Raw genomic sequence first — 72,089 nt, 5'->3', positions numbered from 1 at the left:
CTGCTTATAATTTCTTCGAAGGTCGGAATTTGTCGCGGCTCGACTTCGATTTGTTTATTTATCTCTTTCGGGTCAATACAAATACGAATCGATCCGTTTGGTTTCCTCACGAGCACGAGTGCGTTTACCCATTCTGACGGACCCTCTTTCTTTTCTATTATTTTGTCTTTTTCAAGTTTATCCAATGCTTGTTTGAGAGTGTCTCGCAGCGGCAAAGGAACTCGCCTCGTAGGATGTATTACAGGCGTGGCGTTCTTTTTTAGCTTAATTTGATACGGTTTACTTAGACAACCTATTCCAGAAAATACGTCTTCATATTGTTTTCGTAATTCATTGTAGCTGTTCTGTTCGACTGAATAAATTCTTTTAACGAGATTTATTTCCTCCGAGGTTTTTCGACCCAACAGAGGTGTTCCGTTAGAGTCGATTACAAAAAACTCAATTTCATGTTTTTGGCCTTTCCTGTGGCACATGACGTTACATTTGCCTACCACGTTAAGAGTTTCGCCCGAATAACAATTCAATTTCGTGTTCGTTCTTTGAATTTCTTTTTTCGCTATGTTGATCTTTTTAAATATTGGCATGGGCAGAATATTCACGTCAGCGCCCGTATCGATTTTAAATTCTATGCTATGATTGTTTATTACTAACTCCGCGTACCACCGTTCTTTTACATTTGAGGTTTCGACTTGAGCTATAAACAGGTATTCGCTGTGATCTGAATCTTCATTGATTTCGTTTATTTTCTGATCGCGCTCGTTTCCGTATTGTTTTTTGAAACACATTTCAGCAAAGTGATTTTTCTTTCTACAGTTATTACAGATTTTATTGTACGCCGGGCATCTGTTTATCGCGTGAGTATATCCGCATTTCGTACACGAAGTTATAGACTTAGCTGTATAAGTGTGTTGCGCTGTGTCGGTGCGTTGACTCCGCCCCTTGATTGCATCAACCGATGCTGTCGTCGTCAGTGCGTGCTCCATCTCCTGTGATCTCTCTTTGGATTTCTCGATGATGAGACAGCGGTCTATAGCTTCCTGGAGAGTTTGCTCATCGTTTTGGAGCAGTTTCTCCCTTATAGACCCGTCGGCTACTCCGCAGGTAATCATCGTCTTGATTAATTCGTCGTTCAGACTGCCCAGCTTGCATTTCTTCGCCTTTTTCTTTAGTTCCGTTATGAATTGTTCCAACGTTTCCCCGTCACGTTGGCGATACGAGAAGAACTGGTACCTTTCGTACGCCAAATTTTCTTTTGGCAAAAAATGTTCCTCGAATTTCTTTATAAGGGGTTGGAGTTTTTGTCCTTTTCTTCGTCCGGGATCGTGAATGTTGTAAATATTTTAAAGCCGTCCTCACCGATGTAGTGGAGCAACTGAGCACATTGTGTGGCCTCTGATTTTTTGTTCGCTTCCGAGGCGACGAGGTAGTTTTCAAATCTGGCCCGCCATGTTCGCCAGTTTTCGCCCACGTTGTCCGTCATCGACATCGGCGGAACTCCTCTGTATTCGTTTGCCATCGTTTTGCTGTTTATTCGTCTCTTAATCCCTGGATGCACTAAGACGTTATTTTAACACGTTGTCTTCACTTTCTTTTTTTTTTTTTGTTAATTTTATTCTTCAATTTTTTCGCGATGTATTGGCCCCTACTACCGACTGCGCCATGTTATGATCTAGGTAGGGTATAATGAAAATGAGGCACATGTGTCAGGTGGTGTGTCTCTAGCCGAACTGGCGACACCCGTTTATTCGCTGGCCCGGTGGCGCGTGGCGAGAGGAACTCAGGCCCGCGCACACCAGTGGTTTCTCCCTGTCTACTCATATCTCTCTACACTATCCAATTGTAGTGAACACTCTCGGCCTATCTAATTGTAGCATCACCATCCGGTCAATTAGCACAAAAGAGTGTATTCGATGTACATGGAAAATATTATTTTTCGCTCTGGGGGGTAAACTATTAGCGTGAAAGTTTACGAATCGCCATCAACATTTTAAGTGCAGCTGTAATTTGAAATATATATATATATATATATATATATATATATATATATATATAACTACAATAAATTGTATTAATATTTTTCAAATGTAAAATTTTCGCTCTGGAGGTAAACTATTAGCGAGAAAGTTTACGGGTAACGGCGCAAATCAAAATGGCTATTCGTCCGGCCAAGAAATAAATCACATTGTCAAACTGTCTGACGATAAAAATCAAAATGGCCGCCCATCCGACTGGGCAAAAATCAAAAAAAAAATGGCCAACTGGTGACATCATAGCGAAAATCATATTATCAAACTGTCGGACGATGAAAATCAAAATGGCCGCTGTCTGAATGGCTGCTCGGCAGACGGCAAAATCGGTCGATTATGCTGATGACGTCATAGCGAAAATCATATTATCAAACTGTCGGACGATGAAAAATCAAAATGGCTGTTCATCCGGCTAAGTAAAAATCAAAATGGCCGCCATCAAAAAAATCATAGTCGCCGTCAAAATGGCTGCCATGAAAAAATCAAAATGGCCGTCATAAAAAAAAATCAAAATGGCCGCTATCCAAAAAATCAAAATGGCAGCCATCAAAAAATCAAAATGGCCGCCATCCAAAAAATCAAAATGGCTGCCATCAAAAAAAAAATCAAAAAATGACCATCGAAAATGGGGGGGGTCGGGGGGCATGGGGGCATGGTGGCATGGGGGGCACGCCGCCATGTTTGGATCTAGAACTCTCATAACCAATCTACTCTAGTGAAACAAGTGAAGCCTGTAATGGAAATGTTAGTTTTTTTGCTTTGCTTTTCGAGCGAGTTTAGCTCACTGGTGAGAAACGAGATCTCCTCATTCATTGGGTTTGACACCCATGAATTGGGATTTGAGGAGGTCGGATCTGTCGGAACTGAGTTTGACTGGCTTATCTTGACCGCATTTTTTTCTAGTTCTTTAATACGACTAGTCAGATCCAACTTTGTCGTATTAAATTCTTCTTCCAATTTTTTCAGCCCAGATTTTAATTCTGTAAAAGAGGCCTGGTCTTCCTTGAAATTTTCCTCAAATTTTTCTTCAATTTCTTTGTACTGTTTATCTTGGTTTGCTCTTAGAGCAGCAATTTCTTCAAGGATTTGATCCATGTTGTCAGGATGATCGGTGGTAACCGGCGTGACAGGACTTAATTGTGTGTTGAGCTTTTTAGGTGTTTTAGACTCGATTTCAGAGTCGTCCGGGTGCTGTGTGTCCTCTAAAGATCTTTTCCTTCTCATCTTTTCCACCGTCTAATTCGTGATAAGAGTGCTCGACTGACTGGCTGTATCCAGGAGTTGCTGATCAGTCGGCCTTCCTGGCTTTGGAGTGATGTTTACTGGAGTATTTATTCGTGAGTTACCGTCGGTTGTAGGTGTACCGGGAAGAGTCGAGGTGTTGTCCACACTAGGTCCCGGGATGGCGTTGTTATCCATAAGACGAGGGCCGTACTGAAGAGTGGGTGAAACACTCTTACCTTAACCTATGAGCTGCTGTCTGGCACAGAAGAGAACGGATTGTTACAGAATCACACAGGTTTCACGAATTGCATCGATTCAGAACGATGAACCTCAATTTTGCGCATTCGGTGATACAGAAAGCTCAAATTACGATAACTTGTCACAACAGGCAAAATACCTAACTTTGAGAGCACTCTGTAATAGCTCTTTTCACTTCCGAGGTTCAGTGGCGCCGCCTATACATATAAATATATATATTTATCGAGAAGTTTATCAAAAAAATCGTAATGGGTGGAATTTTATTTCCTCCAACTTTGGTTCTCACACTTTTTTTACTCCACTATCGGTATTTTCGGATTATATATAAATCCGAAAATATAATAAAAAAAAAATAAAAAATTTCCCATGTTATTTGAATGGAAAATAAAGAAATGGATTAAGACGAACCTTACTATTGATATTGAGAGCTTATATCGGCGCCAAAATTTTTGTTTTTATGTATACTATCAATTTTTGGACATTATAAGGAGAAAAAAAATTCTTCTCTTGAAACACCCCAATATACATATATATTGTGACGTATATTGGAAAACCCCTGAACTGAGTATACATCCGAAAATATGTATATATTTTTATCAAAAAGTTAATATATACATATATGTATAATGTTTTTTCCCTTCGTGAAGATCGTCCAAAGTAAAAACACCATGTCGATTCGTCTAAAAATATAGAGTTTATGAATAACATGATCATTCTTGATTACAAAGATATACGACGTTTTGCTAACATCAAAATATAGAGAATCAACAATTAAATGTTTGTACTCCTCTATATTATATTGTGCTTCTCTATAAGTATGCGGTTCCAACTCTTGTAGATTTTTGTACAAGCTCGCACTCTAGTAGTTATCTAATTATCAATAAAGTTTATAATTTCTTAACACGACGTTCTTGACACGATGACTTGCGTCGGGTCTTTCTATTTTTCTCTTTATTATGAACTCTCTTTCTCTGCTTTGCTTCACTGGTCCGTCAACTGACGACCTCTCTTGACGTACAAGATTTATCGGCGTGTACACAAAGCTGACATATATATAAAATATATATATATTTTCGGATGTATACCCAGTTCGGGGGTTTTCCAATATACGTTACAATATATATACATGTATATATAAATCCGAAAATATTGTTCGTGAAGTAAAAAAAGTGTGAAAACCAATGTTGAAGGAAATAAAATCCCACTTATTACGATTTTTTTGAAAAACTTGATGTTATAACTCTGCAAATATTGATCCTAGCGTAGAAATAATAATGACCCAACTTATGGGACATTAAATTTCCAACAATTTTGGATTAAACCATTTTTGCTCTAAAGTTGTAAATTTACGAGTTATGTCAGAAAAATGAAAAAATAGAACTCTGAATCAAGATGGCAGCGAACGCAATGGCGGGATTTTCCCAAAAATTGAGATTTAGACTTTCAACCACCTCCCGCCGCGAAGTTTCAAAGGAAAAAATCACTTTCCCTAATTATTTCCATTTAAGGCTATTTTTATGACTATCTCGACTACACTACTATTTACTGATATTTTACGATGCAAAAATTCAGTGATACTAGATGGCGCCACCATTAACTTTTTGACTTGTGGCTGAGCTAGCGAGGCCGGGCCACAGCCAAGCGTAAATTTCCGTGTGCCCCGTCCGCTGCACACGCATACCTATGCACAGCTTGTGTAGTACACTACACATACAGCTTGAGTGGGTTAAACCGCTGTAAGCAGCCCCGAAAGTGTCGAGTAATCCATCCATGACTTTCGACCGATATGAAGAATCAACGCTGAAATATGCAGGTAAGTATTTGAACAACATATGTGAAATTATTTATATTTATTATAATTTGCCAGATCGTCGTATTGGCCATATGAAATGCATATCAATTTTGAATAACTCGTGAGAATAACGACACGTAATTTGCCTGTATAACCTCAAACTTTTCATTGTTTACCTCTGATGAAAATCTCCACCGACATATAATTGCAAAACGCCAATGAGATCCATTGACAAATTATTCTGAACTACATTATTCGTTATTCTGCTTTCGACTTCAGATAGAATGTTATTGTCAGACTTGCCGTCAAATGTTTGTGGATACATATTTTAGCTCCAATATTACAAAAACAAGGTTTGAATCGTGAAATATGTTACCTAGTGGAAGAAAAACTGGTTGAGGTTACTGCAGTTATAGTTTATAAATCTAATCAGAAACTTTAATTTTATGAATATTAATAATTAAATCAACATTTGCAAAGTAGTATTCCGAAACGCGACAGAAAAAATTATGTCGGTTGTGATTGAGCTGGGATTGTACGACAGGATCTCTAAAGCGACTTCCCAACTCAGTTGGCATGCTGAAAGTTTTCTGTATAATGTAAAAATAGTCTTGACCTGAAAAGTTTATGTAAGAAGGATCTTGGATATGTAGGTCATCAAAACAACGATATGGTTTGTATGAACGTTTTGACCCTAATTTCAGGTCATCCTCAGGACGGTTTAATTGAATTTTTTGTATTGACAAACAAAAACCTTATTTTCACAACTTGCTGGTAGGCAAAGATGCAAATGAAACAACTTGAAAAATTATTGATAACTAACCTTATAAGCGAAACACCATCACACACGATTCACTTTATTTGAATGGTAAATATATTATATAAAAACATCAACAGCGGGGTAACAATGGACATGCCCGTTATTAACACTTACTTGTATGTATACAAATTAAAAGGAAAGGCAAAGAACGAATTTTGGTCTAAACATTACCAATATTTAACGAATCCGGCTTGAAGAGGGTTTTTTTTCAATTTTCACGCTCTTTCTTTTCCAACTTTCCATCAAACTGAGTTGATCTTTAGTTAAACAACAAATTAGAAGTTGTAGTGAAAGTTGAAAGACACATGTGTTCAAAATCATGCATGATTTCCTTCCTTCACCTATCAGCAAGTTGTAGAAATAGAGTTTCTGTTTGTCAATAGGAAAAATTCAATTAAACCATCCTGAAGATGACCCGAAATTAGGGTCGAAACGTTGAAGCAAACTATATTGTTGTTTTGATGACCTACATATCCAAAATCCTTCTTACATTTTCTGTACAATTTGACCAGTAACACTGTCGAAAGCTACAATGCTATCGTCAGAAAGTTCAACGGAGGAAAGCGGATTCATTACGAAAGAGGACATTTCTATACACTCAATCTGCTGGGGATGTCGTACAATTCAACATACCAGAATCGTACTCAAAGTTGAGTGCTACGATGGAAAAGAATCCGACTACCGAATTCCAAGTACAAGCAATTTTTTTAATCATCCTAATTATGATATGAAATCAAGTAACGCGATAAAACTAAAAAAGCTTAGATGACAGTTTATTTGCATACTTTATATGTTTTGTCTAAAAAATGTTATGCGCTATGTAATATGACACTAGCTGATAACAGCTGTGCTTCCTTGGAAGCGTACTGAAGATTTGTTTTTAAATTTCTAGATGAAGTACCTTCATCTTCAAAAGACTGCTGTGCCAGGTATATACTGAACATGATTGAGATCTGCAACTTATTCGCTTGAACACAGCCTGGAAGATCGAAAGGCACAAAATGAATCCAGCAAGGGCTCCAAGAAAGCACTGAGTTGAAAATGTACAAAATTGTACGAAGCGATGCTACAAGACAACTTTGACGGAGTCTATAATGTGTACGGTAACACCTTAAAAATGGTGTGATGTGGGAAAACTACGACCCTAAAGACGATATTCTGCAGCTTGGAAATGCGACGAAGATGATGTGGAGTGAGTTTACAGATCTTAGTGATCATACTGGATGATAGGTAGACATAGCTCAACATACCACATAACTGATTTTCTGTATCTCATTTTCTCAAATTACAACTCATACAAGATATTGGAAAGCAATTTTCGAAATAATCGTTTCTTATTTTACAGGACGTCTGACGCTGAAGGTTGATTGATGCGTTGAGTACACGCTTGATTTCGAAATAGCGATTAGCATGACAATACAAGAAGCAAGGCATGTAGCATTATAATGTAGCAGCATAATTATTAGACTGATCCTTAAAAAAGTCATTGTTGTATTTGAACCGGCTCAGCACCTCCTAGATCGGGTAAAAAGAAATTTGAAAAAATTGGGTCAAAATTTCGGCATTCTAGTTCAATTAAAACGGGTGCCTGTGAGCATAAATTCATTTTGAGTATCGAATTTGGGCAAGAACCGCTAATAATCACCGATGATGAAAATTCTATGTTAAAAATGAACTATTCACATCCGCTATTTTAACAGTATTTCCATTGTAGTGGGGAAATGAGGAAAAAATCATAGCTTTGTATGCTGACACTCTTGAAACAATTTAATCCATGGCAGAAAAATTCTTAGAATATTGAAGATAAAAAGAGATGAATAATTTATAATTTAATCACAAATCAATCAGTCCTTATTCCCAATTCGCACTTATGATTCATCACTTGAAGTTGGCGATCGATCATCGTCATCGAGTGTTTTTGTGCATCTCCAATATTCGAAGAATTTTCTAATTTTTTTTTTATAGGCAATCTTCTGTATCTTTTTCAGATAAGCTTTCTAACGACCACTCCAATGATATATGATATTGAAGACGATTTTTCCTTGACCTTGATGACTTGTTGACTAATGTTATTCTTGGATATGAAGGTCACAACTCAAAACACTTTTTTATAGTGTTAACGTTTCAGCTCTGATGGGGGCGCTCCTCAGAACCAATTTATTTAAACCATCTGTCACGAACAAAAATGATAAAATAGTGTACAACTCCGTTATAACAAAATTAAACAGAAGTGGTTTATATAATAAGCAGGGATGTTTATGCAGATATAAATGAAAGGAATTACCTAGTGTGGGATGACACTTCCAATTACAGCAGACAGGGAACACTATTAAGTAGTGAATGCGTGTTGGTAAATAGAAACAATAAAAAACAAAAACCGAAACACACTGCGATCGCGATACGTAGTTCCCAAGACTTCATCCTTGTTGTTAATTTGATAAAATAAAACACAACAGCCGTTATAGGTTTAAATCAAGAGCACATTTACACATGTGGAACGTCCAGTGTGTAGTGGGGGGAGATCGATATCGATAGTAGCGGTGAAACAGCGTTGGCATCAGTTGGTGGACAAAATTCCTGTCCCACTTAATGAACTTATAAAAGCATTACACATCTGTTTTAAGGCTGCCATATTCAAATTTAATCAGAATATATATGCTCAAACTTGTGGTTTACCGATGGGCTCGCCGCTCTCTTCAATTTTGTCGGATTTGGTTTTGGATGATCTTTAACAATATTGTCTCAACAAACTGGACTTCAAGCCTTCATTCTATTTCAGATATGTAGATGACATAATCACAGCTGTCCCTTCGGATGAAGTTGCAGAAATGCTATCTGTCTTCAACTGTCATCAATGTGCAAATGTGCTCTTGATTTAAACCTATAACGGCTGTTGTGTTTTATTTTATCAAATTAACAACAAGGATGAAATCTTGGGAACTACGTATCGCGATCGCAGTGCGTTTCGGTTTTTGTTTCTTATTGTTTCTATTTACCAACACGCATTCACTACTTAATAGTGTTCCCTGTCTGCTGTAATTAAAAGTGGCATCCCACACTAGGTAATTCCTCTCATTTATGTCCGCATAAACATCCCTGCTTATTATCTAAACCACTTCTGTTTAATTTTGTTATAACAGAGTTGTACATTATTTTATCATTTTTGTTCGTGACAGATGGTTTAAATTAATTGGTTCTGAGGAGGGCCCCCATCAGGGCTGAAACGTTAACACTATACAAAAGTGTTTTGAGTTGTGACCTTCATATCCAAGAATAACATTAGTCATCGATATATGATATTTGTGTTGAACTATTTATGAAAACATTTTTCTAAATTTTTGTAACTAATAGTATGTGAAATTAAAAAATTTACAAGTAATTATCCTGTACACTTCGATACTAACATAAATGCGTACTTCTGTTCTGTTTCAAAATATTGTTGAATCTATTTGATAATCCTATTATTTTTAAAGACCAGTGTAAGGCTACGTTATTATGTCGAATAGTGAAATATCTCTGTGTAAGCAATTATTACTATGAATCATCGACAAGTTTATTATTGACTTTTTCTACTGAATTGAACAAGCTGTTACATACGTTGATTGAATGTGAAGTAGTTTTCTGTTCTGGAACACAATACAGAAATGATAGCAAAAAACTATACATCGTTACAACTGCATCAGTCTTTGATACCAAAGAGTCAATGTCCTGCATATGTCTCGTCAAAGAAAATTTCAGAAATTTGGGACCCTGAAGGCACCATAAATGATTTTGCATATGTGTACGCTCCTGATCGCGGAAGTTCCTACGTTGGCCACCAGTCAACTCTGCCGTCGACTACAAAGATGGCACCCACGGTGGTTTACTCTTGAGTACATCATCCCAACTGCTTTGGATATTTGCCACTAGTTGGCGTAAAAGTCTATAAGCACGGTCTCTATCAATTTCTAAAAAGTTGGTGTGTCACGATCACGGTCTCACATACAGGTCTCGCAACGAACGTGGCGGGCGGTGGCACGGTCTTACATACAGGTCTGGCAACGAAGCCAGTTTCTTACAGAGCGGCGTGGTTTTCTTGCTGTCCGTGGTTTTTAGTGTTTGAAATAGCCATGTCGCGGCGCTGCTATCTAGGGATGTACGTGGGGCAGGGATGGTAGGGATGAAAATGTGCCAATAATAATATTATTATTAGGTTGGCGCTGCATTGCGCACGCGTTGATTATCCATCGCTCGATCACAACGCCGACCTGGCGGCCACAAAGTAAGATAAAGAACCGGCCGTGAAATGAACCAGCCCCACTACCTTCGTTGCCAGACCTGTATGAAAGACCGTGGGCGGTGGTCCGTTCATGTCCGAAACAAAAGTACAACTTATGGCCACAAGAGCGACGCCACGAGTTATTCATAAGATTATTATTATTATTTGGCGGAACCCTAACCAATCTTTTTGACACTCATACGCAGTCATACATGTATATGAATGTTACGGCAAAATACAGAACTGCTTTGCGCGAAATTGATTACTTTTTTGTTCGAATAATAAATACAAATTTTTATTTCATTTCTGTATTGAGGAAAGCTTCAAACCTCAAGTGAACCTGATAAACATGTATCATTATTTTCACTTATTTCTTGAAGCTTCCTTAGCCGATTGGTTCGGCGACAAGGTACTAGTCCAGTGATCGAAAATTCGAATCCCATTGATAAGAATGTTAATTTTTTCAACTTTATTTAATTTCTGGTTACTATTATTTGTATGATTTTTCTGTATATATAGATCATGAGGCTTCATTTGTTTATCGAAATGTGATTATAAGTTTTCTCAAATAAATCATTTTCATATTATTTTTCTATAGCTTACCTTGTTCGACGGTTACAGTTTTTAAATTACTTCTTGGTTTTAATTGCAATAATATCTGTACATCACTATTAACTGCGGGACAAATGTGAAAGGACGAAATATATGATACATGATTGAAATTGGTGTTGGACCATTTTATTGATTGGTCAATTTTGACAATTTTTTTTTAACGTCGAATTTCTTTACAAGTTTCAAATTTTGCTGATGGGCATTCTGCCTCATCCGTAGTCGAATATAATAAACAATGGCATATGACAGGATATCGGAGGCGTGCTCAGAACATGGAAATGTGAATTTATAGGAAGACAAAACTTCATCGAGGGTACTATCAAAAACGTCGGCCAGCGACGAATGTTTCGCGAAACAAGACTCTGCGTGAGAAATAAGATTGAAAAATCGCAAGTCAGCGTGGATCAATCCTCCTCTGGATTTCAGGTCGATGAAGTGCGACACAGAAGGCCTAGTTGAAGAATCTAATCTGATCGCTTCCTGGCAAACGGTACATCTATTGTACATTTTTAACACTTGCTTGCATAGATAACCTATTGAGTCCATAAAAGTATGTTAAACAAAACCTGTAAAGGTAAAATGATGCCCAACGATGCCGAATGTCCAACCCAACAATATCTACAAGTGTAACTAAGGGGCCGTCCGTTAATCACGTAAGGCTTGAAAGGGGGGGGGGGGGGTTGACAAAAATCACGAAATGTCACAAGGGGGGGGGGGTGTAATAAGATATCACGTGTATTTATTTTTATCATGGTCCTTAATATCAGAATAAGATAAGATTATATTTTATATCTGTACTTAGGATAATATTCTAAGATATTCTGAAAAATTTTAGATTTTTTTTAGATACTAAAAATACACGTGATGTTGGGTGGGGGGGGGGGGGGGGTGGGGGGGGGGGTAGTCTTAAACCTCACCACGTATCACCAAGGGGGAGAGGGGGTTGAAAAATGCTTAAAAAAAGATCACGTGATTAATGGACGGCCTCTAATACCCATACATGAAAGATTTAAAAGAGGGTAATACGAAAGGAAAAGTTCGTGCAATGCACCTCAAGCAGATTTTATTTACGTTTTAGCGAATTATATACAAAAATAATAAGCTTCGCACCTTCTGTCTGTCAGTGAATGTTTACAAGTGCAACTAATGCATGCATTGGAGGTTCAAAGGAGGGCAACACGAGAAGAATGCAGATACCTACAGCTGATTAGTATTGTTTGAGTGAAATAAATTTAAAAATGAGAGACCTGTCACGTACTCAATAATAATGTCCAGGATGGAGAATAAGGAGTAGTCATGGTCAAGATTATATTCGATGACATCATCTGCATCTCATTCGCTGTGCTCCAAGATATCGTTCAGTTTCACCTGAACCTGCTGTCGATATTCCGAAAGCTTTCCCTCAGACTTCTGGCCGTAAGCTGTCTTCAGATCGTTCAGCGATATAAGTATTTTAGGCGAGTGCTGGTCCGATACAGTGCAATTCCCAAACTTCGGAGGTTTCAAGGTGCTGTACACCGACAACAGTTTGTACAACTGTAAGAATGTTGGGCTGTTCGGGTGTTCATTGCTCCCAACGACTTGACGAATGGTTCCAAAGAATTTCTGAAAATATTCCGTAGACATGTAAATTTATGGAATTCCATTGTTTCATTTATAAATGTATTATGAAGAAAAGTACCTCCAAATTATCTTGATTGATTTTTCCTGTCAAAAAATATTGAAAATCAAGATTTTCGATGAGGTAGCAGCACATATCCAGTGTCGATGTGATATTCGTAACGCCCTGGATGTTTCCTTTGTTAAATACTCTTCAGCTGGTATCTCACCTTCGCAACCGTCAACCGTTGTACAACCGTCTTCCAGTCGTTCAGCCATTGCAGGCAATCTTGTATGATCTACTGATAAAATAGCAGTATTGAAAAAGACAAATTTTAAAAAATGGAGATGAAATTCATTGAGCAGCCGTTTTGATTAATGAGGCAAAAAATTTACGGCGTTGGGTTTTTTTTTATTGCCATGAAATCTTGATTATTTAAATGAATGAATGTTTTTACAAAATATGAGGCAACTCTTAAAGTTCAGGAGAATTTTTTTTGACGTCGTAAATAAATGCATAGTACGCGCTGAGGTTAAAACTTAAAAAATAACATGGGAAACGGTTCTAGTGATACCTCCGGCCCCGTTCGTTTAAAGCACAAAAATTAGAAACAGTGTTTTTGAAAATTGCGTACTTTTTCATATTTTACTACAATGCATAAATATATGTATATGTATTTATATAAAACATATATATTTAGAAAAAACGTAGACTAATATCGGTATCTGTCTTCCATGTTATTCTTGAAGTTCAAACTTCAGCAGGTGTTGCACTTTTACGTACAACGGCGAAAAAAAAAATTCTCGTGAACGTTGAGATGCCCTATATTTTATGAAAAGTTTTGTTCGTATAAATAATTAAGATAAAAAAAACCACAAATATCATAAATTTTTCAGCTTTAATAATCATCGCGCGCCCCTTAGATAAATATCAAACGCACACCTTGAAATCCTTATTTCCAGAAGTAAGCCCTTCGTTTGGAGTTTTCCGATTCAGGGCATCGAAAATGTCATTCATGTGTTTACAAAATTCCATCGTTTCTTCGCACCCTTCACGCAGAACTTCCGGATTGTGAGATAGGTAGAAGCGTAGTCCTTGCACAACGGAGTTACTAAACACCTAAAACGATTTGCATAAAATAAGAAAATGATATTATAACCAAAATAGACAATAGATTTATGCAAAGTGAAAAAAAAGAACAAAGAAGATAGGGGTTTTCCAACTAGCGCACTGTGCGACAGTGCCTCTATTTCCAGTGTATTCTTTTGTCCGAATACATCGGAAATGTAAGCACTGTGTCGCACAGTGCGCTAGTTGGAAGATATTTACCTGAGTTGCGAGTCGAACGCACATCTTTAAAGTGCTGTCCAATACAAGGTGCCGTTGCGTTAACTTTGGACATGCTCTTGCATTTCCATGATGTCGCGTGTCAAGGTTGAACAGACTGCTAATGTAGTCTAAACGTATGTAATCTTTTGATGAATCCACCTAAGAATTCAGAGATATTGACATTACTTTTAAAATAATGTGTGCGACAAGTATTATTTGGAAATGATTTATTAGGCAATGAATAAAAATGCACAGGATGGATTTACATGGATGTTATATAGGTGAAGGCGTCCTCCAATTGATTTCATATTTATAATGGTAAGTAGTAAAATGGAAAAAATGTAATGTAAAAAATGTGCCTATCACAAATATGAACTTTTCTAATTTTTTCCTTATTTTAGTCTTGGATGCAAGATGTTTTAACATTGAAGAGGATGTTAGAAAATGAACCTTTGCATATTATATGTAATAAAGATAGGCTTTCAAATATCCTCTTCAATGAAAAAAAAAACACCTGACAATGGAACAAATTCGACAAATATTCATAATTACAAGTAAACTCGACCTGCTCAAAATTCACCCGCAACTTTTTTCTGTTATAAAGCCTGTTCCGAATATATCTAATGACGCGAGGTGCATCAGAGAATCCGAAAACCTTTCGTTTTTCATCAATGGGGTGTGTGAACCAGGTCTTTGTATCCTCCATCGAACCTGAGACACCCAATACTGACCACATCTTGACGTTTGTCGCTGCACCGTCGGCGACGACCCCATGAATTTTCGCACCAGCTTTCTCCATATATTCTATAACTTTAATGACCAGCTTCGCGCGATTTCTTCACCCTTGACTGAATTTCTTGATGCAAAAACTGCAACTGGTTGTGTATACGAATCCGCAAGAGGCTGGAATATGATGACTAGCCCATGTGTCGCTTGATCTTCAATGTTAACAGACTGCGGACCACCGTCACCAAAGTCAATCAACCCGACGTAACACAAATCTTTTGAAGATAAGCCCACGAACTTCCTCAAGTTGATTTCATCCAGCAAAATCACCTCGTGTCGTTATAAAGACGTTTTTTTATCCTAATGTTTTTGAAGCAATTTAGCGAAGTCCTTATCGAAACCACGCTTGAGGTCGATCAGTGAGAAATAATCGCCGATGTTTCAAGAAAAAGGCAGTGGCAGAACATTGTTCTTGCAAAGGAATTCGTAAAAACTCGGTGACCTTATAATCATCAATGAACAAAGCATGATTCACTGTTCCCCGTATCGACAATTCTTGCCGTTTTTCCCTGCCGCAATTATTTCCTGAAGTGCAGTCAGTTGAGTGGCTGGAATTTTTAATTTTTTCTATCTATCTTTTATTTTTTATCTATCGATTAAAGTTTGATTACGAATAAGAGCAATTTCATCAGCTTTTTCTTTAAATTTTTCCTCCAATGAGTGGATACGTCTACGAGTTCTTTGCTGAATTCGTCAGATACGTTCATTCCTTTTCCGCAATGCGTTTATCTGCCTTTGGTCAGAAGGATTAGAAGCTTGATGGACACGTATCAACGATTTCTCCGTTTTTGATCTCGGTTCTTTCTTTAAGACTACAGCCCTCATTTTAATGCAGCAGGCACATCTTTTCCATTTCGAGACCAAAGTGCAATCTCGGTCACGCCAATGATCGACGCCATCTTTGGAGTCGCTGTTTAATGACAGATGATGCTCGTTGATAGAGCAGAGACCGTAGCACAAATTCATATTCTTGAAGTTCTTCAAAGCTTGCGGCAGTAAGTCCATGCTATCCAAGACTTGCAGGAGTTTACATTTGTGCACGTCCACGACACGCCCGTATACAAAATAACGCAGCTGTTTGTTGAGGTCCAGCTTGACCAGTCTTTGTATGACCGGTACATTTTTGCCGTTGTCGACCTTAGATGTAACGTATGAAAAAAGAACACCCGCGTTATCTGTGCTCGATTCACCAACAGTCCACGGCTTCGGTAACAAGATAGAATCAGTCCTCCCTTCAGTAGTACCCGTACAAACAGAAGTAAACTGAAATTCCGGAATAAATAACACATTTAACCCTAGACTGGTCACCATAAGCGACCTTACGATTTTGGTCGGGTGATGAGGGATTCGCCGCCGTATTATTTTTGCTGCGACGGTGCCAAATCCCCTCTACACTGTCCGAGCGCGTTCAGCGTGTTTTCGGCAACGTCGCTCACCGGATAATTTCATTTAGCATCGGAAAAATGTTGTCAGTTCCTAGAATTTATTTTATTTCGCGTCAAAATATGGAAGATAAGTAATTGAAAAAATATAACAGTTTCTTGAACATTTCAACGATAAAAGTCAAATTTTTTTCACAATTTCACACCAACCAATTGTTCATTGAAAACAGCAGCAGAGCGCGGCGCCACGCTCACAGGGTGACCAGTCTAGGGTTAAGGATGTACGAGTCGAATAGTTGCAGCCAAAAATTGCATCTAATTGGAATAATTATCGTACTCCGCGATTCACTGAAAATCTGATATAAATCAGTAACATTTGGCATGCTTCGAACAATAATCAACAATAATATGGTTCAATTGTTTTTCATGAATTATTGAAATTGTAAATTATTCAACAATTGATCTGTTAGTTTTTCTTGTCCTTATTACACTAGTCGATTATGGTAAGTTATTCCGACGCTTATGATTTTTTTTCAAATTCATTAGCTTTCTAAAAAATCATTACACTCGATTACAGTGTAGAAGAATTGACATATTAATTGTTGAATAATTATATGTTTAGATGATTTGTCAAAAAGTATTAGACAATATTATTGTTGGTCACTGATGTTCAGAGCATGGCGAATTTTTTAATGAAACGGTTCGACTCACACATCATTAACGGGGTTCTTTCATAGCGCATTAGAACGCACACAATATCCACTGGGCTTGATTAACTTACTTACTTTACAGTTCAATTAACTGGAAACACTTACAGCTTAAGGTAACTTCTGAAAAGTTAAATTTGCAGCTAGTCGTTTCGAGGGTGCGATCATCTTGTATTGGTTCATCCTGCATCGGCTCAGTCGAATCATTCATTACGGGATCCAATGCCATTTCGTTGGTTGAAACATCTGTGAAAATAAAACTAATGTTTACATACTTGTCCACCTTTATATCTATTTGATTTGTAAGTCATATTATCGCGAGTTCATTCGCATTTGAACTATTACTTTATGTTAGGCATTTTCTAGAAAGATAATAAAATTTGGTGATGTCATTCTTTAGCATCAATTATGGAGACACCATTTTTTTTACAAATTTCTAAGTACTTATTGAGTAATTAGAGTTGCACGAAATGTATATCTGTATACATACTGAGAGAATATCTTGAAAGTTAACACTCTGTCACCGCCGACTCGGCACCACTCACGTTCTTCGTCTGCTTTTCGCAGGCTGGCAATGCCATATTTAATTTCAAACTACGAAAGGCCAATAAATGATTGCATCGACGACGACGACGATTATGTTTTCATTCTATGTATGGGGCATTACCTGTCAAATCGTCCATGAATAATAATTTGAGTTTTTGATTCCATCAAAATTTTTATGGGTGATCACACCTGATGTGATAAGCTTAAAGGACTTTTTTCGATTTTCAGCCTTTCGCAGTTTGAAATTAAATATAAGATGGCCAGCCTGCGAAAAACAGACGAAGAATGTGAGTGGTGCCGAGTCGGCGGTGACCGAGTGTCAACTTTCAAGATATTCTCTCATATTGGTTATATATGAGGCAATTCACGTCATTTCGCTCGGCCGTAACCCTGACCATTTTTAATTTTTGTGATTTTTTTTATAAAATAGCATGCTATGCAAGGAGTATTCTAATTTTTTTCAAACTTTTATCGTATGTATTCCAGAAGTTACAATTTTTCGAAAAATCTGGATTTCAGAAAGTTCGGAAACATTCTAACGCCGATATCTCTTAAATTTATCGATATATCGAAAAATGCCTGGACATAATTTTTTTTCATATTAGTTCACACCACCCCCTTCAAGTTTTCGTATCACGGTATTTCATACAATTATAAATCTAACAGCACATTTTCATAAGCATATTATATGTATACCTTAATATGCATAAGTATAATATATGTATACCTTGTATGGAAGATCTTTCAATGGGGTTGTGATCTAAAGATGACGGAGTTTCGATTGCTACGGCAACCAGTGTACTCTCCGCTTCAAGCATTGGAGTCTCTTTCGTAACACAATAATTGCGCTCCTTCCTATTGTGTTGTTCGATGAAGCCATCGGAAACATTGACATTGCCCACTTCATTGATGTTGTCAAATTCAGAAGGCACTGCCGAAGGGTCGAGACGAACACGGGAATACGGCGCCTTAAACACCAGTCATTATCATATTCTATTTGAAATAAATCAATGCTAAGTCACAAAAAATTATTATTAAAACTCATATTGATTAAAACTATGGGAAAAATGCAACGAATAAACTTACTTCTGCCATAATCCGACCGTTTGCGTCATATTTCACCCACTTCCTTCTGATGGATCGCTCCTGAAAATGTTTTTTACAAAGAAATTGTGACGACTCTATGTAAAAAATTTCTGGAATCGCAGCAATCCATTTTTCACGAAGTTCACGATTCGATGGAACTTTGAACACGGAGCACTTCTCTTTCACTAATTTTAGACCCGTGTTGTAGGTCGAAACCGCACAGGAATTAGTCACCATTGCATTTATCTTTCGTTTTATTAATTTTGAATGTGAGACAGTGAATCACAGTCATATGCTATTCGAATATAACCTTACGTTGTTATATCATTTAGTCACTCACAAGCCTATGAACAACTGACAGCACCGCGTAGTGACCAGTAGTGCCAGAAAAAATTTGGACAATAACGTGGCTACCCCCACCACTCAAATTGCAGTTCGTTGCAAGACCTGTATGTCAGATCGTTGTAAAATCCGACCGAAACGTCCCTATGTTTTATCGACTATTATTATTGCATGTCAGTTTTATCAACTAACCAAACTCGAAGTACGAGAATCTTGTAACCATAAGGTATTAAAACAATGCCTATCTATTTGGAATCTCCCTAGATGGAAATAACTATAAAATTCACTAACCAAGGCTTAAAAACCATGTTACGAGATCTTTGCACTAAAAAGAGCTGTAATATTATTATACGTTATTATATACCATTATCATAATTACACCATTATATCAAATTATTATATAACACTCGACAATGCCATTTGCGCATTCGGAGCTGAGAGCTACACTAAAAGTAACTTACGCTATACCATATAGCCTGGAGTACGGAAGATTGTCAAACCATTGATATGTGTATAACCGACATAATATAAAGATAGATGCACTGCTGCAATAATCCATGAAACCAGAGACTGCAAAACCATCAAAACAGTGAATACAAATTATCCAGCATGAATCATACTTTCCCCCGTAACGCCGTATTGTGAGCAATACTTGCAGCGTTTTGAAGGCAATGCAGATCTCCAATACAGAGCCTCATCTGAAGAAGACATTAGGAAATTTGACGACGAAACGATTGAAGGTTAATCAACTCACGGAAGGATTCTGTAACGCGAAACAACCAGATAGAATTACAATAAATATATCAATACACTAACAACCAACCCTTTTAAGTGAGCAAAGCTTATACCAGTTTTGAGGTAAAACATAAGAAAACACATCCCTAGCTCCTTACAGGTATTGTACGACACCAAGGAATAAACTCAAAGATGTATACGTAGCAACGCCCAGTAATAAGCAACCAACAAACGTAAAAACAACATTCTAATACTTTCGAAGCCGATCTATATCAATATAAGAATTGATAATTACAGAAGAGAATTACGTACGAAAGCACACATGTTAACCTGCTCTAAAACTACAAATTAACAAATTGTTGAATACCTTGAATCTGTTAAGATTGTTATAACACAAACACCTAAGAATACTCGCAGCAGCGCAATACTAATAATATTAAGCAAATAGCAGCTCTGTCTCATAAGCAATCGCTATTCTACTCCAGGCGAATAACGATAGTAATCAATGATAATACATCTGCAATTTTACATATTTACACGCCATAAAACTAAAAAAACGACAAGTAACCGATATGGCAATCTTAATATATAGACTTTGTAATGAACAGCATAGTAAGAAAATTCAACAAGTAAACTACGACTAGAATCCAGCGCATCGTAACCCCGAAAATGCACACGGCACTAACGTACACCACGAAACATGGGTCACCTCAAGCGCACACAAACTGTGATCACCATATTGGGAAATAGCTGCTGAAATCGGCCCGGGTCCTAACGCCCACAGGGGGGAAGAAGCACGGTAGCCAAGGGGCCAAGGGGGCTTGCGGCCCCAACATCAAAGCCCACGCAGAGTGGAAAATTACAGCGCAACGACCCTACGCCTATACCACCGCACCAACAAAGCGTTACACCCTATGTAAGAAGCTTACAATATAGTAATAGCTGAAGAGCTAAGAACACGGCGAACATGCGGCGAAGATGCGTGCCCTAATTTTAATTCTCACAAAATGGGGAAGGTGCGCAGAAGTTGACAAAAGCTAAAGTTGGGGATCGTTTTGCGCAACGATCGACACCTGTAAAAATGGCGGCCGATCATTGGATCGTCCTCTTGGTTTCTACCACCATATTCGTTATTTTATTTCGGTACAGTCTCGCGGTAAAATCCTTTTGCCTTTTGCATTTCAACTTTTCCCACGACGTTACTCTGTTCAAAAATCCAGCGAGCTTTCAGCTCCATTTTGTTATATTAATTTAAGATCTTACAACTAAGAAACTCCGTTGTTTGTGACTTGAAATATTGAACTTATAAAATGAATCCAAGTAAATCAAAGTATACATCAGTTATTCCGTTAAATCCTCTCACCAATCCACGCTGCAGTTCATCAGATCCAGATTATTCTCGAAAGGTAAGCCAATCAATTGAATCATTCATCCAACAATTACTCCTTCCTCGGTTTGTTCGATTAGAGCGATAGAATAACTGTTGTCCAGTGTATTTGAATACTTTAGCCTTAATTGGTGACCCAAACTACTGATGTGAGTCTATCTGTAGCTGTGTAAACGATTTCAGCGTCTAACATCTGGAAATTTCCACCAGGTACCGTACCGACGTCACACCGTGGTCACGATATACCTCGCAAGCTTTGTTGTCGTTTTATTCGTCCTGTAATTGGTCGCTGGGCTATGTACCGTGTTCAGAGTCCCGCTGTCAGTTTGGCAGTTGCGTATGCACGTGTGTGGGCTACGCTTCCGTCGAAGTGATGATATACGAGAATTCCGTTTTCGGAGTCTCGCTGTCAGTTTGACCGTGTGCGGAGTCTCGCTATCAGCTTGCCAATCACCTATGCTTCAGTTGACTCAAAGTATACTGGGACAATCTCGTGAAACTATACATACAATGCGCATGCGCCAAATAATTTAATCTCATTGGTCGGTGAAATCGCCCCGCGGCAATTTTTTCGTCTGCTGAGCAGGGCGCTAACGCACACAAAATGAAACAAAAGCTGTAAATCTCTCGCGCGTAAGACCGTGGATTGAGGTTTTGCTGCTGTTTATTTTTACGTAGCGTGAAATGTCTGAGAAGAATAGTATCGTTCAGAAATACCGTGGTCAATATCGGAAGATTTTCAAACGACGCGCGACGCAATGAAGAATTTAACGGAAAAGCAAATATCAAATGATACAGAAATTGGATGTTATTTATTGAAAGAAGAAATCTGAAATTCAATGTGAAATGTCATAAACAAGTGGGAATCTGGACAAACAGAGGTAGGTAAGTGAAAACAATGTTTGTTGTGAACAGATTCTTTATTTACATAAAATTGAAAATAAATGAATGGTTGAGACTCGGTAGAAGGTATTTCCAGATTAGATTCGTTACGGTGCAGTGATCCAGAAGCCAGTTATTAGTGCCAATGAACATGAAATAAATGAAAGAAATGAGTAACAAGAAATAAAGCAATTATTCATTTTAAACACGAAGCTTAGGAGGACAAAGAGTAGCAATTAACAGCAAACGTACCCGACGCAATACTCACAAAAACCCTCGCTGACCTCATTGATTAGTTGACAAAGTTTCTACAGCTCCATTGTACAACAATTAATGTTTCGTTGACGAAGAGGGTTCACCAGATATCCAAGAATAAAAAGAGAAAAAGAACAACAGTCAATATTATATAAATATATATTATATAAATTAGGAAACAAAACAATAACTTACAAGACAATCGTCCGATAACACTGGGAGACCAATCTCCACTCTTCTGATCACCCCTCGTCTGGCCATTGGTTGCCTTTCAAAAAGTGTTCAAAATGCCCTCCAGCAGCTGCAGCGCAGTAACCGAGCCGGTCGTAAAAGGCATTTGTCGTGTTGGATATGATATCAGGAGACAGGTTTTTCAGGATGTCCAAGATCCTAGCTTGCAGTGCGGCAAGGTCTTCAATTCGATCTTGGGCATACAGAACATTTTTAAAATGGCCGGACAAGCCGCAGTCCAAGGGAGCAAGATCAACTGAACGGGCTGGCCACTCGACTTCCGGGCTTGCCCTACCAATCCAGCGTCCAGAGAACTGTCGGTCGAGGTAATCACGTACCGCACGTGTGAAGTGCGGTGGGGCTCCATCCTGCTGAGACTAGGCAGGTTCGCCCTGAATACAGAAAATGATACGTCACTTGTAGTAAGCATAAAATTATTCAATTTAAAATCATACGCACTCTGCTAATAATAACGCCAGCTCTACATGATAAAATACACTCACGATTTCTTCTTCAATCAGCCTAAGAGCCGGTACGATCCTCTCTCTCTCTCAGCAACCAGAGGTACTTCTCACCGTTGAGGTTGCCATCAATAAGAAATGGCCAAATAAGCCGATTGCCAATCGCGCCAAGCCAGACATTGAGCTTCAACGGGTACTGCGTGCCCGCCTGAATGAACAGACGGGGGTTGTTTTGACACGAGGCTCTGGTGTTCTGCCTGTTCGGTTTCCCGACAAGTATCACCGTACTTTCATCGGAGAAACAAATGCGACTCAACAAGCCCTCGTCTGCGTTCAGACGTTCCATCATCTCTTGGCTGAAGCGAAGACAACTATCGTTATCACCAGCCAAGAGTTCTTGATTGACTTGAAACTTGTACGATCTGTACTTAGCTTCACGCAATACTCTTTTGACCGACGCGTTGGATATTTCTAAATCCTGGGCGACACAGCTGATCAGCTTGAATGGATCCTCTTCGACGGTCGAGCAGATGTCCAGCTTGGTATCCCAGCTTAGCTGACGGTTTGGCTGAGAGATTTTCCTGGTCCTCTTGTCGACACTTCCCGATTTTTCAAATTTTAGGACCAGATTCCTCATGATCGCTAACGAGGGTGTCGATCGATCCGAGTGTGTGCCGGTGAAATGGTCCTGATTTTCCCGGTAAGATAGGCCCTGGTAATGATGTTTCACCAACTCCTCTTTTTCCTGCATAGAAGACTTGTAATTAGACATTTTTGACCTAATAAACAGGTTAAAAAAATTCACAAAAAGATCGAGGTAATTGCCAGACACGTGGTTGAAGACGTGTGATCTTTTTGCAAAGTGGTCAATTTACCCGGGTTGGGTTGTTTATATTCGCGGGTGGGAAAGTTACGAATCTCTAGAAAAAGATGATTGTATTGACTAATACCAGTCGCGATCGTTGCTCTCATTCAATCAAATTCTGGTATCACCAGAATCGTGGTTTTCGCGCCCTCGCAGTGTCACTGGTATGCACAGAATTAGGATACGTACTATCTGGTTAAATCCCCCGTGGTGATCTGTCGATGAGTTTCAATTCTAGAAAGTGATGTCCCTCTTCATCATTATGTAGGAAAACAAGGAAATAGTTTCGCGATGTGATCGGCGTTGTATATTCACCGCGTATTCAGCGGTTCGGGTGAACGAATTTCAGTAACCTCGCCATCATACCGTGACATTCCCGATCATATTGTATATTTGGTATTAGAAAAATTTTGTTGATTTCGGGAAAATATGGACTATGAAAAAACTCTATAATACAAATTCAACAAATGGTATTCACAAAAGCAATACGTCAAACGATATCTAACGATCAGTAATTTGTAATTGTGATTTACGAGCATTAAGCCAGGTGATGTCTGGTGGCAATGCGTCTCATTAACGATTTATGTTTTGTGCATTCTATTGGAAATAAGTTGTATCCAAAAATACCAAAAGATCCTGTCTGATAATAATAGCTTCTAATATTTTCAGGTACGAAATAATTCATTGTCAAAGCGGGACTAAATTTGTCAGGCATGGAAGCATGTAGGTAACTTTCTAATTACGTGATCTTTGACTATTACAATATTTTGACATGAATTTAATGATGAAATTGGTTTTCTTTTTCAGCAGGCTCGAAGTTTAAACTTTGATTAATACGAGGAAAATTATGCCCGTCCTGATGGTCAAAACGTTCAGGTGGCAAGGAACCTGGTTTCTCGAGCGGTGAAATCATTATAACCATCGAACCTAGTTGTTCCGTCATACATCAGGCGCCAGAGTGAATTTCATCAGGCCATCGCCACCTTCCTAACATCAGTTGAGGCAAAATTCAAGAGCGGGATATACTACAAATCGTAATGGTTGAATATCTCATCATTTTACTTTGATCGAGCCAATAGCGATAACTTTGTTACTTAACCGTTGCTGCCAATTTATTCTACCGAGGAATCATTCTGTGCACCATTGTAATTCAAGCATTATTATTGACCAGCATTGTTTTTCAAACTTCATAACATTTAATTTCGTATCTTATTTTGAAGCTTACTTTTACTCTGTTTGGCATTAAATTCAGATAAATAGTTTTTTCAAGTCCTCAATTAGATTGTAGGGTTGAATTTTGCTAGGCAAACTGAATCAATCTAAATCTAGAATTGTTAAATAACTTCAGTTGAACATGTCTTCAAATTTGATCTCAGTTGACGGTGTCATCTGGCTAGCAAGTTGCACGATGACTTAAAACCAAATTCAATTCAACACTCTTTATAGGGTCCTACGCTAAGACTAAAAGCTTGTGAATCTCCATTTACCGCAATTATTTCTGAATTTCATGTTAGCATTGTCTGGAGCAAAAAAAATCTCATTTCAAAATTGAAAATGGAACCTGAAACACAGAGTTATTCAGTAGCACGAATTGAAAACCAAGAATTTTATAATGGTTCCTGCGACAAAGGGACTCTTTCCAAATATCCTTGTTACAAGGTGACGTTCGGAGGACTACGAACAAGATATTGTGTCAGATTACATTATTTTGAAAAAAATCTTCATAAACTTCGTTAAAAATTAGATATTCATTTATTCTGATGAAACAAGGGACACAAGCTTTAATCCGACAAGTCAATATCCTTGTAATGACGTTCTGACATTACGCTAAAACATGATTGTCCTTGAAGCTAATTGTGATATTGAGGGGCATTTTGAGAGTGTTGATTATCAACTTGTGTCACAGGATATGATCTACGTTCTTGAGTTCTACGCTTATGATGAGATTTTCTTTGTTTCGAACTAACATGAAATACAGAAATCATTTCAATAAATCTAATATTACTTGAATTTTGAATTCGAGTATTAGGTTCCCTTCATTTATTTGATCGATCATCATTGAAAATTTGCGAAATGAACTCTGATAATCATTGGAAAATTTTTAATAGTAGTAGCAATAATTTGTTAATCGAAAAAAATACATTGACTATCGACTATTTGTAAATTTTGTTGAACTATTTTCGGGAAAAAAAAGATTCACAATTCTGTTACAGATAGCGAGATATTCAAATTTCTTGAACGCTCAGTTTAATGTGCCATTTTCAAAAGTGATAAAATTCAATATTACCGCCAGAAATCACCAGAGAGTGAGAAATTTGCTTAGTTGCTTGAAAGTGGTGACGATCTTTGTACGTGTGATAAATTGAATCGGCAGATAACAGTAAATATTAGAGATTCAATTATTTTGGCCGTAATGCCTGTTGATAGAAAACAATTTCATTGTTATTTCTAATGTACGAAATAATAAAAGTGATCAAATAAAGTGTTCCCACCTACCTGCTGCGTTTCTTCGAAGCACCCAACATTCAAACAGATTTCTCATTTCAGTCGAATAAAGCCAATTTTCAAAGAGCATTAGCATCAACTTTCCGAGTCATTACCTCGACTGTTCAAGATTCTAACCTTAAAAATTCGTATGAACTACATTGCCGCCAGAAACAGAGTTTGACAGCTGAAACTCGGAGTGGCCAGCCTGTCCGAGCAGCCGATAAAACTTGCGCGTGCGCATTGCATGTATAGTTTCAAGAGATTGTCCCGGTATGTGTAATTATTTGCGTCATCGAATGGCCTAATCTTGTCGAGTACTCTCGAAGAGGTGGATATAGAAGTCATATCTCAATCATCAGGTTATGAAATCTGACAGCAGCATTCGAATCTCCTCTCCCATTGCAGCAAGCTCTGCTATTTCGTGATAACAAAAGTTAACTATTTTGGAGTCTCGCTGTCAGTTCGACTATGTACAGAGTCTCGCTATCAGCTTGCTAATCACCTATGCTCCAGTTGCAAAAACGCATATGTGTGATTATTTGCGACACTTAATTGAAATCCGCGCAGTTAATTGCAGAATCCGGAATAGAAATTATTAAAAATTTCAATCGGGTACTGTTACCTTCTTATGCATACGTATACTTCGAAATGCGTAGAGTGTTTCGTACACAGTCATAAGCAGAAGCTGATGATGTAAGAGTTGTAAGTGTCCATGCGGAATTCGAATATTCGCGGCCTTATTAGGCCACTAAAATGTCAGATGAGATGAGATAGGTGACGCGGCGCCCAGTGGCGTTAATTGCCGATACGGTCGCGGTACTCGCTCGGCCAGCGAAAGGGGGAAGATCTTCGGTGACAACGGGATCTCTTTCTCTTTCTCTCCGGGGACGTTGAAGAAACCAGTCGAGTGACAATCCATAACAACTGGAGAAGAAGGAAGGGAGGGGAACGTGGACTGGATACCGACGGCATATCCCGATCGAATTAACCACTTGACGAGTCCAAACATCAATTCTCCGCCAACTCAACACCCGAGAGTCCCTGGAGTTTAAAAGAAAGAGCCAACAATCGACGAAGCATCTGGTCAAGATAAGTTGCCAAGACTATTGTAATTTCGCCCTGGAGTGATTGTACTGCCAGGGAGCTGACTATAGGTCGGAAGAACGTTCGAGTGAAAATAGGTTTTAACCATTTGGTGTAGTAATGCGCCTGGTGTTTCTGTTTTGTTAATATAGATTGTAACGTGGCAGTTCGGTTAGGCCTGCCCGTTGCAAGAGACTCCCTGAACCCTGGGGGAGATCCCGGAATCAGGGTTTAGAAAATCGAGTCGCGAAATAATCCTAGAGAGCGCCAGAACTGGAGTCACGCACCCGAGCTTCGACAGGGACGAAATAGCGCATTGCGACCAAGATATTTCAGGCTTTTGTTTTTTTTATTTTTTTTGAGTGTACCGGCTACCCTCCAGCGACCAACTCCGACGCCGAACATCTTTCGAGGCAAGGCGAAACCACGGAGATCTCGCGGGAAGGACACCGAGGCTGCGGAGGGGGAGGCAACGCAGATCCCTGCAGCGCGGGAATCCAAGGCGGACGCGATTCCCGCTGGCGGCCGGCGCGCCGCAGCCTCCCCGCTCACCCCGCCTACACCCAACCAACGCAACCGCGAGATACCAGCTAGCGACGAGGGAGCACCACCCCGCCCAACCCCAGGACTACGTAGAGCTGCGCGGGAGACGACATCGCGATCTAGCCTTAAGTTCTGCGCCGCGTAGAGACGACAGGTGCGCGACAAGTTGCGCAATCCCCAAAATCGATGACCGATCGATTGTTGCGCATTCTTAGGGTGATGACGTCACGAAAAATTAGCGTGACGAGATCGGCGTTGCGACCATCCGAGATCACTCAAGTTCTGGCGTTTGTAGAGAGCGGGTGAGCTAGTCGAGTGTACGTTGTTTCTTTGCTCTGTTGTGACGAATTTGCGAGGAATGGCAGCCCGAGATCACGAGGGAGTGGGCCCGTTCGTTTTTTGGATGTGGAGCAGTAAGCGCCGTTAACCTTCTTGCGAGAGAATCTCGAGAGATCATTAGTAAAGGCTTGCCGAGGACGGATAGCCAGTGAGGATTGGCGTTAGCAACTGTACTCGAGATTCTTTAGCCGATACATTTGCTTGGTGACCGTAGCCTGAGTTGCGCGTAAGGGAGTAGCGCTAATTTCGGGGGATCCAGGAAAGCAAGTCGAGTCACGGGTTGAGCCGAGACATTATTGCCTCGACATTAAGTGTAACTGAAATTCGTTACACGGGGTCATTTTACTTCGTCCGATACACCCTCCGTTTTCGTGTAGGTCGCGAGCAGTCTCACGGGGAGCATTCGAATTCGCGACTGCGTCCCGCCGTCGCAGAGAAAGTGAAGCTCGGGTGCGCGCTAATAAAAATAGACGTTCCTAGAGGAGGGTCGTGGGTGCCGCGACGAGCCTAGCCTCCGTTTAGTTTTTTTTTGTTTTGGCATAATCAGTTAGTATTAAGTTGCCGATTAGCGCCGTTTTGTAGAGGACGATCGCGAGCAGCGCGTCGCGTCCGATTTTGCTTTTGGTTTCTTTTAGTGTGGGAATTAGCGGTCACGAGTAGTATAGCGCACGTAGGCCGTAGAGGTCTTCGGGATCCCTTCATATTTTTGTTTTCTCTTTTTTTTTTCTTCTTCTTGATTGATTATTTTGTTTGCTCGTTCTTTACACGTAGGCCGTAGAGGTCTTCGGGATCCCTTCATATTTTTGTTTTCTCTTTTTTTTTTCTTCTTCTTGATTGATTATTTTGTTTGCTCGTTCTTTGCACGTAGGCCGTAGAGGTCTTCGGGATCCCTTCATATTTTTGTTTTCTCTTTTTTTTTCTTCTTCTTGATTAATTATTTTGTTTGCTCGTTCTTTTTTTTTGTAAGGTAAGCGCTTGCGTTTGGGATCGCGAGGACAAGCGTCCGCAGTATTGTTATTATTTTTATTTTTTTTTTGTATTGTCACTATTTTGAAATATGCTGTTTAACTTTCTCGCTGCTTTGTGAAATAACTTGTCAACGTACGTGTGGCGTATCTCTCTCTACCCAAAGATTACCCCTCCCCTCTCCGCGGTACTGAGCTACCGATCATATGGTCGCGGTATATCGTATTACCGATTTCGAGGCGTGTTGACCACGCCAGGCGCCCAACAAATTTCGCGGTCTTATTGCAGGTTCAGGGGACATCGTGGATGCCAAATTATTGTGCACGCGGTAAGTTCTCGGCCATTTTCTCCGAGTGACCGAGGTGCAGAAAAATCCACGTCACAAGATGTATGTAGTTAGATGTCCACAGATCGTTCGGTGATTTTTTTTATTTGCTCTTTTTTTTTGTTAGACAAGACCGATAATATATTATTTAGTTATTTTATTGAGGGAAAATTAGACGTCGGTTTGGTGGATCCATATCCCTAGAATTTAATATCCTTTTTGTTTTTGTATAATCTAACAGAGTTCACAAATTGGCGCAGTCGTGAGGTCACTAAACTAAAAATGTGTCATAAACGCTGCAGCGCTGACGAGCAGCCGCGTGCGCGTCTGCGTTCCCTAGTACTGTAAATTGCAAAATGAAATTGCGATCAGACGATAACCTTGTTAAAGTAACTTTCCTACGAAGGGCAGATAAAGCCCCGAGTAAGCAAACAATATTATAAATAAAAATTTTTAGTGTAACATTTACCCTAAACTATGCCTACAGCCATGATTATAAGGCTCTATTGGCGGAAACCACCCAATGCCTGGTCATCGGGAATGGAACCTTCGACCCATATCATTATGGCGTACATAGCATAAAAGGAATAGTGGAATTGATCTTTGATATGCAAATTCAAAAACCAAACGAACTCAGACTATTCATCTTTTATCGACTAACTCAAAGGGATACCTTCATATTCGTAGGTAGAGGTATCGAAGGCAAAATTCCGAGATTTATGTACGTAGGAGACGTACCCCGGTATCTTGGCAGTACGGACTTTTCATAGGAATAAATAAAACTCAGATAAGTCATAAAATCTAATATGCAAGGAATAGTGTGGCCTAGGTTGTCCGAATCTCAAATAACGTAAAAAACAAATATTCCAGGAAACCCCAAAAAAAGGAAGAATCATGTCGAAATTAGTTGGACTGTTTGTCCTAACAATTTGGACTGCAGCAGCCTTCGCCTTGATCGGATAGGACCGTGGCGGGGCGGCACTGAACGTCACGACAATAAGTCTCTTAGATAACGACAAATGCAACATCGACGACAGACTGACAGAAACGAAACGTACATACATTCAACTTCTCCAACTAACCGAATACAAACAAGCAGACGTCATTGAAGGTAATGCCTGGTCTACACATACGCTTCAAGTGGGAGTCTTGAAGTCAGTATGTTGACTTTTGTTCGGGATAAAGTGTGTACTTAGCTACACACAGTACTTTAATGACAAGAATTTATTTTGAGTCGGTAAACCTGCAACTGTGTTGCGTTTAAAATAAGAACTGTGTGGCACTTGGAGGTTAGAAAACCTTGTAGCCAACAAACGGAGTAACGAGAAGAACTGAAGAACTGTCAGTTAGTGTTTATAACCTCAGTCATACAATATATAAAGCAATATAATGCATTGTCCTCCGTAATTTCATTTATTAATTAATAATTACCCATCTATCTTTTATTTTCCATTTTTTGAAAAGCCTATAATTAAGATATCTCTGATCTGTGATTCGGGACGCTTTTGTTTTGTTACACACCCTGGTGATACTTCGAGATGAATTATATTTGCATTTGAACAATTAGTCAATTAATAAATATGTACCAAACTTGGGCACGGGACAATGCCGACCGAAAAAAAGTATTGCGAACGAAAAAAGCATTGATAGAAAAACAAAGGTGAACTTATCGTTTGATCCTTGCATTTATTCTGCGACCCAGGCGACGCAGATTATTTCAACGTTCTAGTTGGGTACATCCTCAACTCGTGTTGCGTGAACATGGAAAATTTTGGAAAACAGCAATCTCTAACTACAGAGGTAAAGCGATATCCTTTTATTCTACATCGAATACATATAAATATAGTAAAATGTTTAGTAAAATTACACGATACGTCTAGTCATTTTTAAAAGCTACTTTATTCTGTAATTGTTTCACTTTCATAGACCAACTTTGCTGATTCTCCTAAATTTTTTATCCATTCAACAGATGAGCGATTTCAGAAAAAATTCTCACTTTGAAAGGGCAAAATTTATGACTTTGTACAACATGCTTAGGCCCTACCTGTTAAAACACAACACTCGTATGAGAGAGGCTATTGTTCTTGAAAAGAGAGTGGCGGTCGCCTTGACGTTTCTGAAGAAAAACTGTAACTTTTTGTCCGTTGCTGATTTATATGGAATTGGAAAAAGTACCGTAAGATGTCTGTTATATGAATTTTGTGAAACGGTGCTGGCACATTATTATGATGACGTCATCAAGTTTCCCGATACTAAAGCGGGAAGAATAGCTATGAGCAGAGGTTTCATGAACAGATGGCAATTCGCTGAATTTTTCGGTGCGATGGATGGAACTCATATTCCCATATCAGCTCCTGTAGACCATCCCGAAGATTATTATAATTACAAATCATTCCATTAGATCGTTGCGTTATGCGTTGCTGATTACAAATATCGGTTGACGTAAGTGTCAATCATTGAAGTATAAGAGTTACTCATTTAAATTATTGCATGTATGCTCTCATAACAGAATATTGCAGTGTTGGATGTCAGTACTATCTCATGTTGTGTAGTTGTGATAAATTTGGTCATGAGACACCGAAATCAAATGTAGGCAAATAATTTTTATTTTTCAATTTTCATTGGAACATTATTTATTTGTAGGTATATAAACATTGGCGCCCCTGGACGTTGCAACGATGCATCAAGGTTCCATAGAAGTGCATTATTCAAAAAGTTCTCTGTAAATAATGAGACTCCTAATGGAAAAACAACTAATCTGCACATAATATCTGATGTAGCTTTTCCTTTGTTAACATGGCTGTTGAAATTTTATCCCATAACCAACGAAATGTCGCTCACGAATCGAAATTTCAATTATAGGTTGAGTAGCGCAAGGATGACAGTAGAGAATGCTTTCGGTCGGCTAATAGGGCGTTGGAGAATACCATTAAGAAGTGCAGATTTGAACTTCGAAAATATGAAACAAGTTGTAAAGGTTCGCTTTGTTTTACATAACATTTGTGTGAGTCATAATGAGGTTTTTCACCTTGAATGGCTTGAAAAGTTTAGAGCCGAAAACAATAGAATGGCAAACGTACCTACTGTACCAGTTCATGATAATAGAGCTTTCACAGTAGCTGAAATAAAAATCGAGACATGATCGCGGACCGCTTGACGAACGATGAAATGTCTATGTTAGATTGTTAATTAGAAATTAAAACGGAGAATTAGAACTTAAAAAGAATCAAGTATTTTCAACTTATGACGTGTTATAATAAATTTTGCATCGATTGAATCTTTTTAATAAATTATCATTCTTAAACTTTATACAATTTTGTATGTTTATTGTATCAACTCAAAATACATATTTATGCAACGTTATTATTAACAAATAAAGAGGTGCCTATTATATAAAGATATTAGCGTAAGTACTATAACAACAAATTTTTGATATGAGAAACATTTATACATTTTAACAATTCAATGAATTATAAAAATATATGTATGTATATTATTCTACATAGTACTGAAGTAACTTCTACCATATCACATTTATTTTTTGACTTATTTAGCAATAATAGTAGTAGTGCATACTCTTTTGGTACATTGTACACTAAGAGCTACGCATTAAGATAAGAACCAGAAAAATAAAATATCAATGACTTTACTTAAAAGTATAAAGTTATACGTTATAGTAATAAGTTATAGTATCACAATTTTCTTTGCATGTTGCATAAAATTCAATTACATAGACCGATGATACTCATATAAACCTAACCTTAAAACTACACGAATATCAATATTGATATTAAAAAAAAAAGGAAAATATCTTAAAATAATAGTAACAAATTATTACAAATAGGCGATAAAAGTAATTGTAGGTTATTCTAAATTGTACGTCAAATCGTAACTTCATAAGTATCACAATCTTTTTTGCATGTTTTATACGTTTGAACTACACAGACAGGTAATACTCGTCTAAACCCCACATTAAAATTATACAAATATCAATATTGATGAGAAAATGATTAAAGAAAAAAAGGGATCAAAATATATTTAAATGAAATTAGCAAGTTATTATAGATAATATGTAAGCGTGAATATATAATATACGTCTGTTTATATGCACAGGTGATTAGTTACTTATTGTTGGCTACGGTAATATAAAATAATAGTTTCTCATGGCCAGTATTTGGATACACCTTCTGAAAGTTATTCAAGTCCACTGTCTTAACAGGTTGTTTCATATGAACTAATTTAATGCTGTGATTTGATTTCTGGCACGGTGCGATAAGAAGACTTTGGATTATCTTTCGATTGCTCGCCCACAATACGTTCTTCAGTCGACGATAAATCTTTAATACGAACTTGCTGCACATTATTCTCATCATTTATAGGATGCACAGGATGTACCCATTGAAATGCAGGTAATTCATCATCATCATCTTCGACTTCCAAAGTGGGTACTGTTTTATCAATCTTTTTATTTTGTATACGTAATAACTTTATAGGTTGTACATTTGTTTGTTGAATGGCACGTTTTGTTGGTTCCAAAATACCTTTAAATTGATTTGAAGGAGTAAAATTGTTGATATGATGTGCACTTGTTTGTTTTTCTATCACTTCTTCGTTATTACATTTAGTTACACCAGGTTTTATAGGCTGATGCGATGATAGATGTGATCGGGCATTTGGTACGCTTGCAGATTCCAGCACATTTCTGCATGAATCTTCTTTATAAAATTCGAATTCACACAATTGTGAAATATTGTTTGATTGTTGATTGCAATTTACGAAATCCGTTGCATCGTTGTAGTCACTCAAGCTTTCATTACCAGTCATTAGTGCATTATCAACGGTCACGGTGGCATTATTACGATATTTAGGCAAGATAGGTGATACTGATGTATATCTTGAATCACTTACATAGTCTGTAACATGATAATTAATTTATCAAGTTTGGTTATTAAATATCGCAATACCACAAAGTTATTGTGACAAGAACTAACATCAGCCAGTTCGAGACCAATATAAGAGTTGAGTGAACGAAAGAATTTTTCACCTGAACAAGATGATTTATTGGCTTTTGCATTGGTACGGGCTTGACGTATAGTAGACGATGATCCTGAGGAAGAAGTTTGAAAAGATTGACGGACTGCTGCCACGGGTGTAATTAGTGGACTAAACAAACTTTCGCCTTGTTTAGCTTGATTTTCGGCAAGTACGGCAAAAGCTGTAAGGAACCGATCCATCTATTGTGCCATGGTAGCCTCACGTTCTTGTGTTTTCCTTTCATGCTCCTCCATGGCTGCTAGACTTTCATTGTGACGCTTTTCTGATTCGAGTAAAAGTGATATCAGTTTACTTTCGTCAGAACCTTTCCTCCTACGGGAGGTCTAGCTCTGTAACATGAAGGAAACTGTCAATAATTGTCGTACAAAGCTTGCGAAGCATTAGTGTATCGTATTTATCGAATCTATACTCACATTTTTTGCATTTTTTTTTGGCCTATATGCTTCGAATTTGATCTTGTGCACGTGTTTTCATCTCTGTCGAATATTACGAAACATTAGTAACAGTATTGCACAATTAATTGTTGATAACGCGATCGTGAAATATATTTAAAGTTTGGGGAACAAATTTCGGCAACTAATAATTACAAGAATTAGTTGTTTATAGACAAATTGTAATATAAATTACCATTTCCAAAACCTGACAGTCGATTTGTTTACGATTCGCTATCCAACGATTCCACTTCGTTTTCACTATGTATGTTGTTATATTCAATTGGTGTTTGATCGGAAGAATAAGTTTCGACGTCTTCTACATCAACTTGGTCTGCAGAACATGGAGCAAATTATAAATTCATTAGTGATAATAAAAATGTAATTACAAACGCCCTTCATTGCTATGTAATATGACCAAATCAATTTAAAGTTTATTTTCATTATAACCACATGTTCGTGCATTCAATTCGTTCATTATGATGAAACATTGTCTAATGAGATGTTAAATACATATTGTAAAGTAAATAAGCATATAATAATGTTCAGAGCCTTTGGTCAGGCTATCATCAAGGAGATCATCATTAGCACGATCACGTTCACCCAACACCTTATGCATAATCTCAAAAAATGGCCAGTTTGGAGGCTCACCGCCTAATCACAAGTCAAAATGCTTCTAATATTAAAACCACATTATATTGCGATATATGACAAGTAATTCAAATAATTACAAACCTGATTTAGGCTTAAGTGCTCGGTACTCTGTTTCAAGGTTACCAATTTTACTTTTAACTTCAGCACTGGTTATGGAAAACCCCTTAATCCGATGTTTCACGGCTATGGAATTCCATATGAGGTTATGCCTCATAGCTGTACTGAATAACTGCTGAATTTCTTCAGAGGCCCATATTCTCAACAGCTCATGAGTTTCATCTACTGTAAAGGCTACCCTTTTCTTCTTTAATCCCAACGTTTCGGTGGAAACAATTTTTGTTTTTCCTCACAAAGAAAAATCAAACCAATACACTGATAATTGTTGCAATAAGGTTGTAATCACGATTTTAGAAGAATGTTGTAATGTAAATATGAAACATAATTTTTATTGAGCCTTGCCTTTTTGGCATTAGAGACGCGTTATGTTCCTCAAAAATCTGTGCAAATAACTAACAATTTCGTTTAGGTTAGGTATCTAATATTATTTCATAGTTATACATTAAAACATTATGAAATAATGTTGACAATTATTAACTAATGAAATGAAATCATCATTTAATACTTACCATCTCTTTTTTCAATACTCACAGGAAATTAAATCTCAGATGTATCGAAAATATAAACACTTTTTAAAAAGATAAATAAACGAAGTAAACAAGCGAAAAAAAGAACGGGTTCAAACCGTGCCAGATTTCAAAACATGTGTCATGTCGGCACGGTTGACACTACTTCTCGCTCAAAATTGAGCTTAAAGTGTGAGACAGGCTTTTTTTTACGACACATAGGTATATACCTTTCTTTAGCTAATTTTACTCTCTTGAAAGCCTTTCACCCGGGCTTGGGTCAGAGCTGCCGGGGCTCAAGAAATGATTGAACAATAAATTTCATTAATTATAATATTCCTCGGAATGTTTGGGCGCCAGTTATTTTAACGATAAACAACAACGATCAGTTAAATCTCAGGGAGTGAGAGTGAGTTGTAAAACCCAGTGTAAAGAGAGAATGAAGGAGGAAAACTCAATAGATAGGACCAAATAATTCTTACAGTTTCATTATGCTTGTACGTTTCTCGTACTTTCATTCTCAGTCCGGGCTTCTCGGTGATCGACTCTTTTAATATTCTTTGTTGTATGATATTAATAATCTATGTTACAATATGAATTGGACGTGGCACAAACGTTCTTAGAGAGAACGTTATACAATTACAAATGTCGGCTCATCTGCCGTTAAAACTAAACTTCTTCCTTCGAGCGTTCGGCGCAGAGTGCCCCCTGCTAACCCCCACGCTTTTCTCGTGCGTCGCCGATACGCATATTCGATACGTTTTCCATTGGTCTAATTATTCTCCGAACTCAAATTCAAGCGCGTAAGTATGAATTTATAATCGATCCTTATTTTCCAAGATTCCTGAGGAGCCACGGGTAATGTGCTCGGACGGTAAGACCAATAATCGACATCTCCTGCCACGAGTGGGATTCATAAAATCTTTAAGTGGGAGGCGCTTAAAATCCATACAAACTCAGCTACACAGCAGCTTCAGTGGAAGCGCACTTCAAGTCCCCCACTTATAGGGTACGTTGAGCTTGCTCGCTTTTTCGCTAAAAGCGTGCATGAGTGTCGCTGTCGCCGTTCGTCTTGTCGCTTTGAATCGCTGTGTTATACCGACGACGTCATAAGTTCGAAGCGTTTACGTCATCAGTTCACGCTACATTTCGCCAACTCGAAATAGGTAGGGCGGCAATAGCTTTTGAGCGCCAAGAACCAAGACGAACGCCGTTAGCGGTAGAGTGACAGGGAAACATAACCTAGCTTCGAATGTTCTCAAAGTTACAAGTATTTCAAAATGAACCAAAAAATTAGGTCAACTGCTACTACAACGGGCCAAACAATAAAGCTGAAATTGTCTTCCGAAGAAATTCAACTATTTAAAATTGGTAAGTAGTCAATCTCTGAATTATGATCTCCAAATTGAAATAAATTTCCTCAATTCGACGCAAGTATACAATCGACCAGAATTAATAGCTGAAATTTATAACACACTGCTTCAAGTTCAAACGAATGTTATTGTTCCGACTGGATACTGTTGACACAAATAATTATGTGATTCGTTTATTTTCAGACTCTGACTTTGCAAAACAGAAGTTGCTAGAGCCTAAAGATTCTTCACTGGCAAAAGAATTGTACAATCCCTACAAAAAAAATCCAACAGAGATCTGGCTGTCGGACTGTGTACAGCTTTTGTGACTGAATCCTATTCCTCGCAGACAACCTTTTGTGTACGATCCGTGTCGTACCGGTGTTACCGCCGTCAACGGTTCTGTTCGGATTTTCTCTGCAGCATTTTTCATTTTTGGCTTCTGTCGGACTGTGTTTGGAATACGCCAGGAATTTCTTTCGCCCGTGATCGTGTTAGATTCTTTTCGCGAAAGTCACGCATTCGGAACGTGTACAGCGAATCCTGTCGGACCGTATACAGAATAAAGGCAGGAATTTTACTAGCGCGGGATCGTATCGGATTCTGTTCGGTAAAATAACGCATCCGGATCGTCCTGGTCGTGTACCGCGATTCCTGTCGGATCGTGTACCCAATTTTCCAGCAAATTATTGAGCGCGGGATCGTGTCGGATTCTGTTCGGTAGAATGACGCATCCGGATCGTGTGTCGGCCATTCCTGTCGGATCGTGTACAGGATACGGCGGCATACCTACGTGGTCGTATCCTATCCGGTTCTGTCGGATACGTTACCGTCCCGCAGTCGGATTGTATCCGGTGCGAATCTGGAAATGGGGTGGGATATGGTACACAAGTAGGTTATAATATCGCGGGTGTATATTATATTTATTAAAATTACACAATCCCTTAATGTCGATACAGCTGCACAATAATCTTTGCACATGTCAGTCTTAATGACAACAGTACTACATTATCAAGAAAATATATAACACGATTACACACTCCCCGAATGTCGATATAGCTGCCCTTTAATCTTTGCACCTTATCAGTCTTAACAACAACGGTACCACATCAGTCTATCGCTGACACCGAAGGTCCATAACATTACGACTCAAAATTGCTTATTACAGTATTCATATATACGAAATCACGTATATATCCAACAAAACACCATAAACCTCACTTCGAATCGTTAAATAAGAAATGTGAAACATTCATCGATCAACTCGTATATAGTAATAATAATATTCGAAATGTCATACAAGGTTAATTTGTGCGGATATCGAAAAAACGTGATTATAAAGATCTGACTACTAGTACAATAATATATAATATCTCTCGAGCATCATCAACAGCTGTCTTTCGATCACCACACGATTCGCAATATCTAACAACAAATAAAATGCTCCGCACCGTCGGCACCTACCTCCCCTTGATCGCTAAAATGATTCGGCTGAACCACACGTGCGGCAACATCATCGCACGTCGTCGTATCGCCTTTTGCAGCACCGTCTGTCCAACCACCAGGACCACCCCGTTCACCGTCCACGTCGTTACCCGCATCACTCACCGCATTACGCGTACTCGACTCATAGGGAGCAGCATCACCCTTAGCACCATCGGCGCCACCGTCCTCCGGTTGCTCATCCGCCGTATCCTCTGAACTCTCCATAACATAGATCCTTGATCGTACCGCTCTCCGACGTGTCTCACCTTTGCACGGGCGATTCAGATCACATATCTTCTTAGCCATAATGTACGGTACCACCGCCAGCACTTTGTCGATTTGACCTTCGTTGTAGTCGCAATTCCTCATCCAGTGTCGCGTCATTGCTGCATAAAACAAGAACAACGCATATATACGCCTGGACCAGCAACGATGCCAGAAATCGACATTTTAATATGTAACCTAAAATGAGAATCCTGCCATGACACTAACCGTATACCGCGTACAATCTCTTTGATTCCAGCGCGGGTCTGGCCGTCACGGCCGATCCCATTCTATACTTCGTGACATTGCACACCGTCCCAGTCAGGCTCGGACGCCTCAGAACGGCGTCCGTGAATACGAGGCGTGCTAGATTTCCGACGAAGGAGTACTCACGAATGTTGAGCTTCAAACGTAATCTGTCATAATCAACCCTATCAATCCATAATCCGAATCTAATGTGAATCTGTAACATCGAAACAAACGTCAAATAAATGTCAAGCCAAAATCGTACGCCGATCAAAGGCGATTAAGCGACACTCAGCCTTCGAAATATCTATACGTTGTCATGTTATTTACTAAGCATAGCGAAATTGCAAAAAGTGGGATCTTCTCAAAGGTACGGGCTAATCCGCGTCAACCGGATCAGTCATCTGTCAGATATTTTTTATAATTTGGCATGTGGATTGTGTGGGGGGAGTTAGATTTTTGTGCCAAAGCGCGAATCTCATAATGCAAAATTCGATTTTTTATTAACAATAACAAATTAGACTCCTATTTTTTTCAAAAATTCATAACTTCGGCAAAAAATTAAATATAATATTTTTTTTCTTTTTTCAAATTACGCGGAAAGCTCCATATAATTCAAAAAAAAATACGAAATGGTAAAAAAAAAGTTGACACATTCTTGAAACTTCACTTATCGCTTTGAGCAGGCCTTGTGAAGGTACAGTATTTTTTCAGATTCTTCAATCATGTTCTACATCGTGAAAATGACTAAAATAATGCTGCGACGCCACCGCGGGGTAGCGGTAGACGGCAACTGGCCGCTCGCCATTACGTAGAGACTCGGCGCGCCGCCATTTCATGCGCATCGACACCTTCAATGATTTTTTACTCGAAAACGAAGAAAAACACCCCTCTGGAATTAATTCACAGGTTGTAGTATAGTTCAAAGAACATGTCAGAATTTTAAAAAAATTTTTTGATCGTCTCAGTCACTGTTTTCAAAATCTTTTAAAAATTAATTGATCGTCGCTGCAAGTGTTACATCGGCAAATTGGACAAGTACCGACAATAAACGAACCGACATCACACCGTACTATACAATACGATTATATGACCATAATATCAACACACACACACTAATAAATATATACACGTACGCATCTGAAAATTTGCAATGCACAAAGAATCGTTACCTTCAACTTTGTCGTGGTCAACGAGGAGAGCCTTTTGCAGGTGCATGTTGATCGCTCTCAAGCTTCTAATCTCCTTCGTCCGCTTGGCCAACTTCAATTTAAATTTTTCAATAACACAACTCGGCAACGCGCCACCACCCTCTGTCCGCGGTTCCGTAACCTGCGAGTCAGTATTTTCGACCGTCGAAAGGGACGACGCCACTCGACTACCGGTGCTCATTGTAACCATACTGTCATCATCGGTGCCATTGTTACGTGCCAGCCGGTATCCACGGCGGCGCCCTCTCTGCGCCCTACCTGACCAGCGTGCAGTTACCATAAGAGAGCCTTACGTGCTCTTACCGATAGTCGTAGATTAATACTAACACACATAGCTACCATCATAACGTCCAAATTCTTATATCGATAGTTCTCACACGCTAGATTAACCGTTATTTTATCAGTCATATTCATAACATACATGGTATGTATATTTTTTCTCATTTAACCGTTATACCTTTCAACATTAGCTTTCACATAAAACCTTTGATTTACGACCTCAACCGTAATAACCTAAAGTAATAAACACCTGCAGTAATTAAGATAATCAAGTAGACTAAACACCGGAAACATGGGAAGAGAAATCACGGATAGTTCATAGATAAAGAAACCCTTATTCTCAGAATTCAGGATAGCGCCTTCATTTTAATAATGATAAGACCAATTAACGCTCCGCCGCTTGCTTCTCTAAACCAACTACCTCGCGCTAATCCACCACCGAGATCTCATGCACGAATCAGAAATCTTACCCTCAATTATTTCATCATCCTTGACCAATCATCCGAGACCCGCGAGAAACCGCGACTCCTTTTGAACTCCTCCTACTTTTCCTCTAATTCAAACCTTTCGAGAAAATAGAATCATCAGAAGAACTTCAGACATCATAGAGAACAGATCAGATCTCTACTGAAATCCTAGAATTAAATCATTATACGTCATTCAGAACCTTCGAGACTTGTTAACAGTTTGTCACTGCGATAGTGATTAACACCAATCTGTACCACGATTGTAAACCTACCATCGAGAACCAGAAGGAGACCGTTAATAAATGTGTAATTAACCCAAGTGTTGTCATAAATAATTATTTCAATCACGCTTAGTGATGGTTGGCACGAGCCCTACCTAACAAACTCTCAGAATTGTAGGCGAGTTGAACGAGAAGATCTGAGGAGCTGATCAGCGGATTCTCGAGATTTACATACACCAACTACGTAAGTCAGGAGAACAATTTAAATCACGCGGCGAATCAGAATCGACTCGAAACGTTCCTCTCGGAACGTAACACCATCGTCAATGTCATCGCTGCCATCGTCAACTGAACACAGCGGCGTACCGCTGAACCGCGTTGGTTCCGCAACAATCGCACCGCCACGATCCTCAACCGGACTGCCGCATACGTCCGAAACATCACCTCTCTGTTAGTTGGTCATCGACGACCCCACCTGGCAACCAACCTCCATCACCGTCATCATCGCCGTCGGCAGTCTGGTGATACATCTCACTGGCGTATTCAACCCGAGATCCCCAGGCGGACTGCCGCACCCGCTGGAATCATCGACCATTTTGCACCGCTTTGCCGTGCTCGACGCAACCGGACGTCGAACCAGTACCCTTTTCTCCACGTACGTTCGCCTTACCGCCTCCTCTTTCCGGACCGATCGACCCGTTGCCGGGCTATCAACCTGACGCAGTCTTCGCGCGATCGAATACGTACCCGCCGACTTCGACGATGACTTTTCACCCTCCTCGTCTTCCTAAATTTGAAGAACAACAATTACAAGACAATCGTCGGAACGTATACACCTTAGGTAGCAGTGACAAATTCGTACGTAAACGACGACAGCGTATCGCTCCATTATATACAACATACGCACGTACCACGTAGCGCTGCATGATATCCAACCTCGTACCGAAGCGACCGACACCCCTCCGCCCAGATTTCGAACCCCTCGCAACTGCCGTTATCTGTACAAACAATACGGTTATATATTTTTACAATCACCACCCAATACAGATCTCATGTTTACAAATAGGTTCCACGCCGTATTCGGTTTCACAGCGCGATTTAATTGCAGTATATCACCTGCATACGGGCGAACCATTACCGTACGTACGTCACTCAGGTTCAGCTCGCCAGCCGATGATGCCTCGGTAGCACTCGCCGCGAGATGCGAGGGTGAGAAAGTTATTCTCTTGTTAGCAATTCGGTTAGCGAGCTCGTGGATCGTGCCTGAAAATGCATCACGTTTATAACACGAGATTGCATCACGCGATTCCTTTGTGACAAGTACACGATGTATTACATGGGCCTCGCGGTAGCATTTTGCTCGTCGAAATTTATGTGCGCGTAAATATATATTAATATCCGCGTATATGCGCACACACACTCGCATCTACAAATTTTTAACGACGTTTCGCCACATAGGACAATGCATTTATTGCGTCGAGATGAGATTGATGAAATTCCGCACAAAGACCGCTGCAACTGCTTGGTAAGCCGCGCGTGTTCAACCCTTAGAAATCAATTTCCTACATGTCATATTACATGGTCGTGCCGCAGGCTTTATATCACACAGAGCTATGATAAACGTTCAAATTTCTATCGCCCAGCTTAGTACAAATACGGTGGTGGTCGCGCACAGACCGCAGTTGAAGATCTTCCCTATGAGCGTTCACATCATGCAGAACTCTGCCGGAGCCGAGAAGGCACAGTCTGCCGGGTCTTCTACTTCAGGTGAAACTTCCCTCACATACATCGCACTCCCGGAACAATACTGAATCAAGTCTAAAAATCCGACAATCGAGTTTTCGATTCAGTTCAATAGAGAACTTTTAGGCTTTACATTTACAGCAGAGTGATAAACTTACGCAACACTGACAAGCATTTGATCCGTCACATGAAAAATATACAGTAGAGCCTCGATTATGCGAACCCGTCGGAGCTGGGCCTAGTTTACATTTTTTTTATTTATAGCGATTATGGTAAGTTTGGAAAATACAAATGCATTGTCGTAGATAGCAGTCTAACATATTGCATATGGGAAAACCAACATAAACGGCCGGATATTTCGAGCGATTTGACGTGATGCTTGTGTGTTTCGATCATATATTTAAAACAAAACAGTAATATATATGTCTTCAATTTTTAACAACAAAGTCACTCGGATAAATTATTATACAACAGTAGAAATAAACGGCGTTTCAAGTGTAAAAAAAAAAAAAAAAAAAAATTCCACCCCGGTTCGGATGAAGCAAGTGTACGTTCGGATAACGGGGGGTTCGGATTTAGGGAGTTCGGACGGACGAGGTTCTACTGTAATGCCTTGGCAATGACTTTTCATAATATCGTGACTTAAAGGTCTTCAGTAGTTTCTCTGACGAGTGCTAGTTTGACATGGTGCAGCGTTGTTGATCCGGGTGTGCGATATCGCGATGTCAACGTGATGTTCAATATCGGTCGAACGTTTCGTCTGTTTCAATACGTTTAGCCAGCGGCGGCGGGAAGAAAAAAAGAGGCTTCCTATGACGGCAGGCCGCGGTACAAGCGGGGGCGGGTTGAGGATGCGACGGCGAACTTTCGTACGGCAACACAAATTGAGAGAAGAATTGGTACGTGACGACTACGATGCGGAAGCTGCACCACCGAAGAACGATTCGGATTCGGCAGCCGCCAAGACTCAGAGCAATTAAATCCATACCGCGGAATGTAGTCGATGTGTAGCGATGTATTTTAAAATAATACGGCGATTAGCTGCAATAATGTGAAGAAAAAAAAAACATACACAATCATACTTTCAATACTATCAAACATCTGCGAAACGGTACAACGAACAACATAAGACATAATTTGAATAATTCCGAATGTGTAATCGATAAAAAATACGTGTCAGTCGGATCTATGCCTATGCCGATTCAATGTATATTTACAATCCGTCGAAATATATGATTGATGAAAAAAAATTTATATCTCTGTTCACGAATCATCCAACTGTGCTAACGGTACAATATTACTATAATATCGTGTGTCGAAGGCACAACGCGATCCCGTATGAACCATGACCTATACCGTGACTTCGTTGCGATTATCACATTCGGATCGGCTGTTTTGACTCTACAATCCCGGCCGTACGAACGTCAAACAGTCCACTCGCACTACCGAAACGTTTTATTTTCCACATATCCCTTTCAAGTAATTTCTTTGACAATGCGCCGTTTGTTACGGTGTATTAAATTAATCGCACCGCCGCCCTACCCTCCATCCCCCGTATTGCTTGTAGCGTTCGGTCACAAATACGCACAATGAAGGGAACATCCACGCATTGTAATATTTCAGTAACTCGATGCTCGTCCAAGGGTCACGTTCGTCAGTAAAATATTTTCACGCGCGTAATTTGCGAACAAGTCGGACTGCACACCGGTGCGTATTATCGTTGCGTCATATCGCAACCGGTTCCTCGATACACGTCTCTGATATATAAATGAAATGACTGATACAGATCTATACACCTGATCGCGAGATCTATATGTCAGCTGCGATCATGACATTTGACGCTTTGATATTCGTTATTCTTGTCTTTATATTTTCCGCGAGCTACAGCGTTATGTGTTGGGTGGTCGCTTGCGCCCGGGAGTGTGCACACTCATGCAAGGGTGGAGGGGGGGACGAAGCCGTCTAAGTTGAAGACAGACGGACGGAAAACAAACATGTCCATGCAAGTTCGCGCGCAACGAGCGGCCGCGTAGACTTTCCAGAGAAGCGGCGACGGGCGAGGGGTGAGGGGGGCTAACTGCGCGGTGGCGTGAGCATGAAAAGAAATTGCCTTATGATCCGAGCGAACGACAAAGGCTGTAACGACAGTTTAAAAGAGAAGCAATAATCAATTTTCTGTTTCGGTTAAAAATATGAGGTCATCATTATATTTCATTTGAAGAAGACTAATGATTGCAGTTCTTTCAGCGACCGAATGAAAATTGACGGACACTTCGAGGTGTTCCGGGTGTGCGGCCGCCCTGTGTAATACACGAGACGCTAATTTTACGAACATACCTCCCCCCGCCTCCCGGCGCGTTTTACGATCAAAGGAAGAAAAAAAAAAAAGTGGGGGATGTGAATTTACAAACAATCGTGTTACTTCCGCATCACAGACTCAGAAGGGGGTAAGAAATATACCACGTGTTGTAGCTAAGTACAAATGACCGAGACACAACGTCGATTTCGCGCGGAGAGCCCGCGTGGCCGGCCACGTCATATATATGTCCGCGAGGCTCGTGTAATAAATTGGTAACGAAATATTATCAGGATATATAACAATGCATATTAAAGTCGTACGTACGTACCTGCGAAGTGTGAGATGTACGTCGGACAAAAACCAACGCCACATATCACGCGATAAGATTTTCTTGGATCCCATCTGGCCGGACTGAATTTTGGAATCCTAGTCATCGGAACAATGGCCGTCTGTTTGACATCGTGATCGTCACCTCCGTTGACACAATGCGCCGTCAAGAACCTCATGTATGCGTACTAGCACATTTTCGTACCCGCCATGTCCGCGTTGTTCAATGCACCTCGCCCGCGAGTCTGCAGCTTACCACGCTTCACCGTCACAGAAATCAATCTACCGTCCAATATTATTGTTGAAATATACGCCGACGCGTTATGTACTAGATAACCTTCTGTATCTACGGATGTACTAATACCGGTATAGGATATTGTTTGCAATGAATCTCGATGAGCCTGGATGCTTCGCGCACACACACGTTCACTCGCGTTCCGACTCAGCGGCTGTGCACCGACGGCGTCATTGGCGTTCCGCGGCGCGAAATAGTGCAAGAACCCGCGTAGTAATACATATGCCGGCGTCGTCGCGCCGCCGCGCCGGGATCTATTTTTTACATCATCCCAATAGCGCGTAATTGTACTACCCGTTTTAACGCAACACGACACGACCATGCGAATCGCAATAATGTTTTACGCGCCATCAACACAAAGCACAGAGTATTATTCTCTCGCTCCATTGATCCAAACTACCGAATATTCAATGGTTTAATTACATATGCCGTGTATGTTTATATCCGTTATTGTATATCCCAATTTTCTACATCGCTCAATGCCGCAGCACACGCCTCTGATTCTTCCAGGATATCATCCATTGTCCTTCCTGATCAAACTCGGCAGGAGTTGACGCACGGCTCACGGGATGCTCGAACAACCTTTGTTTGACTTCGTCCTACAACCACGTAGATCGACTCGTTACGACGCGATGTTTTTCCAAACTCACCGAATCTTTCGGATGTTTTGTACGCAGCTCAAACGCCTTCGTTTCCAGTAGATGCTTCTCCTTCCTCTGATGAAATGTCAGGTCGTCGTCGATCGCTATTCGCCACTTCTGTTTTATAACTTCCGTCATATCCTTCACTCTTCGTTTAATGTAATTTAATTACAAAAATTGAGTTTTAGTTAATATAGTTTTTGTGAAATAAATTGTTTTTTTTTAAGAATAAAATTCTTTTAGTATTAAATTCGAAGGTTTAACTTTGTCCGTGTGTCATTGCAAGACAGAAACTAGAATAAACTTGGTCGTCTGTGGATTCTGCATTGATAACCAAAACAGGAGCCGATAAAAAAGAAAAGGTTTGTTTTACTAGCCAATCCTCATGAACCTCGTGAATAGTTCTGAGTAGCTCTAAAGAAATGCTCGATTTCTCCTCACGAAAACGAGAATTAACTCGAGCGAAAGATTTTCCTCGGGAAACTCGCAAATAAACACTTAAATCCACTCTGAGTTCAGATAAGCGAATGAGAAAATCAAAATTTTTCCTCAATATTTGATATTCGGAGTCGCGAAGAGTACCTAACCTTCGACGAGCTTCTACGAAACAATTGCTGCTGAATATCGATCTTTCCATCACCTTTACAGGTAATGAAGACGCCTGAAAATGCCTATCCAACATAACCACCTGAGCGAAATGCTAAAAATAGTAGCAATAACGATCTGGATCTTGATACATTAAATCTAAAAGATTAATCCCGGTGACATTTCGGTATGCCTCAAGTGGTTCCAAAAGCATACTGACCTGACGATCTGCTAAAAACCTTTTGGTGAAAGTTGTTTTTCCACAACCGATATTCCCTTCGATAATAATTGTAAGCGGTCGAGTTTTGCTCATGTGAATTCCAAAAGACAATTTCTTTCCCCAATTGATGACCAACTGTAAAGAAGGTGAAGTCGATCACAGTGATCAAGGGTGTTCGTCTGAAGATCTAACCTCGAAGGATCTTCCTGGTCTTGGAGAGACTGTTCCAGGTTGATCTTCCTCAAATGGAGCAAGACGATCCAAATGTTCCACTTTCTGACGCGAATGAAGAGATCTTCGGATTCTATAAACAACATCATTTATCCGGTTAACCACTAAGTAAGGGCCTTCGCGATTTCTTTGTAGTTTTGGACATCGTCCTTTCTGTCTTCGGGGTTGAAAGAGCCAGATAGAATCTCCAGGAATAAATTTTCAATCTCTGGCTCGAACATCATAACGAGTTTTTAATTTGTCTGAAGCGATAGAAATTCTACTCCCAGCAAAGTGATGAATTTCTTCTAAACGTTGTTGTAATAAAAAGGCATAATCTGTTTAATGCTGTCTTTGCACAGGAACAGGGCCTTTCTCTCAATCTGACGGAAGTCGAAGATTTCTTCCAGTAAGCATGAGGGCCGGCGTCTGCTTCGTCGTCTCATGAATCGCAGATCTGTAAGGTAAGAGAAAGAAAGGGATCCAGGAGTCCCAGTCTCTCTGATTCTGCTCTACGAAGGCCGACAAATACTGTAGCAAGGTTCGATTCAGACGTTCTATTATGCCGTCAGATTGAGGATGCAAAGGATTCGTACGAGTCTTTCTAATCCCTAAGATCTGAGTAACCTCTTTCATTAAGTGAAGACTCAAAATTTCGGCCTTGATCAGTATGAAGTTCCAGAGGAACTCCGTGTCTACAAATAAAAACTTCAACGAATGCCTGTGCTACAGTGGAGGCTTTTTGATTAGCGAGAGGGACCACTTCAGGCCACTTGGTAAAATAATCAGCAATGAATGAAAATGTCCATCGCTGTCCTTTCAAATGGAGCTCCCACGTTGTAAAATTGAAGCGAGCTTAGTCCTTCTGCTCGAGGTCCTTTCTTTGCCGTGCAGATTCGACGTCTTCGGCACTAATCTTCAACGTCCGTCCGACAACGGGGCCAAAAGTAGAAGTTGCGAATTCTGCCCAGAGTTTTATTTGAGGCGAAGTGTCCGCCTGCAGGAGAATCATGATAAAGAGCAAGAATCTCCGGAACTCGTGTCCTGGGAACCTAAAGTTGCCACCTGATTTCTTTCAAGTCTGCAGATTTCCATTTTCGGTATGAAATTTCATCAATTAAAAGGATTGAGTCCCATTGAGCCCAATAAATTTTCAAATCTGGCTCGGCTAAAGATATATCCTGCCGGTCTGGGCGAGTTTCCGCTTCCTTCCAGGACTTAACTTGAGTCAAAGTGTCATCCTCTTGTTCTGATTTTCTCCATTCCTCCGGGTTATTTTCTAGAGAAATGTTTCGTATTAAAAGAGAGGGGTCTCGGTTTTTCTCTAATCGTGCACACTGTTTACACTCTTGCATTTCCTCGCAGGGTCTTCGAGAGAGAGCATCAGCGTTTCCATGATGAATTCCTGCTCGATGACGAATGTCAAAATCATACTGTCAGAGCCTTTCTAACCATCTAGCTACCTGACCTTCGGAGGATTTAAACGAAAGTAACCACCTAATAGAAGCATGATCTGTTCGTATCAAAAGTCTCCTACCGTACAGATAATGATGAAAATGTACTACGGTCTTAACAACAGCTAAAAGTTCTCTACGAGTGACACAATAATTCCTCTCAGTTTTACTCAAAGCTCTGCTGAAATAACTTATCACTCTCTCTTGACCTCCCTGAATTTGTGACAGAATCCCACCTATTCCTGAAAGAGAGGCATCCGTATCTAAAATAAAAGGAAGTTCGACCTCCGGATAAGCTAAAATCGGCGAAAAAATAAGATTTTATTTTAATTTCTTGAAAGCTTTTTCGCATTTCGGGGTCCAGTCAAAAGGAATCTTGATTCCGGTCAAATGATGGAGAGGTTTAGCTATACTAGCGAAACCTTTTACGAATATTCTGTAATACGTACAAGGGCCTAAAAAGCTTTGAATTTGTACTTTATACCTAGGTGTCGGCCAAGATAAAACCTTCTCGATTTTGAATGGGTCGGTCTTCACACCTTGTCCTGAGACGCTTTGTCCGAGGAAGCCTACTTCTTTCTGGAACAAATGGCATTTTTTCGGGTTCATTTTTAGGCCTGCTTGCTTCAGCCTGGCGAAAACTTGTCTGAGATTTTGAACTTCTTCTTTCAAGTTCTTGCCAAAGACGATTATATCGTCTGAATAAACGAGGCATATTTTGCCAGTGAGCCTATGGAGAACAGCGTCCATCATTCGTTCAAAGGTAGCCGGGGCATTACTTAAACCAAACGGCATAACGTTGAACTGCCAGTATCCGCTCTGAAGATCTATGGTGCTGAACCAAGTTGCACCAGCTATCAGGTCGAGTGTCTCGTCGATTCTGGGTAGAGGGTAAGAATCTTTCTTCGTTATATCGTTCAGCTTCCTGTAGTCGATACAAAATCGTTTGGATCTGTCCTTTTTGTTAACAAGGACGATTAGTTGGGCCCAGGGACTAGACGATGGTTCAATCACATCGTTCATAAGCATGTCTTCCACGAGCTTATTCACCTCTTCTCGGGCGTTGAGAGCGAGTCTTCGAGGAGCTTTTTTTATTGGCGAACTCTCTCCGACGTCCATCTTGTGCTTTGCAGAAGTACATCGGCCCTTATCACGACTATTTTTGGCAAATGAATCTATAAATTCTAGCAAAAGAGATTTAAACGATTCTAACTGGGCTAAATTAAATGGAATCGAAGATTTCTCAACAAGGCCCTGTAAATGTGAAGGAAAGTGTTGTTGAAAATCATCCTCTAAAAGTTCTATTTTCCGAACTCTAGGAGGAGTCCAATAAATTCCATTTCTATTCGTACAAAGAGCTATTTCGCGATTGTATGACGCTAGTGAATTTCTCTTGGTCGAGATAACACAGTTATGTGTTGTGAGAAAGTCTATTCCCAAAATACCTTTATCCTCTATATCTGCTATAAAAACCTCATGTGGAGAATCGATACACACAAAACGGTTGATTTGGACAGTGACCTGTCTTGGAACCGGGGTCGTCTCTCCAGTGGCTGTTCGCAGGGATGAAGAGGGAACAATCTGGCCATCGGATATAAAGAGATCCGATCGAACTACGGTCACTTCCGCGCCGGTGTCTATTACCCAAAGACAATAGACGACATTCACAGTACCGCGCGCGTGAAGACCAGACTGTCGTAGACTTCTAATTGAAAACTGTTCTCTAAGAGGGCTTTCACTTTTAACAATCTGCGGTGATTTTCGCTCCGACGAGTCACCTGAAATTAGTTTTTCGGACGAGTTTCTGTTGAAGAGCTCGACTGAAGATTTGCTTCCCTAATTTCTATGTTTCTTACGCCAGTTATAAGAGTTCGGATTTGAACTTTGCATCGGCTCCCCATTCATTTTCCTAATCAGAAAACAATGGTTGGCGTCATGTCCAATTTTTTTACAAAATATACAAGTTAAGCAGTTTTGATTTGTCATGACCGCGTTTTTAATTTCACGTTTGTTTTTCTGGCCTTGAAAAGAACCACGATTTCTTTGTTTAAAATTATTATTATTATTATTATTTCTGTAATTTTGAGGCTTTGTCTTTTCCGAGTGCTCAAAACTTCGTCTTTCTGAGGTGTTTTTGGACACCTTAACCTAGCGAAGCTTGTTTGTCCCAAAATATTGCTTACGCATAGCCTTCACCTCAAGGGCTTTGGCCGTTGCCTCTCGCAGAGAAGTGAGACCCGATGTCCCAACGGCCATTTTGATTTCCGGATCACTAATTGCGTTCGGAAAAGCTTGGGTCGCTAATAAGTTACGAGACGGCTCGTAGTCTGGCAAAGCTACACGAGAAAGCCGTTCAATATCCTGGCTAAGTGACGCGAGGTCTTCGTCTCGTACTTGTCTTCTGGTCTGTAATTGAGCTGTATATAATTTTGTCGGATGATCATTTCCGTATCTCAATTTAAGCGTAGAGCTAAGTTTTTCATAATCGGAAATTTCTTCCTCAGACAATGCTGTTAAAACATTTAAAGCCGGCGTCCTAAGACAAGAGGCAGGGCTGTGAGCCCTCACGGCGAAGTCCCACTGATGATGTTTTGCTAGTAGTATAGCAAGGGGGGTTCTGCGTAGAAACACCTTCTTTACCGACCGAGCCGACCAGTCCGCCTATACATTCTTCCCAGACTCAAACCCTTTTCCGCTCCGCGCAGCCCAGACGCAAACCCTTTTCCGCGATGACGTCACAGTCTGCCGTACCGAAGGTCAAAACCGTGCAACCTCACCGACAGTTGTATCGATCGAGGGTCAAAATCGTGCTGTTTTACCGACAATCTTACCGACCGAAGGTCTGTGGTGCTCGCCTGCCAACGGTAGAGGGCGCAGCGGGGGCGAGAACTTTTTTACCGTCCCGCATTCTTTTCCCACGATAGGACTGCTGATGTGTAACATGAACCACTCCGAATTCCTTTCCCACGGTAGGACTGCTGATGTGTAATATCAACCACCCCACATTCCTTTCCTACCTTATCAACCACGCGACATTCCAAAATTAATAGTTCCGAGAATTGTTTGTCCCAAATTCAACGTCGCACCGAAATCCTTTGACCGCATGCCGCTCGCCGTCAAGTCGAAACTTGTCGAACGCATTGTTTTGTCTAACCACCTTATCAACCATGTGACATTCCAAAATTAATAGTTCCGAGAATTGTTTGTCCCAAATTCAACGTCGCACCGAAATCCTTTCACCCCGTGCCGCTCACCGTCAAGTCGAAACTTGTCGAACGCATTGTTTTGTCTAAAATCCTTTGACCGCATGCCGCCCACCGTCGAAACTCGTCGGACGATTCCGAGAATTGTTTTTCACTTACTCGGATGTCGGTTTGATATCCAAGGTCGACCGATAGCCGCGGTACATTCAAAGCCATGGATCTGCGGTGTTGGGTTACCATCGCTGTTGGAATGCCAAAAGGTGCGCGCGCATCCGTACAGCTGCCCTATAAAAAGGATGCTCATCACAGCAAACGATCATTACGTCACAACCTGTCAAGTATACGTGAGGAAAAAGCTCAAGATGGAATCCGCGAAGTGTTTGAGATTGATCGATATTATGGAATCGGCGTTCAAGATTTTATCGGAAAAATCGTCGCCAGCAGAAATTGCAAAATGGATTCGATTCGGAACCCAAAATATCAGGCTTTTGAATAGAATCTTACGCAACAACGCCTCAACGATCGGGGAGAAGACAAGAATTTTGACAACAATTGGAATTCTGAAATCGTTGGCAGTCAAATTTCAACAATTTCAAAAAGTGGGTGACGGATTACGAAGCCGACGAAGAAGCGATCGAGTACGGTGGGAAGATTTGGAGACAGCTTTCGAGAGTCGAATTCGAACGGGAGCCATTATCAATCTGCGGCATAAAGATTTGAACAGGTTTTTGGAAGATGCGAAACACCTCGTCGTTGCAAGACTGAAGAAAATGCTACGAAAAGTGGGAAGTTTAAAAGCAAACTGTGTCTTGAGTTGTAAATTCAATATAACGAAAAACGCTGAACTTGTTGAGGAAATCAAATATTTTAACACCAGAAACCAGATCATCCTCCAGCCAGCTGACATACATGGGTGATTTGAAGAGAACGTAAAGCAAAAAGTGTTGGCCAAGGTGGAAGATTTTCAAGAGAGAGACTCTGGTTGGTCGCTGACCGAAATAATCAATTTGACTGTAAATATCAACAAGTACGTGCCACTGCGGGGCGGTGTGTTCACATACACACCACTACCGAAAGATATTCAAGATAAGAAGGCTGTCGTCAACATCCGTAACAGCGACTCGTATTGCTTCCTCTGGTCGGTCACCGCAGCCCTCTTTCCAGCCAACAACAAAAATCCCAATGAAATTACTTCGTACCCGCATTTCAGCTCAGTGCTACAATACGACGGGTTGCATTTTCCTATGTCTCTAGACAAAAACACCATTTCAAAATTTGAGAAGCTTAACGGCCTTTCAATTAACGTTTACGGTATAGACCAAGGTGATCGGAAAAAAAGTGAAATAGTACCGATTCACCTGAGTCAGAATGAGTCTGACAAACCTGTGATCCATCTTTTGGCGATCGAAACTGAAACCACTGACGATGACGATGTAGATATGGAAAATTACGAAAAAAATAGAATCTTTCATTTTGCATGGATTCGAAATTTATCGCGGTTCACAAGATCTCAAATTTCCAAGCATAAATGTCATACTTGGTTGTGCGATAGATGTCTGTCTCATTTTAATTTCGAAAGATGTTTGTTGAAGCACCGAGCTGATTACATGAATTTAAACAAAACCAAAGTTATTCTACCTACAGATGAGGAAAAAATACTCAAATTCAAAAATTTCAAGCACAAAGAAACCGTTCCATTCTGTATTTACGCGGATCTCGAATGTTTACTGGAACCTACGCTCAAAAAGATGGGTACAAGAACAATTTATCAGAAGCATCTTCCGTATAGTATAGCTTACTATCTGCATTGCGCGTTTGACGATTCGCTTTCAAAATTCAAAATTAATCGTGGAGAGACTTGCGTTCAATGGTTTGTGAACGAGTTAGCGGAATTGGAACATTCGTTAGAGGGATACTACAAGACTGTTGTACCGATGGAACCACTAAATTTCAATCAAATCAACGAATTTCACTCAACAACAGTGTGTCACATTTGTGAAAAACCGTTTACACTCGCAAACGTGAAACATCGTGATCACTGCCATTTCACTGGAAAGTACCGTGGTGCTGCTCACCGAGGTTGCAATCTAAATTACCCAAATTCGCACATTATCCCAGTGATATTCCACAATCTGTCGGGTTACGATTCACATTTTCTGATCAAAGCACTGGCTACATCGTTCGAGGGCAGAATTGAGCTTCTACCCGTAAACAAAGAAAAGTACATTTCATTTACAAAATATGTCGAGGGGACAGATATAAAGTTTAGATTCGTAGATTCGTACCGCTTCATGCCCAGTAGTTTTGAGAAATTAGCAACGTATCTCGGTGATGATCAGAAATCAATCACACGAAAATTTTATCATAGCTCAGATAAATTTCAGTTATTGACCAGAAAAGGAGTGTTCCCGTACGAATACATAGACAGTTGGGAGAAGCTCGAGGACAGACGGCTACCATCCAAACAACAATTTTACTCAAAATTAAATGATCGGGATATATCAGACGACGACTATGCACATGCATGTAAGGTTTGGCAAACTTTTAACGTTCAAAATTTGGGAGAGTATTCGGACTTGTATTTACAGACGGACGTGTTTTTACTGGCCGACGTTTTTCAAAAATTTCGACAGAATTGTTGGACGACGTACAAACTGGACCCGTTACATTACTACACAGCACCCGGTCTATCGTTTGATGCAATGTTAAAATGTACAGGCATCGAACTCGAGCTTCTCACCGACATAGACATGGTTATGTTTATCGAAAAGGGTATTCGTGGTGGTGTGTCACAGTGTTCGAACAGATACGCAAAGGCCAACAATAGATATATGGGAGAGGAATTCGATCCTGAGGTCGAAGAATCTTATCTCATGTACTTTGACGTTAATAATTTGTACGGTGCTGCTATGAGCTTTGCTCTGCCATACAGTTCCTTCGAATGGTTATCAGACTTCGGACAATGCGACGTTCTTACCATCTCGGACGATGCGGAGTTTGGTTACATTCTGGAGGTGGATTTGGAATATCCTGAGGAACTGCATGAAATTCATAAGGATTTACCACTGTGTCCGGAGCACTACATACCTCCGATCTCGAATAGTAAGCAACCGAAATTGACGCCCACGCTATTTTCCAAGAAAAACTACGTTGTTCACTACAGCGTTTTGAAACAATGCTTACAATTAGGCTTAAAATTACTCAAAATTCATAGAGTTCTCAAATTCAGGCAAACCCCGTGGCTCAAAAAATATATAGATTTGAATACCGATTTGCGAAAAAAGTCTGACAACGAATTTGAGAAAAATTTTTACAAGCTAATGAACAACGCAGTTTTTGGCAAAACTATGGAAAACGTGCGAAAGTATAGAGATGTCAGACTGATCACGAAATGGGATGGAAGATACGGTGCTAGAGCTACCATAGCCAAACCCAATTTTCACAGCTGCACCGTTTTCGACAAAGATATAATTATCGTCGAAATGAGTAAGACGAAAGTCAAGTTGAATAAACCATTGTATGCAGGTTTCTCCATCATGGATCTGGCTAAAACATATATCTACGATTTTCATTACAATTACATTAAGCAGAAATTCGGCAACCGAGCAAAATTAATGTACACGGATACCGACAGTTTGATTTACAATTTTACCGTCCCCGACATATACGAACACATGAAGGAGGACTTGCACAAATTCGATACGTCTGATTATCCGCTTGACAACGTTTACGGAATACCTCGAGCAAACAAAAAAGTTCTCGGCTTGATGAAAGATGAGAATAATGGAAAAATAATGCTGGAATTTGTAGGATTAAGAGCTAAACTGTACGCATTCCGAGTCTTGGGAGATGAGAAAGACAATAAACGTGCCAAAGGTGTCAAAGGATCAGCGTTGAGGAAAATAACTTTCAACGATTATTTGGAATGTGTTTTGAACCGTGAAAATCTATCCTCAAATCAGCATTTGATATTGAGTCGAAAGCACGAGGTATACACCGTAGAACAGCAGAAAGTAGCACTGAGCTGGAATGACGACAAGCGGATCGTGTTTCAAAATACAACCGACACGCTTCCGTGGGGCTACAAGCCTACACCTTAGCTTTGTAATTTATAACTGTACCATGATGTATAAAATATTATTGTTATGTAGGATAGTGAATAAGAACGCTCCGAAATATAAGAAATTGTACAACGATGCATATGTCTGTCGATTGTCTAAAAAATAAAGACGCATACTTGTTGTATGTCGGATATAAAATAAAGAGGGACATACGTTTTTACAAAAAAAATTCATTTATTCTGGGGGAACGTTATATAAGCGAAAAGTGAAAACTTCATCGCCAGTCTGAAGCTGTTCTTCTTGCAAATGAGAAGTGCTCTGGAACAACAACGTGAATTGAAGAAACGACTAGAACTGCTCCTCAAGAATATTGGAGAAGTAAAACATCTGCTGAAAATCAGATCTGACCTCAATCAACTCACAAGAGATTTCGAGCACCTACAACTCGACCGTAACGATCATGGACTTTTCAAAAATTGAACGAAGTCGCTCGCCTGGAGACACTTCTGCCCTTGAAAAAGCTTTCGGACCTCGAAGTATACTTCGAATACCGGGTCAGTGGCGTTCGTCGGGTTAAAACGAAATTTGGAGACAAAATCGTTCTGGACTTGGATGACTCTTTCACGATTTTTCTGCCCAACCGACTGACCAAGGCCCTCCACGAAAATGAAGATTTGTTCCAGAAGGTGACGACAGCCAGTAAGGAGATACGGTTGCATCTACGCTATCTTGGCGGACCGTACGGTCAACTTGAATTCGTATACGTATAATCTGAGTATCGCATTCGAATATCCAATGTTCTGTGTAAGTCTTACGTTCAATAAACAAAAAAAAAAAGATTGAAATTATGAATATTTTTTCATTTATCCATCTTGTATACCTTTGATCTTACGTACGTTTTGTACCTTGTAATTGTATCTAGAATTAAGTCTCAAAATCTAAGAAAATGCTACTCCGAACACCACTAAGCAACGATGGAGGGTTTCGAGCTGCGTCATGTAATGTGAACTCTACGATGAGTATTTGGACGGGTTCAGACAAGACCAGAGTGCAAGGTCGGCCGATAGCTGCGGTACATTCAGAGCCAAGGATCTGCGGTGTTGGGTTACTATCGCTCTAGGAATGCAAAACATAACTCGGTTTGAGTACAGCTCGGTCAAGGATGGAGAGCAAGGTCGAATCTTACATAAGCTTCGTATTGAAAAAAATTCTCTCTTAAGAGCTAAGGTGAAGGTATAAAATTATTTCATGAATATTCTTTAAAAAAGAACAGTTTTATTACATCTGTCGCGAACAGAAATAATAAAATAATGTACAACTCAGTCATAACAAAATTTAATATGGAAGGTTTAGGTAATAAGCAGGGATGTTTTAAATATATCGTTCTGAGGAGGGCCCCCATCACGGCTGAAACGTAAATACAAAAAAAGTGTTTTGATGTTCACGACCTTCATATCCAAGAATAATATTATTCAACAATTCATCAAGGTCAAGAAAAATCGTCTTCTTCACTATTCCAGAATTTCCGAATTCCCAGGCTTTCACGGGTCTCAAGATTTTTAAAGTTACAGCATTGTTCGGCTCTGCGGGATCTGCGACATTGCACAGTCTCTTGTTCCGTATATTACGCTTCGACTGCCATGACTTTGACGTTGATATAAGCTGAACTTTGTATAACTTTTTTGACTTGCATATATCATGTAAGACTGACGAGTCTGCATCGGATGCGTTGAGCTTATATATATATATATAAGCCGATGGATCGCAAGAATTTGGAAACGGTGCGCACTGCGTTCTGCGCATCTCGGAGTGAAAAAATGACGTCAGAGACGACTGGGTCCACCCTTTATCCGACCCGCCATCCCTAAATTTTTGAGTTTTATTGCTCTCCCGGCGTCTTTGACGTCATTTTTTTTTTTTTTTATTTCCACACATAAAGAAAAATATGTTTTTTTTGTTTTCTCATGAATGGGGGAAAGAAAAATTTTAATCGAAATGATCATCCGGACATTTTTGTTCTTCATCTTATAATTGTGTATTGTCGGCACGATGGAAGGTAAATTTCGATTAAAATTTTTCTTTCCCCCATTCATGAGAAAACAAAAAAAACATATTTTTCTTTATGTGTGGAAATAAAAAAAAAAAAAAATGACGTCAAAGACGCCGGGAGAGCAATAAAACTCAAAAATTTAGGGATGGCGGGTCGGATAAAGGGTGGACCCAGTCGTCTCTGACGTCATTTTTTCACTCCGAGATGCGCAGAACGCAGTGCGCACCGTTTCCAAATTCTTGCGATCCATCGGCTTATATATATATATATAAGCTCAACGCATCCGATGCAGACTCGTCAGTCTTACATGATATATGCAAGTCAAAAAAGTTATACAAAGTTCAGCTTATATCAACGTCAAAGTCATGGCAGTCGAAGCGTAATATACGGAACAAGAGACTGTGCAATGTCGCAGATCCCGCAGAGCCGAACAATGCTGTAACTTTAAAAATCTTGAGACCCGTGAAAGCCTGGGAATTCGGAAATTCTGGAATAGTGAAGAAGACGATTTTTCTTGACCTTGATGAATTGTTGAATAATATTATTCTTGGATATGAAGGTCGTGAACATCAAAACACTTTTTTTGTATTTACGTTTCAGCCGTGATGGGGGCCCTCCTCAGAACGATATATTTAAAACATCCCTGCTTATTACCTAAACCTTCCATATTAAATTTTGTTATGACTGAGTTGTACATTATTTTATTATTTCTGTTCGCGACAGATGTAATAAAACTGTTCTTTTTTAAAGAATATTCATGAAATAATTTTATACCTTCACCTTAGCTCTTAAGAGAGAATTTTTTTCAATACGAAGCTTATGTAAGATTCGACCTTGCTCTCCATCCTTGACCGAGCTGTACTCAAACCGAGTTATGTTTTGCATTCCTAGAGCGATAGTAACCCAACACCGCAGATCCTTGGCTCTGAATGTACCGCAGCTATCGGCCGACCTTGCACTCTGGTCTTGTCTGAACCCGTCCAAATACTCATCGTAGAGTTCACATTACATGACGCAGCTCGAAACCCTCCATCGTTGCTTAGTGGTGTTCGGAGTAGCATTTTCTTAGATTTTGAGACTTAATTCTAGATACAATTACAAGGTACAAAACGTACGTAAGATCAAAGGTATACAAGATGGATAAATGAAAAAATATTCATAATTTCAATCTTTTTTTTTTTGTTTATTGAACGTAAGACTTACACAGAACATTGGATATTCGAATGCGATACTCAGATTATACGTATACGAATTCAAGTTGACCGTACGGTCCGCCAAGATAGCGTAGATGCAACCGTATCTCCTTACTGGCTGTCGTCACCTTCTGGAACAAATCTTCATTTTCGTGGAGGGCCTTGGTCAGTCGGTTGGGCAGAAAAATCGTGAAAGAGTCATCCAAGTCCAGAACGATTTTGTCTCCAAATTTCGTTTTAACCCGACGAACGCCACTGACCCGGTATTCGAAGTATACTTCGAGGTCCGAAAGCTTTTTCAAGGGCAGAAGTGTCTCCAGGCGAGCGACTTCGTTCAATTTTTGAAAAGTCCATGATCGTTACGGTCGAGTTGTAGGTGCTCGAAATCTCTTGTGAGTTGATTGAGGTCAGATCTGATTTTCAGCAGATGTTTTACTTCTCCAATATTCTTGAGGAGCAGTTCTAGTCGTTTCTTCAATTCACGTTGTTGTTCCAGAGCACTTCTCATTTGCAAGAAGAACAGCTTCAGACTGGCGATGAAGTTTTCACTTTTCGCTTATATAACGTTCCCCCAGAATAAATGAATTTTTTTTGTAAAAACGTATGTCCCTCTTTATTTTATATCCGACATACAACAAGTATGCGTCTTTATTTTTTAGACAATCGACAGACATATGCATCGTTGTACAATTTCTTATATTTCGGAGCGTTCTTATTCACTATCCTACATAACAATAATATTTTATACATCATGGTACAGTTATAAATTACAAAGCTAAGGTGTAGGCTTGTAGCCCCACGGAAGCGTGTCGGTTGTATTTTGAAACACGATCCGCTTGTCGTCATTCCAGCTCAGTGCTACTTTCTGCTGTTCTACGGTGTATACCTCGTGCTTTCGACTCAATATCAAATGCTGATTTGAGGATAGATTTTCACGGTTCAAAACACATTCCAAATAATCGTTGAAAGTTATTTTCCTCAACGCTGATCCTTTGACACCTTTGGCACGTTTATTGTCTTTCTCATCTCCCAAGACTCGGAATGCGTACAGTTTAGCTCTTAATCCTACAAATTCCAGCATTATTTTTCCATTATTCTCATCTTTCATCAAGCCGAGAACTTTTTTGTTTGCTCGAGGTATTCCGTAAACGTTGTCAAGCGGATAATCAGACGTATCGAATTTGTGCAAGTCCTCCTTCATGTGTTCGTATATGTCGGGGACGGTAAAATTGTAAATCAAACTGTCGGTATCCGTGTACATTAATTTTGCTCGGTTGCCGAATTTCTGCTTAATGTAATTGTAATGAAAATCGTAGATATATGTTTTAGCCAGATCCATGATGGAGAAACCTGCATACAATGGTTTATTCAACTTGACTTTCGTCTTACTCATTTCGACGATAATTATATCTTTGTCGAAAACGGTGCAGCTGTGAAAATTGGGTTTGGCTATGGTAGCTCTAGCACCGTATCTTCCATCCCATTTCGTGATCAGTCTGACATCTCTATACTTTCGCACGTTTTCCATAGTTTTGCCAAAAACTGCGTTGTTCATTAGCTTGTAAAAATTTTTCTCAAATTCGTTGTCAGACTTTTTTCGCAAATCGGTATTCAAATCTATATATTTTTTGAGCCACGGGGTTTGCCTGAATTTGAGAACTCTATGAATTTTGAGTAATTTTAAGCCTAATTGTAAGCATTGTTTCAAAACGCTGTAGTGAACAACGTAGTTTTTCTTGGAAAATAGCGTGGGCGTCAATTTCGGTTGCTTACTATTCGAGATCGGAGGTATGTAGTGCTCCGGACACAGTGGTAAATCCTTATGAATTTCATGCAGTTCCTCAGGATATTCCAAATCCACCTCCAGAATGTAACCAAACTCCGCATCGTCCGAGATGGTAAGAACGTCGCATTGTCCGAAGTCTGATAACCATTCGAAGGAACTGTATGGCAGAGCAAAGCTCATAGCAGCACCGTACAAATTATTAACGTCAAAGTACATGAGATAAGATTCTTCGACCTCAGGATCGAATTCCTCTCCCATATATCTATTGTTGGCCTTTGCGTATCTGTTCGAACACTGTGACACACCACCACGAATACCCTTTTCGATAAACATAACCATGTCTATGTCGGTGAGAAGCTCGAGTTCGATGCCTGTACATTTTAACATTGCATCAAACGATAGACCGGGTGCTGTGTAGTAATGTAACGGGTCCAGTTTGTACGTCGTCCAACAATTCTGTCGAAATTTTTGAAAAACGTCGGCCAGTAAAAACACGTCCGTCTGTAAATACAAGTCCGAATACTCTCCCAAATTTTGAACGTTAAAAGTTTGCCAAACCTTACATGCATGTGCATAGTCGTCGTCTGATATATCCCGATCATTTAATTTTGAGTAAAATTGTTGTTTGGATGGTAGCCGTCTGTCCTCGAGCTTCTCCCAACTGTCTATGTATTCGTACGGGAACACTCCTTTTCTGGTCAATAACTGAAATTTATCTGAGCTATGATAAAATTTTCGTGTGATTGATTTCTGATCATCACCGAGATACGTTGCTAATTTCTCAAAACTACTGGGCATGAAGCGGTACGAATCTACGAATCTAAACTTTATATCTGTCCCCTCGACATATTTTGTAAATGAAATGTACTTTTCTTTGTTTACGGGTAGAAGCTCAATTCTGCCCTCGAACGATGTAGCCAGTGCTTTGATCAGAAAATGTGAATCGTAACCCGACAGATTGTGGAATATCACTGGGATAATGTGCGAATTTGGGTAATTTAGATTGCAACCTCGGTGAGCAGCACCACGGTACTTTCCAGTGAAATGGCAGTGATCACGATGTTTCACGTTTGCGAGTGTAAACGGTTTTTCACAAATGTGACACACTGTTGTTGAGTGAAATTCGTTGATTTGATTGAAATTTAGTGGTTCCATCGGTACAACAGTCTTGTAGTATCCCTCTAACGAATGTTCCAATTCCGCTAACTCGTTCACAAACCATTGAACGCAAGTCTCTCCACGATTAATTTTGAATTTTGAAAGCGAATCGTCAAACGCGCAATGCAGATAGTAAGCTATACTATACGGAAGATGCTTCTGATAAATTGTTCTTGTACCCATCTTTTTGAGCGTAGGTTCCAGTAAACATTCGAGATCCGCGTAAATACAGAATGGAACGGTTTCTTTGTGCTTGAAATTTTTGAATTTGAGTATTTTTTCCTCATCTGTAGGTAGAATAACTTTGGTTTTGTTTAAATTCATGCAATCAGCTCGGTGCTTCAACAAACATCTTTCGAAATTAAAATGAGACAGACATCTATCGCACAACCAAGTATGACATTTATGCTTGGAAATTTGAGATCTTGTGAACCGCGATAAATTTCGAATCCATGCAAAATGAAAGATTCTATTTTTTTCGTAATTTTCCATATCTACATCGTCATCGTCAGTGGTTTCAGTTTCGATCGCCAAAAGATGGATCACAGGTTTGTCAGACTCATTCTGACTCAGGTGAATCGGTACTATTTCACTTTTTTTCCGATCACCTTGGTCTATACCGTAAACGTTAATTGAAAGGCCGTTAAGCTTCTCAAATTTTGAAATGGTGTTTTTGTCTAGAGACATAGGAAAATGCAACCCGTCGTATTGTAGCACTGAGCTGAAATGCGGGTACGAAGTAATTTCATTGGGATTTTTGTTGTTGGCTGGAAAGAGGGCTGCGGTGACCGACCAGAGGAAGCAATACGAGTCGCTGTTACGGATGTTGACGACAGCCTTCTTATCTTGAATATCTTTCGGTAGTGGTGTGTATGTGAACACACCGCCCCGCAGTGGCACGTACTTGTTGATATTTACAGTCAAATTGATTATTTCGGTCAGCGACCAACCAGAGTCTCTCTCTTGAAAATCTTCCACCTTGGCCAACACTTTTTGCTTTACGTTCTCTTCAAATCACCCATGTATGTCAGCTGGCTGGAGGATGATCTGGTTTCTGGTGTTAAAATATTTGATTTCCTCAACAAGTTCAGCGTTTTTCGTTATATTGAATTTACAACTCAAGACACAGTTTGCTTTTAAACTTCCCACTTTTCGTAGCATTTTCTTCAGTCTTGCAACGACGAGGTGTTTCGCATCTTCCAAAAACCTGTTCAAATCTTTATGCCGCAGATTGATAATGGCTCCCGTTCGAATTCGACTCTCGAAAGCTGTCTCCAAATCTTCCCACCGTACTCGATCGCTTCTTCGTCGGCTTCGTAATCCGTCACCCACTTTTTGAAATTGTTGAAATTTGACTGCCAACGATTTCAGAATTCCAATTGTTGTCAAAATTCTTGTCTTCTCCCCGATCGTTGAGGCGTTGTTGCGTAAGATTCTATTCAAAAGCCTGATATTTTGGGTTCCGAATCGAATCCATTTTGCAATTTCTGCTGGCGACGATTTTTCCGATAAAATCTTGAACGCCGATTCCATAATATCGATCAATCTCAAACACTTCGCGGATTCCATCTTGAGCTTTTTCCTCACGTATACTTGACAGGTTGTGACGTAATGATCGTTTGCTGTGATGAGCATCCTTTTTATAGGGCAGCTGTACGGATGCGCGCGCACCTTTTGGCATTCCAACAGCGATGGTAACCCAACACCGCAGATCCATGGCTTTGAATGTACCGCGGCTATCGGTCGACCTTGGATATCAAACCGACATCCGAGTAAGTGAAAAACAATTCTCGGAATCGTCCGACGAGTTTCGACGGTGGGCGGCATGCGGTCAAAGGATTTTAGACAAAACAATGCGTTCGACAAGTTTCGACTTGACGGTGAGCGGCACGGGGTGAAAGGATTTCGGTGCGACGTTGAATTTGGGACAAACAATTCTCGGAACTATTAATTTTGGAATGTCACATGGTTGATAAGGTGGTTAGACAAAACAATGCGTTCGACAAGTTTCGACTTGACGGCGAGCGGCATGCGGTCAAAGGATTTCGGTGCGACGTTGAATTTGGGACAAACAATTCTCGGAACTATTAATTTTGGAATGTCGCGTGGTTGATAAGGTAGGAAAGGAATGTGGGGTGGTTGATATTACACATCAGCAGTCCTACCGTGGGAAAGGAATTCGGAGTGGTTCATGTTACACATCAGCAGTCCTATCGTGGGAAAAGAATGCGGGACGGTAAAAAAGTTCTCGCCCCCGCTGCGCCCTCTACCGTTGGCAGGCGAGCACCACAGACCTTCGGTCGGTAAGATTGTCGGTAAAACAGCACGATTTTGACCCTCGATCGATACAACTGTCGGTGAGGTTGCACGGTTTTGACCTTCGGTACGGCAGACTGTGACGTCATCGCGGAAAAGGGTTTGCGTCTGGGCTGCGCGGAGCGGAAAAGGGTTTGAGTCTGGGGAGAATGTATAGGCGGACTGGTCGGCTCGGTCGGTAAAGAAGGTGTTTCTACGCAGAACCCCCCTTGCTATACTACTTTTGCTATTGTGCTAAATTGACGCTCATACTCTGCCCGTGGAATTTTTTCATCAAAAATTGGCGGTTTCGAAGGACAAATGGGTTTCTCGTTAATCTGAGAAGCAGCCCCAAGAAACCTTGAATTATTCAATTGACTCAAATGTGAATAACGTGAATGAACATGAGACGGAGGCTCGGAAAAGCCAACGTCGTTTTCTACTCTGACTCTACAAATTTGGGATTTGTCTACTTCCCTAATGAAAGGAACAGACCTCGAGTCGCGACCATCCCGGGGTCGTCCTGGATGTTGGACCTCCTGAACAGTGGGACAGGGAACAGGAGAGGGAAGTGGAGTACCGACTCTGGAACCCCGAGGAGTGACGGCCGATTCTCCAGAGCCGTTCACCTGATGGACAGCCTGAAGAGCCGCTACAGTTGTTCGTAACAGGCCGTGTAGACTGGTCTCCGAACGTTCCTGTGTCTCACGATCCAATCTCCGCTGTTCCTGTTGATTGGCGAGTTCTTGTTTTCGCTGTTCTTGTTGATCTGCGACTTCTCTTTTTCGCTGCTCTTGTTGTTCTAGAAGCAGCTGGAGAAGTTGTTGTTGGTGACGCTCGGCGCCTTCCTGTTGTTGTTTCATGATTTTAAGCAAATCAATCTGAGAGACCGCCGAAGGAACTAGAAGAGAGTCCACTGAAGGTCTCGATACAGTTTCAGGGATTCGCGGATTTTCTATAATTTTTTCTTCGCCACTCTCTCGTCGCCGAGAGCGTGTCATACGACTATTGCTCATAGATGATAAAATTTCACGCACTGAATTGACCCGATTAAAACTCTTCATCCCACTTCTGACACCAGTATAACGTTCTTAGACGTTACGGAAATAAATATGGATTCGTGAGTTTGATTATCAAGCCAAAATCAAAGGCGTAAATAAATGTCGTGAAAAAGCTTTAATTGCAAGATACGTGATTCTCGTTTTGAGTCTGAAACAAGACCGTTTTTATAATAATGTTGGTTGAGGCAGCAACCTTATTCTTTTTAAAAGACATCAGAGGTTTATAATCGTCTTTTATCTATGATGACTACTAGATCATTAAAAGGGGGCAAAACGGGTGATTTCACCCTTTGGAACAATATATATAAATATATATAAAAATATGTATATATATATTTATATAAATTAGGGTATTTCAAAAAAAGACGAATTTTTTTTATTTCTTATGGTGTTCAAAAATTGATAGTATACCTGAAAAAAAAAATTTTAGCGCTAATATGAGCTCTCAATATCAATAGTAAGGTTTGCCTCTATCCATTTCTTTATTTTCTATTTCAATAACACGGGAAAATTTATTTTTATGTTTGCATTTTTATCACTTTTGAACGGTTCATCGTAACAACAATCTGAAGAAAGAGATTTGTAGGAAATTTCATGCTCTACAAAAACGTCCTAAGATCCAAGTTCCTCAGATCACCCGTTTCGAAGATATCAGCGATCAAAAATAACACCAATCAAAAATTTCAAATATTTTCCAATAAAACTACAAAAAAATATCATATGCTATATTTATACCATTTTTCACGTGAAATTACTTCAATTCTGTTAACCTGAGCCTGTGAACTTTTTTTTGCTAATTAATTCAATACGTAACTCACAAAAAGCACAAAAATCATTCATGTCATATTTTTAACCTTTATATTTATGTATTATGACTTGACCTTTCATTTCTGTTCTTTTATCTCAGACAAAATACAAACGACTGGTTACCAAATAAATATAGTAGGATTTGTAGCACCCATTTTGTGAATAATGAAAAATCCGAGCATCCGCTACATCCATTTTATGTTTCTTCGATATTTCCTGGACGTGAAATTATAAAAAGAAACATTCAATTCTTAGAACGTTTCAAACGAGTCAGAAATCGTGAAACAAAGACAGTCCACATCAATAAATGTATTGCGAGTGAAAAAAATAGTAATAACATAAACATTGAAAATACGATAGATACAGTAATGGAGCCAGGCGATGAAGAACATGCAAGTAGTGGTGAAGAACATCAGATTGATATTTATGTTGAAACTGTTACGGTGAAACCTGTGCAACGGAGCATAAGTTGTCAAACAGGGATAGTCACAGACGGAGCTTATGAAGATATGAAATATTTTTTTTTCTAATCTCAACTATCATAACGATTTAATCATGGCATCAGTACAGGTAAATATTCCAATAAAAAAAAAACAAAATAAAATTTGTGAAGCTAAAATACAAATCGTAAAAAATGTTCAAGATTTGAGTTGTGATCCGATAAATATAGATCTTAGTAAATCTTGTGAAGGTTTTCATGGACTCTCTTCAATTACTACCGACGAGGCAATGAGCAGTTTAACGGGTGTGACATTAGCAATTTTTTCATGGCTTTTAACTATGTTGCCAGACTGTAGAGCCTCAAAAGTAGACAAAAAAAAAAAGTTTTCTGATAACATTAGTCAAATTGAAGACGGGTTTATCATTTACCGCATTAGCAGTACTTTTCTATATTCATCGAACTTCTGCACATAGGATATTTGTGAAACACATACAGCAGTTAAATATTTTGCTACACATTTTTATTGTTTGGCCATCAAAATCAATAATACGTGCATCTCTACCGGAATCTTTTAAGCGGCATTACCCAGACACGCGTGTGATAATTGATCGTACTGAAGTTTACACTAAAGTACCATCAGAAGTTAATCAAAAAGTATTGATGTATTCTAAATATAAACATCATCATACTGTCAAGTTTATGGTGGATTGTGTGCCAGATGATTTTATAACTTATGTCTCCAAATGTTATGGTGGCTGTGCCGGTGATTACTTCATTACAAACGATTGTGGTTTGGTTGATTTAATTGAGCCCGGTGATGTTGTTCTTGCTGACAAAGCATTTCCCCAGAAACTCAAGTCTAAAATAGAAATGCTATTTTTATCATCCCTCCTATTGGCCACAAAGATCAATTCACCCCTGAAGAAGTTGACGAAACATACAACATTGTTTCTGTGAGGATACATATAGAACGAGTAAATCAACGAATTAAGGACTTTAGAATTCTATCAAAAGTACCTAATTCATTATTTCCTCATATTATTGGAATTGTTGTTGTTATTTGTGCTTTGATAACTGTAAAGAAGCCATTGTTTAAAGAAATGAAAGTTGACAAATAAAACTTTTTCGAACAATTGTAAAAACTGAATTAAATTTCTAATTGTATTGAATAAAAATGATTTAATTACTTACAAAAAACAACGGTTTTAGTTTCTTAAATAATTTCACTTTGAATGTTTATGATTTCTCTGTTTTATAATAACCCCGACATAAGGTGAGTACAGGCTCATGAATGATAAATATTCTTATATTATATTATTTGCTAGTAATATTAAATATTTTTAACGAAGATAACATTGATGAAACTTTTCGTAATTAATTTATGCAAAGAATAATTTCTTGCGATTTCTATCAAATCAAAATGAGAAGAAAAATAATTTTAGGTAACTTTAAAATCTCAACAGTCTTAGAAATAACAACTACTATATAATTTCTTTAATATTGCCAAATTTGTGCTTATCTTTGATAATTAATCTGTAAGTTTATAATTAACTATTCTTAAGATTAATTTAGTATCACATTTCGTCGATTGCAAAATTATTCTTAGGTCATTTTATAATTTATATCTAAAAAGTAATCTACTAATGATAATCATGAATGTATTGTTACTCAGTAGAGTATTTGGATTATAACTTTTGTATGTATTGGGTGAAATGAATCTGCTCAAGATGAGGTATTAAGTTAATCAACAATTGATTGTCACGTTGAATGGTAAGTAACACACTACCTTTTGCCGAGTACACGTACAAATCACAAAAATTTATATCAGTCACATACATCTGAAGCTGGACCTGAATATTAATTGAATTCGTTGGACTCAAATGTAGTCCATTTTCATTGACTTTTAGGTATGGAACATTTGACTGGCTTGAATCAGCATCCCAAACAGGAATATCGCGACAAGTATATGAATATTTAATTTCTATAAGTCGCTTTTGCCATACTTCATTCCCATAAACGAGGATTGCATCCGGAGAACAGCTTAGCCACGGTTGTTGCAGACTAATTATTACACCAACTTTAACAATCTCCCACTTTGGATCAACTAACTGTTTATACTCTTTTAGTGCTAAGTCCTCATTATTTTTTCCGTATGTCATCGCTGCATTTTTAGTTATTTTTGCGTATAACATATCTTTCACAACTTTTTCAATATTAAAACGTTGACCTTTCAACCTGTATCCAGTACTAGCAGTTATTCGCAGTGCTCGTTGTGCAAACCATTCGCTGCTATTGGATTGTTAAATAGTTAAAAGACTTAAATTTAATGCTGTCCTAGCATCGCAACATATCATGTTTTGATAGCATGCGTACATTTCCGTGGTAACCATAACTTCCTGACTAAATATTACACTCAAATTTTGCAACGTAAATATATCGTTTACTACTTTTTTTGCCTTCTTCTCGAGGACTTCTTTAGCCTTAGTTTGTATCATTTGGAACATTGATCCTGCTGGTGTTATTACAATAACTTCTTTCTTTTCAAGCTCCAAGATTTTTCGAAGCGGTGTATTTTACAAAGATTCAGGCTCTTTGCTACAGTAAGTTTGATAGGTTTTAACTTAGTCATTTTAGCAGACAAAACTGGGGGAGGAAAGAGTTTAGACATCCTTCCACCTTTGTTGTACCCTAGTGTTACGTGGGGGTGAGAGTGTACTGAGCAGTGGTAGTTAATGATTAATTGAATAATCAAGCTCCCACGTAACGACAATGAATAAATATTAAAACTAAGAAAAGACCACCCTTTCGATAAGCTGGTACTTTGTAGGATCGTGTTGCTATAGTCCTGTACAGCTCTGTGAGGTTTGTTTAAATTATTGAGGCAATTTTATAATAATGAAAATGGGAAAAAAGTCGTTCAAAATAAATGGTTTAATATAATTTAACTGGTAAAAGATGAAGTGTATTCTGTATGATTTCGTGATTGAAATGTCTGATAACAATGAATGGTGATAATGACATAAAAGCCGAAAGTAACAATTGTTAAAGCGTTTGAGTTCATATAACGATCCACGCCAATGGACGAATTTATATTCAAATGCATAGAAGCTGCAGAATCACCAGATTCGATCGTTTGCGGGTTTTGGCAAATTATGCGTTATTCTATTTTGAAGCATATTATTATTTGGTACCAGAAACATCTACTCTGAACGATGGTGATCACTAGCTGGTCGTGATTATTGTATTGTATCTCTCTTTTTAGATTATCTTAAATTAATTATATTTCCTGTTGTTAATTCTTGTCTGTTAAATCTTGGAAACAATAAGAATGATTTAATTGGGGGTAGTGAAGCTAGCCACCAATTCTAGACTTGCTTTTAAATGAATATTACAGAAGTAAATTTTGATTATAAAGGTGAAACAAGAATTCGTTCAATGTCGAAGATTAACCCTCGGATTGACTTATCTTTAGGTGAATCGGTCGACGAGATTGAGAGCCGTCGGATCGTGTCGGTCTGCGTCAGTAGAATTCTGGATCAGGGCCTTACCTCAATTTCGGAAGAGTTTATGAATCGAACGATGTTGAACGTCGGTCACTTAGTCTTTGTAGATTTCAAATGATATCTTACTATCGAAAGCTATAGTTGAAAGTGTCAATTTGTTGATTTTGATATATGTTAGGAATGATTTCAAAGATTATTTATTAAAAATGATAGTGTAGTTATTATTATTAGCACTTAAAGTTACCTGATTCGGTTGAATCAGGGCCAAACTCAATTTAATTACGGAAAATGGAATGGCGTAAAAATGTCTATTCTCGAAATGATGAGATTTAGTGAAGCACAGAAAAGATGGAAACGTAGAAGATAGTGAGTCTTTTGCAGCTAACAGAATAACTGAATGCTCGAATTTGACGAATTAGCGCGAGACTTTAGGCCGGTCACAACTAAGATTTTCCGAACGCTACTATTGCTCAAGAAGGGCTAATACGGGTTGACGTCCACGCACCTCGTGACTTGACAGACGAAAGGCGCGGCTTCCTGGGCCTGAGGGCCCAAGGAGCTGCAGTTGTAATAAGTTACAACGGTAATTAGCCAATGAGGTGCGAGGGCGACCTCCTGGCGCCCAAATCCACATGGTCAGCGTTACTTTACGCTCTTCGACGGTGTTCCGACGATTCTCAATCTCGTCGGTGACACATTAAAAATATGAAAAAGAGATATTTACATACAATGGTCACACATTCATTCATACATCCTAATAAGTAATCTATTTTAATTTGGTGGTTCCAAAGGTAGTGATTTATCCTAGTCATTGGTTATAGTTTTAACCTAAAAAGAGAGATATTTCCAGGCTGAGCGCTGCTGATGCTAATTCAGTGGTTTCCTATCTCAGTTCTTGGTACCAGATATGAGAAACAATTTCGAACCTTATACTAGGGATCATTGTTGGTCTCTACGTGACTCTTGCCAGGAAGGGTGGAACTCGCCGTTATTAGAATATGAGATTTTGATGAAACAATATCTGTGCATTGAAGAAATTAAAGAAATGAAATGAAATGGAATTTTGAAAAAGGTACGCCAAGGCAGTACGTCGGGGCGTAACATAGTAATTTCTTTTGAGTAGGCTTACTCCATTGCTGA

At 39.5% G+C, this 72,089-nt stretch overlaps 3 protein-coding genes and 2 long non-coding RNA genes across 5 annotated transcripts in view; 1 reads left to right on the top strand and 4 right to left on the bottom strand.

Moving 5' to 3' along the window:
* LOC124309052 (uncharacterized protein K02A2.6-like) overlaps nt 1–3,251 on the bottom strand; it is a 5,790-nt gene extending 2,539 nt beyond the window's left edge. The window contains exons 1-3 of the mRNA XM_046772286.1: nt 2,813–3,251; nt 1,357–1,545; nt 1–1,249 (exon numbers count right to left, since the gene is read on the bottom strand). The exon at nt 1–1,249 is cut by the window's left edge and continues 2,539 nt beyond it. Of these exons, the coding sequence (XP_046628242.1) occupies nt 1–1,249; nt 1,357–1,545; nt 2,813–3,251 (1,877 nt within the window). The remainder of the gene's footprint in view (nt 1,250–1,356; nt 1,546–2,812) is intronic.
* Nucleotides 3,252–5,260: 2,009 nt separating this feature from the next.
* LOC124308633 (uncharacterized) lies at nt 5,261–8,265 on the top strand. Its single transcript, XR_006909051.1, has 3 exons — nt 5,261–5,322; nt 7,014–7,313; nt 7,467–8,265. It is a non-coding gene; the product is annotated as an uncharacterized LOC124308633 (long non-coding RNA).
* Nucleotides 8,266–16,061: 7,796 nt separating this feature from the next.
* LOC124308885 (uncharacterized) lies at nt 16,062–18,125 on the bottom strand. Its single transcript, XR_006909134.1, has 3 exons — nt 18,069–18,125; nt 16,904–17,041; nt 16,062–16,182 (listed from the first exon to the last, which is right to left on the bottom strand). It is a non-coding gene; the product is annotated as an uncharacterized LOC124308885 (long non-coding RNA).
* Nucleotides 18,126–38,398: 20,273 nt separating this feature from the next.
* On the bottom strand, nt 38,399–39,652 carry LOC124308579 (uncharacterized). Its single transcript, XM_046771394.1, has 2 exons — nt 39,421–39,652; nt 38,399–39,314 (listed from the first exon to the last, which is right to left on the bottom strand). Exons 1-2 carry the CDS (start codon nt 39,479–39,481, stop codon nt 38,869–38,871), a joined length of 507 nt encoding a protein of 168 aa, XP_046627350.1. The 5' UTR covers nt 39,482–39,652; the 3' UTR covers nt 38,399–38,868.
* A 964-nt stretch (nt 39,653–40,616) lies between these two features.
* On the bottom strand, nt 40,617–46,420 carry LOC124308424 (uncharacterized). The gene is made up of 4 exons (XM_046771132.1): nt 45,987–46,420; nt 42,764–42,879; nt 42,528–42,614; nt 40,617–42,403 (listed from the first exon to the last, which is right to left on the bottom strand). Exons 1-4 carry the CDS (start codon nt 46,162–46,164, stop codon nt 42,068–42,070), a joined length of 717 nt encoding a protein of 238 aa, XP_046627088.1. The 5' UTR covers nt 46,165–46,420; the 3' UTR covers nt 40,617–42,067.
* Nucleotides 46,421–72,089: the final 25,669 nt, after the last annotated feature.

The sequence above is a fragment of the Neodiprion virginianus genome, chromosome 7, assembly GCF_021901495.1.
Source record: "Neodiprion virginianus isolate iyNeoVirg1 chromosome 7, iyNeoVirg1.1, whole genome shotgun sequence".
NCBI classification, from domain to species: domain Eukaryota; kingdom Metazoa; phylum Arthropoda; class Insecta; order Hymenoptera; family Diprionidae; genus Neodiprion; species Neodiprion virginianus.
The sequence above is the reverse complement of the archived record's forward strand: the minus strand, read 5'-3'. Positions and strand labels throughout refer to the sequence as shown.

Excerpts from the sequence above, each read along its gene's own strand:
- LOC124308579 (XM_046771394.1), bottom strand. The coding sequence starts at position 39,481 with ATGGGATCGGCCGTGACGGCCAGACCCGCGCTGGAATCAAAGAGATTG. Across the intron at positions 39,315-39,420 it reads GAGATTGTACGCGGTATACG|CAATGACGCGACACTGGATG; the intron begins GTTAGTGTCATG and ends TGTTTTATGCAG.
- LOC124308424 (XM_046771132.1), bottom strand. The coding sequence starts at position 46,164 with ATGAGGTTCTTGACGGCGCATTGTGTCAACGGAGGTGACGATCACGAT. Across the intron at positions 42,615-42,763 it reads GCGAGCTGAACCTGAGTGAC|ATAACGGCAGTTGCGAGGGG; the intron begins GTACGTACGGTA and ends TTGTTTGTACAG. Across the intron at positions 42,404-42,527 it reads ATATCATGCAGCGCTACGTG|GAAGACGAGGAGGGTGAAAA; the intron begins GTACGTGCGTAT and ends CTTCAAATTTAG.